The sequence below is a fragment of the Lepidothrix coronata genome, unplaced genomic scaffold (genome assembly GCF_001604755.1).
Source record: "Lepidothrix coronata isolate B3197 unplaced genomic scaffold, Lepidothrix_coronata-1.0 Scaffold192, whole genome shotgun sequence".
NCBI lineage: Eukaryota > Metazoa > Chordata > Aves > Passeriformes > Pipridae > Lepidothrix > Lepidothrix coronata.
The window spans coordinates 648,547-708,704 of NW_016690372.1; the positions used below are offsets into that span (position 1 = coordinate 648,547).

The 60,158-nt window shown below is 41.8% G+C and overlaps 3 protein-coding genes across 4 annotated transcripts; 1 reads left to right on the top strand and 2 right to left on the bottom strand.

The window, feature by feature from the left end:
* Window positions 1–15,123: 15,123 nt before the first annotated feature.
* Window positions 15,124–29,539, bottom strand: ALKBH1 (alkB homolog 1, histone H2A dioxygenase). Its single transcript, XM_017831514.1, has 6 exons — window positions 29,411–29,539; window positions 26,544–26,652; window positions 22,003–22,165; window positions 18,434–18,524; window positions 17,142–17,335; window positions 15,124–16,611 (listed from the first exon to the last, which is right to left on the bottom strand). Exons 1-6 carry the CDS (start codon window positions 29,537–29,539, stop codon window positions 16,188–16,190), a joined length of 1,110 nt encoding a protein of 369 aa, XP_017687003.1. The 3' UTR covers window positions 15,124–16,187.
* Window positions 29,120–33,522, top strand: SLIRP (SRA stem-loop interacting RNA binding protein). 2 transcript variants are annotated; one of them, XM_017831515.1, is made up of 4 exons: window positions 29,572–29,715; window positions 29,890–29,948; window positions 31,494–31,601; window positions 33,398–33,522. In XM_017831515.1, the coding sequence occupies exons 1-4, from the start codon at window positions 29,622–29,624 to the stop codon at window positions 33,455–33,457; spliced, it is 321 nt and encodes a 106-aa protein (XP_017687004.1). In that variant the 5' UTR covers window positions 29,572–29,621; the 3' UTR covers window positions 33,458–33,522. The 2 variants fall into 2 exon arrangements, with proteins under 2 accessions (XP_017687005.1, XP_017687004.1); XM_017831516.1 differs by lacking the exon at window positions 29,890–29,948 and having other exon boundaries at window positions 29,120–29,715.
* Window positions 33,455–50,720, bottom strand: SNW1 (SNW domain containing 1). Its single transcript, XM_017831513.1, has 14 exons — window positions 50,606–50,720; window positions 49,461–49,614; window positions 47,055–47,216; window positions 41,879–41,974; window positions 41,683–41,789; window positions 40,745–40,849; window positions 40,576–40,645; window positions 39,745–39,810; window positions 38,356–38,472; window positions 37,861–38,002; window positions 36,373–36,469; window positions 35,440–35,557; window positions 34,297–34,460; window positions 33,455–34,220 (listed from the first exon to the last, which is right to left on the bottom strand). The coding sequence occupies exons 1-14, from the start codon at window positions 50,671–50,673 to the stop codon at window positions 34,016–34,018; spliced, it is 1,671 nt and encodes a 556-aa protein (XP_017687002.1). The 5' UTR covers window positions 50,674–50,720; the 3' UTR covers window positions 33,455–34,015.
* Between the last annotated feature and the right edge of the window lie 9,438 nt (window positions 50,721–60,158).

Sequence of the window (60,158 nt, forward strand, 5' to 3'; positions counted from 1 at the left end):
TTAGAAAGGGCTCAGAAAGTGCATTGCCATATCTGACTTGGCCGTGCTGATCCTCATGAAGTGAGATAATCATTTTAAGGAACTTGGAGGGACAACCTAAACGTTCCAAAATCTGCCACAGAGCTTTTCTGCTCACAGTATCGAAAGCCTTTGTGAGATAAACAAAGGTTACATAGAGACCTTTGTTCTGTTCCCTACACTTATCTTGCAGTTGTCTAAGAACAAATACCATGTCTGTGGTACTCCTGTTGGCTCTGAAACCACACTGGCTTTCAGGAAGAAGTTCTTCTGCTATAGTGGGTATTAGTCTGTTCAAAAGTATTCTTGCCAGCAATGGAGAGAAGAGTAATACCTCAGTAATTTGAGCAGTCTGATTTATCTCCCTTCTTCTTATACAAGGTGATGATGACTGCATCACGAAGGTCTGATGGTAGTTTGCCTAGTTCCCAACAGTGTACCACAAACTCGTGAAATTTAGCATGACCCCTGTACTTCCAGACTTCAGGTAGAATTCCATCGACCCCAGCTGCCTTGCCAATTTTCATCTGCTGTATGGCCTTAAGAGTTTCTTCCATAGTAGGGGCAGTACCCAATTCATTCTTCAGCAGTTATTGTGTAATGTACTGAATTGCTGAGTCTTGAACTACATGGTTGGTATTGAAAAGAGTCTGAAAGTGTTCAGACGATCGATTCAGAATGGAGGTTTTATCTGTGAGAAGCATTTGACCATCTGCGCTGAGTAGAGGGCTTTGGACCTGGTATGTAGGCCCATATGCTGTTTTCAGGGCCTTGTAGAATCCTCTGTAATCACCCGTATCTGGGTATAATTGAGTTTTTCCTGCTAGATTGATCCACCACTTGTTCTGGATGTCACGAAGTTTCTGTTGAAGCTTGCTGCATGCAAGACAAAAGGCTGCTTTTCTTACATGGCAAGATGGCTGAGCAAGGTGTGCTTAGTGAGCAATTCTCTTTTTCCTCAACAATTCCTGGATCTCTTGATCGTTTTCATCAAACTAGTCTTTGTTCTTCTTGAAGGAGAACCCTAAGGACTCTTCAGAGGACTGCAGGATGCTATTTTTAATATGTTGCCAAAGTGATTCAGGAGAGGGATCTATGGAATGATCCTCGAGCCTAGTTTGAAGGTTTGCCTGAAAGCTGTCTCTCACTGTAGCTGATTGAAGATCATTAACTTGGAGTCTCCTCCTTGGAATACCGCCCCTTTTAGGTTTGAACTTCAGGTTGAAGTTAAGTTTACAGTGCACAGTCGATGGTCTGTTTGGCATTCTGCACTAGACATCACGCAGGTATGGTGAACATTGCGAACATCTCTCTGTCGCACCAAGACATAATCGATGAGGTGCCAATGCTTGGATCTAGGATGCATCCAGGTTGTCTTCAGACTATTTTTCTGCTGAAAGATAGTGTTGATGATGGTGAGCTGTGGCTCCGCACAAAACTCTAGCAGAAGGTGACCATTATTGTTGCAGTTTCCAACACCATGCTTGCCTAATACTCCTTTCCAGGCTTCAAAGTTCTTTCCTACTCTGGTGTTGAAATCACCAAGGATAATGATCTTACTGTCTGCAGGAACCTTTTGGGTAAGGCAGCGCAGGTCAGTGTAAAATTTATCTTTTTCGGCAGGGTCAGCTTGGAGAGTTGGGGCATATATACTAAAGACCACAACATGTTGCTTGTTGCGGAGTGGAAAGCGTAGGGAGATAATGCGATCAGAATGACCAGTTGGCAGATTTTTGAATTTAGAAACAATAGAGTTTTTAATCATGAAGCAAACTCCTGCAAGATGCCTTTCGTTTCTGGGTTTACCTGACCAAAAGAGTGTGTAGCCACCACCCTGTTCTCTAAGGCTGCCTTCCTAGTGAAGGTGAACTTCACTGAGACCAGCAATGTCGATGTTGAGACATGATAGTTCGTGGGCAATCAGGGCAGAGCAATGCTCAGGATGTCCACTATCTGCAGTATCTAGCATGGTTCTGATGTTTCAGCATGTGAGAGTCAATTTGGGTACACCTTTGAAAGCAGGTGTATGCCTTTGTCTCTTGATCTTTGTGTGACCGCACTGGAAGAAGATGCCCATTGGCCTGTGGTTAACCAACCAGGTGAAGGTGGAGATGAGCTGTCTCAGTCTGATGAGACTGGAATGTTTGCTAAAGAGGATGAGTTATTAGATAGACCAAACTCCTCTCTCTCAGCAATTGTAAATTCAAAATTAAGGGGCTTTAATGGAGGAAATGTGGAAAAAAACAGAAGAAATAACAACCCTTTATTAAAAGATATGTGTATGTTGGCAAAAACAGTAACAGAACACAAAAAAACTAGACAGTAGTCCTAGGAAAACAAAAAAAAGTCTGAATGAACACTTCTCTGTCCTTTAGCGCAGTCCTAATCGTGGCCTGCAGGGGGCGCTGTTGGATCGCCGAAGGTGCAGAACCTGCAGTTCTCGGTCGTGGTCGGCAGGGGGCGCTGTGGGGTTGCTGGGAGTGCAGGGCTTGCAGTACCCGTCGTGGCCTGCAGGGGGCGCTGTTGGGCTCCGGCGGTCGCCAGGCAGGGAGAGGGGTCCAGAGGGAGCGGTCCCGGCCCTCAGGAGAAGCCGAGAAGGGAATAGGGGGCCCCTGCCCTCAATGGAAGGAAGGGATGAGAAAAAAAAACCAGTTCACCTCCCAAGAGGACTCACTGTTCCCAGATGGTAGCGTTCCAAAACTCTCCCCTCTTCTCCCAGCAAGCACAGACCTCTCCGATGAAAAGAAGAAGAAACGACTCGTAGGTCCCAGCGGGAGTCAGGAGACACTGGTGGTGCAGGGCCGGTGGTCAGGTCTCACCAGGACAAAAAGAACCAGGAAAAAAAAAAACTGGCTCCCAGGCTTTTCTCTAGAAATGCCTGGATACAGTCCGGGTCTCTGTCCCGGCCAGAGCACTCTGCCGTCTGACCTGTCCTCCCGTCTGCCCAACCATCCCCCCCTCACTCCAGCAGTCAATGGGCCATTAACCAGGCCAGCCACTTCTTTTGTAAGGCTAATCGATCCCCTTCGCCCTTCGAACTCTGTTTCTCTTCCAGGGAAAGCAGGGGAAGAGAAAATTCCTCTTTCAGATTTGTGACCCATAACATGAGCTTTGGTTAGGCCACCTTTTCTAGGCCCCTCTCCGAGTGGAGCAAGCAGTGCTCTCCTTGAAAAAGGCTGCTTGGTCATTCAGGATGCTGCCAAAAAAGACTGTCATCTCCAGGGTCAGTCTCAGGTGACCAAAGTCCTGAACCACCTGCATGCAGGGTTGGGTCTGCAGCTTCCAGTGCACCTTTCACCTGCTGTTTTGACCCTCACCCATCACTACAGGGCTTTACAAATGCGGGTATAACCTTCAAGCCTGTGCAATGGATTTTTTCTAGGTGAGATGCAGCATGTGCAGAACTGGACCCACCCTTTAATCCTAAGGTTCATCTGCCAGGGCCTAGTGAGCTTGGATGGTGGCAGTGAGGGCCTCAGAACGCAGGTTTAATTAGAGTGACCTTCTCTTAGATGGATGGCCTTACAGGGCTAAGCGAGCTCCGTCTGCCCAGGTTTGGAATTAGAGTTGTCCTTCTCCTAGGTGACTGCCAGAAGGCTAGTGAGCCCATCCTGCCCATGGACATATTTTATCTGACCCTTCGTTTTTGACCTGTCTGGCATGGGAGGCACTGCCGAAGGCATGTACCGTCGCCAGTATAGCTCGCAACCTCATAGGGGTACACAGGCTTCTTTCCCACTAAAACAGTTAGGGCAAGCCTTTCACTCTCTGCTTTTCTGCCACCCATCTATACTCAATCCCAGGGAAATACCCAGGAACATCCCTTTGTCCTGACCACCCTTTCAGGATGCAATAAATAATTCCAAAACAAACCAAACCTGAGCAGTAGCTGCAGGAGAGCCAAAAACAAACCGTTCTGGCCCCCGCACCCACCCATGGGGGCTCAGTGGGCCATGGGGGTCCTCAGACTGGCGGGAGGGCAGACGGGGCAGCCCTGTTGGAGTGTCACAGGTGAGCAGTGCGAGGGAGGATCTGTGGTAACATGGTGGGGGGAGGATAAGATCAGGGTGGATAGTGGGTTGTTCTGGGGGGTTGGGGGGTTTTTGGCCGGGCTGGGGCCATGGGAGGTAACAGGAAATTATCCCATGGAAAATTGACTATTTTCACTTCAGGTTGGTGAACTGAACTAACTTGGTGACTGGAGGAGGGTGGCCATAGATTAGACGTAAAAGAAAACTATCCCATCTGTGCAGCAAACTGCTTATGATTTACAAAATCTGGTATTAGGGGTGATGGGAGCACAGAAAGAACAGCTACTTGAAGCTCAGTCCAGAGAAAAAGGTCAGTACAGGAAACAGAAGACTGCTGCCTCTCCTTTTGGCAAGGATTTTATTATTTAGATAGAAAAGAGAAAGGCTTTGCCATACAGTGCAATGGGGAGGGGGAGACACTGAACACAGCCCTTAACTACCAATAACGAGGTGGTTAAAAACTTTCCCTTCAAAACCGAAGTAAGTAAAAGCCATGCTTAACTTGAGGAAGTTGTTATAGGCTATGCCCTACCAGAGGGGAAATCTACCCCAGGACCGGAGTTGGATACTTGGGCTTCCATCAGAGAGACAGTGTGACGCTGCAGGAAGGACTGAGCGCTCACATTGTCTTTTCCACTCACGTGGCTCACAGTGTGTGTGTCGATCAGCATCAGCCAAACAGGGCAGCAAAGCTGGCTCTGTGTGTGAGCCCCGAGTGCAGGGGAGAGATGTCTGTGTCCAACAAGTGTAAGAGGCAACTATGGGAAATGTCAGTGTTCACAGGAAAATCATCTCCAAGCGAAGATGCTGCAGGCCTGAATGGTTGCTGTATCGGGCATGGCCATAAGGGGGAAGTGTGTGCTCAGGCATTAGGTGCTTTTCTCTGGGCTGGAGCAACCCCAGTTGTATTGGCTGTGGGCTCTGCAAGCAGCATGGACTCTGCCTGGGTCCCACCTCTTCTCAGGACTAAAAGCAGGAGTAGTCCCTCTGGAGGCACCTGAGCTCAGCCACAGCCAGGTGTGCAGGTAGTGGTGATGGGGATGGGGTGGGAAAGCAAATTGTCACTTTCTGGAGATAGGGGAGAATGAGATGTGCAACCCTGATGTGCTTTTAGGAGGGGTAGGGGACCTCGAAAGAAAGAGCTGAAGTCAACAGGGTGGGATTGAAAGGTTTACAAAGAGGAACATGGATCCAAGAGGGTATGGACAGGCATCCCTGCTAGATCTCTAGAGACATTTTGCCTGAAGCACTTCTAATAGCATTTTGTAGGCCACATGCATAGAGCATGCAAGCTATATAGCAGTAACAAGTGAGCCTTGCTTGTTAAAACTCACCACAGCACAAGGTAGAAAAGGGCACTTGCACCATGCAGTATGGGAACTTGAGGCTTCAAAGTCTATGCCTGCTGGCTTCCATGGGTCCTGTTAGCTGGAACTGTCATTTTTGAATGGCTGAGGAGTTTCAACTTGCCACCTGGCTGAGGGCAGACCTGTGCCCACCCTAGTAACTACCCAAGCTCTAATCATACCAGCACCTTCTGGAAATGCTGAGGGAACCTGTAGTGACAGTGGTAGACTGGGAGAGGTCCTTAGACTGTTTCTGGTGGTGTAAGTGGGAGCTGAGCTTCATCTTTTGATATGGGATGATACTTAGCTGTTGTGTAGCAGAGGAGTGAGGGGCTCTGCTCATGCCTTCTATCAACCATGCTCCTGCTATGCTACAAAATCAATCACTACTGTTCTGGACTCTGTTTCCCTGCTATCACCGAGGGACTGAGCACTCCTGCAGGGACTCACAGGGTACTTTGAGGAGAAACTGAATTGACATTGATTTCCTATAGTTTCCTGCCAAGAAATGTAAGCAGCAGGGTCCAGTCAGGAGCACCAAATGACCTGACCACCAGCTTCCCGTGAGTTGGCTCTGCAGAGAGGCACCCAGGCTTCTCAAAGATATTTTTTTCCTCAGAGGCAGAAACAGAGGAAAATGAATGAGACAGAGCTGAATTTATTCCTTATTCATGCCACAGTATGAAAACAAAATGCATCTAAGAATAAACTGTACAAGAGCTGTAGGCAGGTGTGGTGGCAAGGCTGGGGAGACAGGGTGGATGCGTCTTTTGGTGGCTGGCTGAGCATGTGTTGATCTTGTGCTCCCAAAGCATCTTATGCCTGTGCAGCAGAGGGAACTGTAGTTGTAGCAGCAAGGACTGTAAGCCTGGCTGGTTATCTAGAGGCATAGGTGATATTAGTGGGAGAGAGCTGAAGGAATGTGTATTGCTCGGCACATACATGTTGGGCATCATCTATGGGCAATGGTGTTGCCCAGCAGGGAATGTGCTCTGTGTGTGTGGGCCATGGGAAGGGGTTGCTGTACAGGAATGGCTGCATATAACCACAGGAGGTTACTTTGCAGTTCAATGAGGCGAAGAATTGCCATGGCGACCACGCTCCTCTCCCTGACAGATGCCAGGCTTCAAGGCAATAATGTCTGTGTGTTGCTCTAATAGCCCCAAACTCCTTCTCCCTCTTTTGAGAATGGGTGAGGACCATGCTGCCCTGTCTCCAGGCTGGGAGAGTGGTATCCGGTGGGATATAGAGTGGTTTCTGCACACTCCATCTTTCAGTAGAAGGGGGCTGCCATCTGGATACCTCCTACACTGGTGGCTGCTGCAGTGCAAAGACAGAAGGGCTGTGGTTTGAATTATTATGACACAGTACGGTTCTTGCACTATATGTCCACTTAGTGTGCTCAGCACCAGCAAAGTCTGAGCCAGTTGCCAGTCCTTAGGTACGAACTGCGTGTGTGCAGAGGGCTGTGTGCTGGAGGACCTTGCACCTGCTGCAAGAGAGGTGTTCTAGGGAGCATTACTGTGAACAATTCCAACCCTAGAGCTGGTGAGCTTGGAACTCACCAGCAGTACATACTGCAAGACTCCAAGGACAGACAGAAGGCAAATGTGCACCAGAACATAAAGTCTTCTTGCACCTGGTGTATTCACACTTGCTGTTAGAGCCCACATGGAATATGTTCTCTGTTCTTACTCAGTATCAGGTCATGCCCTGTGATTCTTCTGGTCATGCCCATGCCCTTCTGGCAGAGAAAGTACAGCTGCATCTCTCAGGTTCCACAGGAGCTAAGGTGTGTTCCTCAGAGACCTCTGTCTTTCATCTTCAGTGACCTTATTCTGTTCTTTCATCAACTCTGTAGTGCTCAGTGGTCTTTGAAGCCATATCAGTTGTATCTCTCCTGTGTTCTCAGTTACAGGTTTGGGGAGATGGTTGCTTTGTGATCTCTGGGGAAAACTGGGAGGAGGAAAGGCTTTAAGGCCTAAGAATGTTTAGAAATGCTTGGTTTGGGGAGCAACACTGATGCATCCTGTACAGACTCATAAGCAAAAGCCAGAAAGAACAAACCAAATAGATGGTCATGCTGGTCCTGTAGGCTGAAGGTCCAGAGAGGTGCTGTAGACCAGCAGGTAGGTCATCATGTCACTTCTGCTGCACTGGAACATTGTAGACATGCAGAACACAGCTCGAGGCAGAGGTCCAGTGTTTCTCCTCACCAGTGTGCCCATTGCAACATCTTCCCTTGTGTACTCATCTTTTCTCTTGAAGGATTTTTTTGTTTAAATCACAGAAAAGCATTCTAGACACTGACAAACAAGTATTGTCATCTTGCAGAGGGCTAGAAAAAGAACAAATAGCTGCACTTCAGTGGAGGTGAAGCAATCTCTCCACACAGCACGGACTTGCTAATTTGCATGGTCATGAGGTCTCACTGGAAAGATATTTTTAAATGAAAAAGCAAGGAAATGATGCAAAATAGATTTGAGCATATTCCAGGAGATAGTTAAATTTTTCATAGTGAAACCCAGTAATAGATCAGTCTGTGTGCTATGAACTTCTCATCACAAAAATATTTCACAGGAGGCTGCTTCTGTCTATTCTGGGCTGAGCACTGACCTTGGATATTAGATCTTAATTAAGCATGTATGTGACTAATGTTTCTCTCTCTTCTACTTTGCTGCTGCAGAAAATAATATTCACAGAATCAAACACAGAGTACCTGCACAGTCACTCTCCAGATGGGACCCATGGTTTCTCAATAGGTTCTGTGTCACATGAAAAAAACAGCATTTCTTGTGTGAAATTCAGAGAAAGGAAGTGTTAAATGTCTGTGAAGCCAGGGATTGCAGCCTTCAGCATTGAGTCCCTCTGCTGTTCCCAAACAGTGTGCAGTGATGCTTGCAGCTACAGAGAGGGTTGAGTAGGCCACAGGGATCAGAAAGAACATGCCATATCTTTACTTCTTTATGCTTGCTCGTCAGGGATCCTTCTTTCCTCTAGTTGTTTCCTTATCATTTTGACCTAGGAGAAGGGACAAAGCACTAGTGAATTTGACAGTGGTAGTAATAAGACTATATAAGACTTGCTTTTGTGCTTAAGACTCCTGTGCAAGCCAGGAGATGTCTGCAGACTGGTTCCACTTTCAGATCAGGTAAATGCTGAACCATCAAAACAGCATGCCAAACTCAAATCTCTCCTGGATAATTACAGTGTTGGGTCAGGAAGGGTTTAGAGATGATCATATCCCTACACTCATAATTGACAGGTCAGGTCTGGGGACTACAGACCAGTGAGCCTCACCTTTGTGCCTGGGAAGATCACAGAGCAGATCCTCCTAGAAGATATGCTAGAGCACACACTATGTCAGGAGCAAAAGAGCTGCCAGTTTGTCACCAGCATTGTCATGAGGATTTGATGGAGCAATGTCATTGTGCAGAAGACAGGTCTACAAAGTGGAAGAAAAGCCTTGCTTTAAAAGGACCTGAGGCTTACTTGTGTGCAGCATTCATCAGGGCTTAGAATGGCTGCAGATTATTTGCAGTAGTGTGACTAAAATCTTCCTGACCTGCCATAGACACCTGACAATCAGCACTTCTGCAAAGTCAGGTTTCATCATAGCAATGAGAACAAGCTGACAAACTCAAAACCAGTCATCACAAGATTGGTGCAGTTCTCTGACAGTCTTTCCAGGTGCTGGTTATATTTGACAAAAGGTCAGGCTAACATCCGACTCTAATCTTAGAGGAATGCAGTCTGAAAAGCCAAGGGGGAAAAGGCCAGTGAAAATGAAAGTGTGCTGACTGCAGTGGCAGAAAGCGGTACCTAAGCTATCTCAGCCACTGGAACAAGGTAAGACAATGCCAAATCAGTTCTGTCTGTTCTAGAAATTATGGGACATGCTACTCCACACCTGGTAGTGAGAGTGTGTTAGATTTTGGTGCTTGTTCTGTATTCAGTGTATGTTTGTTCCTATTTCTCTGTGTGCCTTGGCTGTGAGCAGTGATTGACACTTTTTCTTTGTCCTTGGAAGAAACTACTTCCAAACATTTTTTTGTTACCACTTCTGCTAAAAATGTCTTGATGCTCCACTCAGGTTTACTTTTTTCAGCTCCATTTCATGATTCTTAATTCCACAATCTCAAAATTTGTCTAAGAAGCCATCCCATTATGAACCAGCGAGTCTTTCCAAAATTTAAATTCTGTCTGGAAACAAAGCTAACTCCAAAGCTTCAGCAACACCTCTGCCTGGACTGATTGTTTTAAGCAAGAACAGTGCTTTGAAAGATGAGTCTCCTTTCTAGGCTGTGTGCTCTCCTTTGGTTCCTCCATCATTTAAAAATCAATATCTGTCTCTGATCACACCCCCTCCTTGCCAGACCCTGCTCTTTGCTACCTCAATTTGGTTTTAATTTGCCACAGCAAAATTGCAGTCATTTTTCCCCCATCCTAATTAAGAAACCTATCTGTTAAGGAGAAAGAAAGCAAAAACAAAACCTTCTTATCTAAGCTCTTAGCACAGAAGAGAGAAGGAATGATTGGTGAGATGATCACCTCTAGAAAGCCAAGGCCTTTATTGATTCTTCTGGCCTTCCTCAGTAAATACAGAATGAGTTTTAAATTCACTTAGAAGGAAGCTAAAAGTTAGTGTAAAGTACTGATTTCCCAACATCAGAGAAGAAAGAGGCTGTATGTCTTCTAGGCTGACTCACTTTTTTTTCTCTATACATAGTTCAATAAGAATATTTGGAGAGTGGTTCATTGTGCCTCATAGATTCACAGAATCATTTACGTTGGAAAATACCTCTAAGATTATTGAGTCCAAGCATAAACCTAACACCTAACCCTAAGCCTTGGCTGTGGTGGACATGTCCCTAAGCACCACTTCTACACGTAAGCGTGAATGGCACCTCACCATACCTCTATTTGTTTCCCCACATTTTGGTATAAATTGGCCTTGCTTCTCACCTTCTGGGGGGGTTATTGGTGCTGACCTACCTTTTGGAAGAGCTTTGAGATCATGAAACAGATTAGGAAAGCTGTGTTGTGGGCAGGTGGCAGCAGCACTGAGCACTTGAGTTAGGGAAAAAAGCACTGAGTGATGGTGAAGGAGGGCACAACCTCAGTGCTAAGATGTGTGATTACAGGCGCAAAAAGGTGAGGCCCACACAGAGAAGCTCAGGGGAGAGCCCACTACACATGGAGATTTTGTGGAAGAGGACATTCAGCAGCCCCATAGGAAAAGGTCAGAGACAGAATAGTCCCTACTGACTTGGGAAAAAACAAGATGGGAATTGTCTGCACAAGCCTAAAGCTTTTGCTGTGCAGGGGAATAAACATCTCTATTCTGCAGAGAGGGAAAGCTACTACAAGCTTTTTCAGACTTTATCCCCTCCCTCCTTCATCTGTGATGTAGTGGAAGTGTTACCTCCCATAATGCTCATCTGAATACAAGCCCTACCTTCCAATAAAAACCAGGTCTGGCTCCTTGCTGTACTCCAGAGACTTATTTGCCGCCTTGGAGAGAGATAAGCATTTAGCTGATTAAGTTCAGTCTCTGTGCATAGATTAAGAGGGGTCATAAAATAGCAGGAACCAGATGGGGATCATGCCTGCTGGACTAAAACTACTCTGATATTCCAGATTTTTCCTCTCTTCACTGGGACCTCAAGAGCAGAACCCTTCAGAGCAGGACCTGCTATAAAAGTCCAGACAAGCTTGCATTGAGCAAGGAAGTAGCCTTTTGAGACTGACCTCCTAAAGGAATAAGGCATATGTTCTCATGGTTTGTGCATGTGTTAAGCTCAGTGTGTCCTCACATTCCTGCCCAGTAACTTTGAAACCTGTTGGTCTATTTCAATTAGATTTGATAGATTTCACAGCTAATTAAGTAGCAGGTAGTAGGCAGCCTGTTAGAGGAGAGGGACCCTATAAGTATCCTGATTCAGGAAAAGGGTGCACTGTGCATGTATTAAACTCTGGGGAGATCACATGGAAAAAAATTACTTTTAAATACTCAGCTGGAAGAAAAGTTTCAGTGAGACCTGAATTTTTCAGGAACATAAATCCACAGGGAACCATGGTACATTCATTCTGCACCTCACAAACTACTATTTTTCTTTATTGTATGTAGATGGGAGGAAAAAATATTTAATTTAGGAAACACTGTAAAAAAATCCCACAGCATAGGATCCAGTAGATCTAGTATCTAGCAGATTTAGGAACTAGGATACTCAGTAGGATGGTCAATTTGTTGTTGGCATCCTGGTTGTAACAGAAACCAGCACTAGCAGAGAAGAGCAGTGCAGCACCTGAAATCAGAAAAGGTTCTGAAAAGGGCTGAGTGAGAAAAGTCAGGGGCCCAGGGGGGAAATGGGGAAATATTGTGGGTCCCAGGGTCCTTCCATGATGCTCAGAAGAGACTAAAGGGGGATGGCTCTGACTGTAGACTTCAATTATTTCTAGGAGAGTTACAAAGACAGTGGAAGCAAACTCTTGGCAGCAACAGATGGTCAGAAAAATGCAGAGGGAATGGATACAAGTTGTATTTTGGGTAACTCAGCCAGGACATAAGGCACAATTTCTTAGTAAGGTGAGTATGGCAGCACTGGGTGCAAATTACTGAAAGAAATGGTAGAGTCTCCATCATGGAAGGTTTCTAAGTCTCTTGTGGGCAACAGCACTATTCCTAGTGGTAGGTTGGACTAGACACCTCCAGAGGTCCCCTCAACCACTATTTCTGTGGTCCTTTGACAACAGATACCAGATGATGATGCAAGGAAACAGCTTGTATGACCAAAGCTGTCACTTACAAGGTGGCAACTTTTATGTCACCTAAACTTTACCAGAGGACACATGAACATAGTCATTGTTGATTTCTTGTATAGAAAAAAATGCATTTATTAAGGTATTTGTGATTATTATTTGCTGAATATAAATAGTGGGACTTATTTTGTACTGTGCTAAACTTGCGTCAGTCACATCTTGTACCTCTTGTACCAGATCTATAGAATTATAATACACATTATTTTCAACCAACTTTGGTTATTAGGATTTACAGAGACATCAGCAGACTGGATGACAGTCACTGGTTTTCTCTAAGTCTCTTCTTGCATAGAGATTATAAAAAAAAAAGGCCCTTTTTATATGGGTCTTTTGAAGCCTCCAGCAACTTATTTTTCTGGATCGTTAATGTGTTTCTGTTAACTTTTTGAGGTAATGTGTTCAGACTCAGGCAAATTTTACGATTTCATCAGAACTAAAGTATGCTTAGAGCACACTGAATTATAGCTCAATTAATTTTGCATTCTAATTAAGTGGAAGACAGTCTTGTCACTGACAAGTCTCTTTTCTGTGCTAAATCTATCCTGTTTCAGGTGTGATGCAGAGAATGAGAATAACTTATATAAACAGATGAAAACAGATCTGAGCTCTTGTCTGCACTACATAAGATACTAGCCAGCTTCAGCCTGGATCTGTAGCCATGGCAGTGCAATACTGTGCCACTGTCTGGGTAGTCCCTACCTACCAGCTTCTTTCCTGAGCCACTCACTGCTCTCTGCCTACTAGCTCAGCAGAGGAGCACACAGCATAAATAGAGGGGCTTAGGTGCACCTTACTACAGTCTGTAGAAATAGCTGCTGAGGAACAGTGAGGAAAAAAGGTCAACAAGCTCTCAAAGAAGGGAAAAATAGGTAAGATCAGAATCATTCCAGCAGCAGGCACAGCTTTAGGGATTGCCTTGCCCATAAGTTACTGCCTGGTGGGCATGCAGAGTAGATCTGTCTCAAGCACTAGCCAGCAGTCCAGTTTGTAACACTGAACTTGTCTAGCACAGTACTCTGAAGAGGTCTGAAAATTTTAAGTTTGTACCAGCAGTTTCCTTGTCTGCTTCCAGTGTCCTCTGATTCTGATTTAACTGGAGATTTTATTTTCCCTTATTCTTGGTTATAATAAAAAAGCAGTAATTGTTTAAACTCTGTTGGACAGCCAGCCTTAGCTATAGATCATACAAAGAATGTGATGTGTACATGTGATAAACAATGTGCTTCAATTCCAGGTGGCTTCGAAATAAACACATGATTATCTTCCTGTAATCCACTTATTACATAAATTTTCTTGCAGAATTGGTCCAATGTCCTCTTCTTTCCCTCCCTTCCCTCAGAGGAATTAAAACCTACAGAGATTATCTCAGCATGCACCTATAGGAACACAAGCAATTATTTGTAGTACCTATAGATAAAAAAATTTGATCAGTGCTATGAAAAAATCCTGTTATGTCATCACAAACCTAAGCAAATATGGTGCAACGTCAGAGTCTGAAAGCTGTGTGGAGTAGGTCAGTGGTTCCTGAGTATATCACTGGATGCAGCCCTACTACCTGCCTTCTTTCCAGGACTGCTACTGCCTCTTTGAAATTCTGGAAGCACAGTTTACAGAGCCCGCAGAAGTCCTGTGGTTTGTTCATTTGTACTCCACTCTGCTGTAGTCACAGAATCAATGATCCTGCTGGGCTGGCAGTTCAGGAAGTTCTTTCTTCTTATTATTGTTTCTCTTTGTACGTGGATGCCTTTTTTATTTTCTGGGTCATTTCCCGCATGCCCATTTCTGGGTCATGGACTTTTCTTTTTCTAGGTGTCTGATACAGAATGAGATCAGAGCTGTCTCTCTCACACTGGCATTAGGTAACAAGCTTGACTGCAAGTCAGTAACTCAGCAAATTCTCGAGTCAGTCACAACTAAACATAAGGCTTCAATGGACTGGATACTTCTCACAAACAAATGCCATTAGTAGTTTCCAGCATTTACTACAATTTTAAACTGCAGAGGATAAATAGTATGGTTTCTTGTCCTCAAGTCACAGGAACAACTGAACCCTGGAATAAATGATTTCTTGTTGTATGTTACATATTTGTAGGGAACAGAAGACATAAGGAATGAGAACCATGGACTTAAGACCTCAGCCTGTGACGTGAAGAAACCAGCTCCAATTCACCACCACCTGGTTCCATGACTCTGCCTTCTCTCATCTTCAGAGATGAGATGGATGACTTTTGCTCCCTGCTCAAGAGTGAAGAACACACAGTCTGTCTTCTCACTGTCAGGAAAATAGATATTCCTCTCCCCTTCCCCACCTTCAGGTGCCACTAAGAGAACTTCACTGTTTTCTGAGCCTGACTGAGTCAGCTTTCCTTTCTGGTCATGTTGTAAACCTCTCTGCATAATACATTCACTGTCCTAGGGCTGAGCTGTAAATACACCAGGCCTAGGATACAGAAAGGACACACGTCTAACATAGAATAAGATACTGAAACCCACATCTGATTATTTTAGACTTTAAATTACTGGAGCTCTTTGCAGTATTTTATAAGGAATTAATAGCACATGAACACACATTCACCTGCTATGAAATAAGAAGACCAGACACTTTACCCATGAGGAAAGAACTGCCACATATGTACTAAATTGGACTTTGATACTGCAGGCAACACCTCTCTGCAACTGCCCAACAAATCCTGAGCTGCCCATAAGCAGAGAAGCCCTGCAGACATACACAGGGCTCCTCCGCCAGAGCTGGCAGATGGCAGAGGCAGTAGATCCAAAAGAAGCCTGGAGGGAACTACACAAGGGATGCAGCAGCATTAACAATACGGTGAAATAGCTAACAGGGAGAAAAAGGAAGAAAATAGCCCAAAACTGATAAGAGATCTTTAATTTAAAAACTAACTAAGTTTATTCATTGGGAAAGTGCAACAAAATACCCCAGGGATAGCGCATTCCACTCCAGCAATTAAAATTGCATTAAAAAGCAGATAGGAAAGTCTGAGTCTTAAAAAGAACTGGCACAAAAGCTGGTGCTTTTCTTTGTTTCAATATATTTATCTTCGGGTGACAGAGATAGTCACTGATTAATTTTTTAGGTACTTAATTTACAACTTCATTGCTTCTATTTGCAAGTCATTCTGTTCCTTAAAGATGCTAGCTTGGGACTGGGAACCATAATCCACAGGCACTCAAGGGGGGGGCAGTTTTGAAAGAATAGAGATGTTGGGCTCAGTCACATACTTTCTGCTGGGAGGAGACCCAGCCGGGAGCTACTAGATATTCTAAGTAGATATTGCCCCCAGTTGTTTCTCTCTAAAATCTGAGATACGAAAAAATGTCCAGTACCACTCATAAAAGCAGATTCTGCTGCAGCTGAGAGGGTGCAAGAGGAAAAAGGAGAGCACAGGACTACAGCAAGCTTATAGCAGGTGTCGTTTGAGGGAGCTACCAGTTTCTGACCACTAGACCAATTTTTGCTGTAGAGGTAATTCTCTTCAAAATGCTGCAGGTAAGTCTCATGCCTATAGCAGCCTATCCTCATTTATATTTGCTACTGCACTTCAGCTGAGCTTTACAAGCCAAACAAGATTCTTTAATACATAGCAAATATGTATCTTTTGCTGATGCTTTCTGCCTAATGATTTCAAAATACTTAAAGAGCATCACTCACAAAGCTTAAACTAAGCTTAACCAAATGCTTAAACCATACAGATATTTTAAAGGGAACAGAGTAAACATCTGCAACAAAATGGCAATAGAGTTCATCTCCTGAGTCTCAGTCCTGAACTTAACCCTTCTTTTCATTTTAAATTCTTTCCCCCCCACCACCTATTTCTTACAGTAAGCAGGACTACATTTATTCTGCACAAGTTTATTATCCCAGTACAGACATGTGACTTGCAATATTACATTAGTCCTAATTCCATATGGAGGTTGCCTGTCCCGTCCATGCCAGCACAATCTCCTGGTCTCAGCTGACTGTATTTGGTTTATGTCTCTTGCCTCTGCTGTTCTCCTCATGGTGACTGTCTTCAGAGGGTGCTTGGCCCTTTCCATTTGTGTCAGAATCCTCTGGAAATTTCTGACCCTCAGCCAACACCTGCCGAATAGTCATATTAATGCGGGAAGACTGCAGGTACTTGGCACACACCTGCCAGTCCTCATCGGAGCTGTGTTCAATGACTGAGCCAACAGGAAGGTCTGAAGGAAGTGCTTGGTCGAGGCAGGAAGGCACGGCTGTCCCCTCAGGGTTGGGGAGCACGCGAGGGACAGCGTGGTACAGCAGGCGGCTCAAGCCAGACATCACCATGATATCTCCACTGTGCATGAACATCGCCGTTGGGGCCTCCTCCCGCTTACGGCCCCCAAGCAAAAATATTGAGGATTGCCCAAAACTAGAGATGGTATAAGGATGGAGAGAGAAGAGAAAACAAATTCAGGTAGAGAACAACTATCTGTACAATAAGAAAATATCAGTAGCTAAATCCCTTTATAAAAACTCCATGCAATCATGAAAACCAGATGGGCTCCTAGTAACAACTTTACAATTAGAAAATGAAAAACAGACTAAGAGGCCTGGTTCAAGATAGGCACTGTGTGAGCAGTTGTCCTGCCAGTGTGAAGCTCTGCTGAGTTATTTCATCCTTGCCTGTTAGTACCAATTGACACTCTGCTGCTTTAGAGCAGAACAGTGCTCTGTGCAAAGAGTTCTTCCGCTCCAGGTGCTACATCCATGCTATTCAAGCAGTCCTCAAAGAAAAACCTAAGTCCTTGAACTACAGTCTTCTGCTATTCAAATCTTCAGAGAGTGAAGATTATATACCCAATTAGCAAAGTACATCATACTGGCTTCCTATAACCATATGCAACTCTAGAAAATAGCCACTAATCTTTCCACAACGCTCAAGTGCTTTCCTTGACTTACCTGAACGATAAAAGGGGCCGAGAATGGTCTAGTTCAGACTCATCCACATGAATTCCCAGTGAAGAGTCAAAATGATAGTAGTTCAAGATCCCTGCTTGGGCTTGGAAACCCCTGAAACCGCAGGCTGCAGCCACTTGTTCTGACAGGAATGCAAGGTCTGAGGGGAAAGGAGTGTGGTGATTTGCTGAGTACTTCTGGAAGAAGGAGAGCAAAGGAAAAAAAACAAACAAAGCCACACCCAACACATCAGAGCAGCAAATACAATTGGAAACAAACATTGAACAAGAACTCAAAAGTCTGGCTGAAAGTCACAGAGAAGGACATAGTTTGCCTAGAAAATGACTACAACACAGGCACAACTACAGCAAGTTTACCTCTTATCATTAAATTCTTGGCCTATGCTGAGACTGCCAGAGATTCAATTAATCATGGAGTTAATCATTTTATCTAGATGCTAAACTTGAAGTCAGTAAGATTAGTACCAACATCCTGAGGATCTTCTCAGTCACAACCAAAAGCTGCCAACAGAAAGACAGTTCTGTAGCTCACCATGAGAGCTACAAAACAAGCATCTTTGTCCCTTTTTGAAGAATAAGAAACAGGAGTTGATTGCAAAACTACTTTTTCTCTCTCCCATGAGTGATTCTGAGAGGACTGAAAGAGAATACCCATACTTTTATTAAGGCCATCCAATAAACAGGTTGATCTGGTAAATAAAAGGCTGCAAGCAGATTTGGTTACCTTCAATATACTGATAAGATGCATATCCACTCTGCCAGTCTTTCTCAGCCTCCATCTAACTCAGTCTTATGAAAACAATTTTATTTTCATCAGGAGCCTCAAAACAGCTGTTAGTTGGTAAGACTGGTTCAGAATCATTTAAGTTCAAAATCACAGGAGCAGCCATCTCTTCTTGCTCCTGTTCATCCCTTCAAAGAGGAGTAGTTTCTCAGAAGTCATTCTGACCTTAAATAGTTAACAATGCTTTTGTGATCATCCCTTTTGGTACGATAAAAATGCTCACTTACCCTGACATAAGAGGTAAGGTCTAGAGCTGAGTGTATGCTATAACAATAACTCTCAAAGGAAAGAATGCAGCAATGGATTTGTGCTGTTAAATCCTTCACAGTGAACTAATACAGATTAAAATGTTCTAAAAAGCATAGTATGTTACAGCCTTTCCTCAAGACTGTCTTGTAGATCATACATGTTTTATTTGATGATGTCCTCCTCTGTTTGCCATTTTGAGTGCTTACAGCTAACAAAAATGGAGAAGAATTTAATTCCAATACCTTAGTATCCCAGTTATAATGGTAACCAAGGGTCACCCAGCGCAGCTTCTCCAATAAGCTTCTGGGCTCCCGTTTACTGGAACCTTTCCTTCTACAAAGACAAAATGGAAAGAAAGAGAACATGTGTTAATTTCTGAGGGCTCTTCTGGTAGTGCAGCATACAGTAATGAGATTCACTCATCCATACGACAGCCTATTAAAACCAATGCATGCTAAACTTTTATTTTCGGTGCCCATACTGTTTTCCTCTGAAGACCTTGAAAATTTAGTTCATGCAATCTGTGCAAGCTATGGGGCCTGCTGCCAACTGCTGTCAGTTTGAAAGCTGGTGTTTTCAACATGGTACCTAACAGGTTATCAGATGGAGACAACACAATGAACTGATGCAGATTTAGAAGTCAGAATTAAACATGTTCTATTTGAGCACCTGAAACTGAAAGACCAGAATCTGAAGATCTGAAAGCTGCAAATGCAATGAAAAAATATTCTAGGGACTTAAGAGAAAATTACAAGAAAGGAAAATGATTTGCCTCACAGTGAAGCATAGCATGCTGCCTAATACTGCAAAGGACAGTTAGTTCTACTACTTGGAACTTTGACAAGAAGTCCTTAGGATGGTCTGAGTCAATGTTCAGTAAGAAGCAAGACTGCTCCAGCTATGACCATACACTTGTAACATCAAGAAGTCTAGACTGCAGGTGTCCCCTATCTGCTATGCAGGACAAAGAACTGTTCTTCTTAAGTGACAACCCTAAAGCTCTGATGCCACACACCAATTTACCCTTCTTACTTGAAGGTAGCAAAGGGAGGCCAAGACTTCAGGGAGGGACTTTTAGTACGGCCTATGGAAATGTTCTTGAAAAGTTACAGAGTATAAGTAAGTAAATTAGTGACAAATAGGAAAAGGAAGGTACACAAATATCTTCTAGTGTACTCATTCCAGTAATTTCAGCTTATTTTCTCAAGCCAAGTCACGTGTTACAGTAAAAAAAAAAAACAAAACACACACACAAAGAAAAAAATATACTCAGAAGATCCCAATAAACAGTAGCACCAGACAGCTGGCTCTCATTTATAGCCTCTTTAGTTCAGCATGACATGCTCTCTTTTACAAAACTTCATATTTGTGCTGCCATGGTCAAGTCTCAGTCAAGCATCTGCATTTGATGTGTTTTTCTACCTGGATATGCAGCTTGTTTCTGCCCTTCAACTATACCATACTGATAGCTCCTAAGATAAACCAGGAACAGGAGTAAAAGGCCAGTTTCTTTGCCTTTAGTCTCACTGATTATTGTAAGAAAGTAGTCTTTCCAGTTTCCATCTTTGTCATAGCTAACAGCAACACAGTAACTGCCACGTACATTCTGCTTGGAACAATTTCTGGAGCCTACAAGCAGGTAACACAGCATTCAGAAAAAAAGAAAGCTCACAACTTGTTCCTGAACATCTTCAATTAATAGATAATGTTCATAATTGAACACTTTTAGCAAATGCCTTTTGAAAGTGCCCTTCTTTCACTACAGTGCTAGGGTGTTTGCACAACAGTGGGAACACCAAAATGCTCTGGAGGTCCTTATTCCCAGAACTTGGTATTTTGCATGCAATTTCTAAGAAAAAGTCTTAGTGTCATGTATCTGGAAACAATTGAGTTCCTAGATCTGAGCAGCAGGTGCTCCTACAAGAAAGCACAGAGAAATTCTGGTATAACTATGTTAGAACAAGACTGAACAGCATGGGGTCTTTGGTCTGAAGCTCCCTTGTTTCTTTATTCACTGGTAAATGATAGCATCTGTAAAACTCTGCCAGCCTTTTCCTTACACACAGGAACATACATACATACATATATATGTATATCCCTTGTAGGGATTCTCTGCCCCCTTTTATGCTTTTAATTGTCCCCAGCACTAGAGAAAATACTAAAGCTCCATTTTGTGAGGCAAGCATAGTGTATATATATGTCTAGGAGCCGTATCGACTCTTCCTATTTTGTGATTCCTGCATCCTGAAAAGAGCAAATAAGCCATGATCCAAGCACATTTATGCATCTTCCTGATGGCTTTAAAAAGCATTAACATTGTGACTCATCTTGGAAATGGATGTCTTTTTAGTTAAGCACTGTTTCTCCCCTCCCTGAAAGACTCTCGCTCCAGATACTAGAGAAGTTGGCTACTTTGATCTGCTGCCCCTGGGTATAAGCACAAATACAGCAGTTTGCTCACTTGAAGACTCAGGCAAGTGCTTAATAAAACTGCCAGTGTTTCTGCCAGCCATCACTCTTCTAAACACTGTTTTCAACTGAACTGGATTCAGCTGCAAATTAACCTCTGTTCTGATCATTCTCTTCATGCAGGAGGTGCTGCTGGGAGAGGCCTGTCAAGCTGGAACAACACCCTGCTTTTTTCAGCTATTGGGCACAATGCACAATCCTTTCAAAGAACAATTTTTCATCCTTGATGGAACACAAAAAAGGCGTCTGAATTTCTGTAACTAATTCTAACTGAGCCTGGAAAACACAAGTGAGGGCATAACTTCTCTCCTAGGAGCAAATAGTTAGATGTCCAAATCTTGCTTTTGCCATTCCATGTCTTGTAGATATTAAGAGTATTTTTAAAGAAAACTCTCAGCATGTCAATCTCGCTAAAAAAACTGAGGTGGAAGATGAGCATTGTAGGTAACTTTGGTTGCACCATCACATGAAACAATCGTTAGGGAAAATGAGCAGTGAAATCAATAAAGTAATGATAAATACCCAAACAGCTAAAAGTTAGATGCTGTTTACAGTACACAATCTTGTATGTATCTTTACAGGTGACTTTATTCAAGTTCAGGCTTTAAAGACTTTATCTTTTTTACAAAAACTTGCTACTTGACTTCAAAACTGGGACAAACTCTCCATTAAATTCCAAATCAGGTAGAGGAAAGGCAGCTGCATCAGCCACAGAATTCTGAACCTACAGGAATCTTTCAGAGTGAACAGCATTGCCATTAAAATGGTACATTTGATCCATTTAATTCAATCTCATACTGAATTAAGAAAAACCATAAACAAAATCAAACCAGAAGAAATACTTTAGAAAATAAAAACACAGCAACTGGTTGACTTGAGAAATTCAAAGAACTGCAGATAACAGCCTTTCAAATACAGTGTACTGCGTCCAAGAACTGACTGGGAAGAAATGCTAGTATGAGTGGGGAGTTTTGGAAAGGATCCCTTTTGCCTCAGGAAAACTGAGGCCTAGAGGGACTTCATGGTCCCACTTGCAGCTGAGCTTAGCAAGCTTCCAAGCACCATGATATCAGCCAGGGTCACTATTTTATATTTCACTCATGGCTTTAAAACAACATGCTACTAGAAAATCCCATTGAATATGAAATTAGAGAATTAACAAGGATGCAAATGAAGCCATGAAACATCCATCTTTAACCTGGCATGCCTGACACCATCTGTATACTGCCAGCATATACACAATCTTTTTCAGCTTCTCTTCCCTGCTCATTTTTCTTAGACCCTCTTGGAGCTGAGACCTGGCTCTATGAGTTTTGGCCACCAAAGGTGATTGTGGACTTACCTTAGTTGCTCCTTGCTCTGTCCCCACAGGTCAATGGTCTTCTCAGGAGCCATGTGCAGGTCCAGGTTGCAGACGTTGGGTTTCTGGGGGTATAGCTTGAGACATTGTTTCACCCAGTGTCGCTGGCAGCCAGGAAGGAAAGGGTTTGGTATGAAAATAAACCCTGACCACAAAGAAAAAAGGAGGGGATGGACAGAAAGTATGATTAGGCATTTTCCTGTTTTTTTTCCAAATCTAGAGCAAAGGACATGTGTTGGAGGTAGCGAAAAAACACCTTAGACAAACAACTACTGACTGTGCATGTAAGCTGAAGAAATCTATTATAGTTAAATTAAAACCTACTGCAATTTTTCGGTAAAAACAAATGGTGGCCACAAGGTAGAAGGCAGAGAGGGCAGCCAACAGTGGTCCAAGTAAAAAATGACAATAAAGAACATATCTGCATAAGGCATATTGATTACAGCAAATAAAGGAGTAAGAAATTGGAAAGTCATTTGCTCTGGAGTAAATTTTATTTTTTTTTAATGATTCAGCATGATTTTTCTCTTAAACCTTGCAGAGTTAAAGTAATTCTGCTCTAGTTTTTCTAGACTTCAGACTAGATTTAGCACTCTCTCTGAACTCATACTGTCTTCTTATTGCTGCTTCAGTGCCAAGAACTGTAGAAAGCAGTACCCAGGCTGAGCAAGTCTCTGTTAATGTGAAAGGTCCTCTCCTTTGCTTCATGCTTATTTCCAGGTAAGTCTGGTTGTATCCATACGTATTTAAGTATGGTAACACTCAGAAAGAGAGATAAAAGTTCAGTTATATCCCAAACTGCTTGTTGCAAATACTTTTCAGGCATTGTTAATTAATAAAACAAAGTAAACATGTAGCTAATCTTGTGCATTCATTTAGCCAGGCACCTCAACAGCCCAAGAAAGTGGGTTAGCAGCAGGGTAACAGATTGTTTTGGTCTATATCTTAACAGACAAGAATCCTTGACATAAGATCTGCCATCACCAGGAGTGCTAACAGGATTCTTCACTGGAATTTTCTCCCCAGCACCTTGGAGGTGTTTCCTTTCAGTCCAGGGTCAACATATTGATGAATGAGTGTCTGACAGGAAGGTGCTATTAGTCTGTATTGTACCTACTGTGAGAATCAAGGCACTCTCTCAAAGGCTGTCAATTCAGTAAGACTCACCAACACAAAATCCATATACAAAGAGATATAGGAGTATAGGAGGAACAAAGAAAAAGGAGGTTTTAAGGTTTTGGCCTACTGTGTCTTTTGAACTTCTCAGTATATTAAGTTAAACAGAGACAAAAATAGATGAAAAAGGAAGAAGCAAGGCTAGGAGTCAGTCTCAGTAGGATAAAAACTTGCCTTGTGGCCTTATGAAAGTGGTAATAAAAACACAAAAAGAGCTTCCTGCTAGCATCTCTCACAGACTCAAGATTAAAGCAACTGGTTCGAAAAAAAGTCTTCAGTGTATTAATAACATACAGTCGTTCATTTCACTCCATTCCCTGCACTTCCAGGCTATGGCAGCCTTCTGACAGATGTGGTTACAAGAAGTTTCTTTGCCAGAAGCATAAAATTTACTTTCTGTTGGCCTCTGCATAGAACAGAATAACAATACTGCCCTTCCTGTCTATAGCTTTTGATGTGGGGTTCTCAAAGCACTTTACTACATTAATGAAATTACATTCTACTATGCATGTATTATCTCCAGGTATTAATGAAGGAACTGAAGCCTGAAGGGTTAGTTACAAGCAGAGATGAGAACAAGAATCCAGATTTTATGGCTTTTATATCAGAAGCTTAGAAGGCACTCATGTCCCTCCAAACCTTTCATTGACCTAGGTTTCTCCTAAGAAACCAGATTAGTTTAGATTTACAAAAGCACTAACAACTAAAAAGTGGGTTACTGCTATGCTTCTTGTGTCAAGAAAGGCAGAAACTGAATTTCTAGCAGTTGCACAGCTTTACTATAAAATTCTACGCAAACACTCAAGATTAATAGTGCTAGAAATCAGTGCCTTGCCACACATAGGAGGGAGAAGAGTAAGAAATAAGAAATATATTCTGTAGCAATCTCTCTGAAGTGACTAAAGAACACCACAGACAAGCCTGTGACAACACAATTGAACCTCTTGGCCTTGAAAGAGTTGGTGTAAGTGGGAAGGGCAAAAGAAGAATTCTTTGGGGATCTGTACACTAAAGGAAACAGCCTTGAGGAAGCAAATGCAGTTCTCTTACTGCAGCAAAATCTTGCTACATAGTAGGAATTAATTTGCACCTAAAGAAAGTGGCCTCCGGCCTCAGTCAAAAGAAAGATAACACACGCAGAAGTCCAACAAGAAAAACCTCTCATAAAACAAATGTGCGTCAGTTATAAAGACCCAAAGACAGCATCGGCCACATCTCACAGAACTCAGGTCAACACAATGGAAGTTCATTCAGCTTCTTTAGTCTTATATTTCATTGCTGTGGGAACAAAACCAAATGACTTCCCTTCCATTTGCCCACAGACAAACAAGAAATTCACACTTCATTTAGAGGGCTATTGGGGCAGTTGGTTACACATCTTGTAGTGCTTTAAGATGTCCAGATAAAGGGTAGCTGGAAAAGGATAAAATATTATTCTTTTCAAATCCATACATGACTTGATTCTAAACAGGACAGAGAATTTGTCAATGTATTTACATTTCATTTTAGTGAAAGGTTTCCTTTCCCAAAGCAGAAGAAAAATGCAGCTAAGTGGAACACTTGTGATTCCCCACACCCCCTATATTATTACTAGGAAAGGTGTTTAGACAGACAGTAAATGATAAGCAGATCAAGTGAGTGCAGCTATAATACGACAAGTAAGTGGAACAAAAAGTGTGTAGAGGCAAGAGGCTTAAGCCTTTCTCCTGAAGTTATTCAATTCCCGGTGTATTAAACATGCCAGATGGATAGCATGGCTGCCTCAGTTTCAGAAATGGCAGGCTGGCTTCATAGCAACCCACACAGAAACGGACCGAGGTCCCAATGTACCAAAAGAAACATGAGAAAAAACAAAATTAATCAAACAAAAATCCTTGAAATAAGGAGGATCTGGGGAACTACAAGCTCATCAGCCTTATCGAAACCCCTGGTAAGATTACGGAGCAAACTTTCAAGGCAGCCATTTCCAGACACATGGTGGTTGGGAACAGACAGTATGGAAGGCAAATTTTGTCTAACTAGCCTTACTATCTGTTACAGTGAGATATCCAGACAAGGGGGAAGTAGGGGATGCTGCTTACCTTGGCTTTAGAAAAGCTTTCCACTCGGCCTCCTGCAGCATCATTGGAGCCAAACTGGATTTTATGAGCAAATTAAAAGGGTGAGCAAAAGGTGACTGGACCACCAGGCTTAAAGAGTAGTGATTTGATGATTCAAAGTCTAGCTGATGGCTGTTATGAGCTGCATTCCTTGATCCTGGGGCCAAGACTGATAACTACATCTACATTAACAACCCGGATGATGGGACGTTCATCCTCATTTCAGTTACAGATAACACTAAACTGGGGCAGTGGTGGATATGCTGCCATATCCATTCGGCTGCCACTGAAAGGGACTTTGACAAATCGAAGGAATGGGCTAATGAGAACATCAGGAAGTTCAACAGTGGTAATCCTGCACCTGGGGCAGAATAATCCCATGCAACAGTATGGCCTGAGAACCCAAGAGGAGCTCCAAACCAAAGGGCCAGGGGGCCTTGAGGACCAAGTGCACGTGAATCAGGAGCACACCTGATACAGTGAGGGCTGGTGACACATTTTCCAGTATTGGTGAGCGCTACCTACAGGGAGGAGGGGAGCCAGATTCTTCTCAGAGGTGCACAGCAAGATTATGAGAGGCAACAGTCACAAATGACAGCAAGAGGATTTTTTATTAGATATAACATTAAAATAAAAAAATCACAGGAGTGACCAAACACTGGTAAAAGTGCCCAGAGAGGGTGTGTAATCTCCGTCCTTGGAGATTTCCAAAATTCATCCATACAAAGCTCTGAGAGTCCTGATCTAACTTGCAACTTCATCCTGCTTTAAGTAGGGTTTTGGCCTATACCTCTGGAGGCCTCTTCCAACCTAGCCTCTTTCTGTGATTCTACTAGCTGAACTGCAAACCTAAGACACATTTCAATTTCTGAAACAACCTGCCTAATGAAATTACTCTGTACATTGAATAGGCCAAGAGTTTCTTATCATTTACTGTACTCGGTGTCCTACACTAACAAGTAAATGCAACACTTCAACACTGGAATTGCTGTATTTCAGCCACTTATCCAATTTGCATGACATACATTGAGGAAAAACAGATTCTACAGAAATAAAATCTCTGCCAAAGGCAACAGGAATCCATTCTCCTGAGCTATGGTCTGGTTGATCTCACTGTGAAACAACCAGCCCTCCTCACCTTCATATACATATCACTGCATCCCACCCTTTAGCTAGGTAAGATAGAAGATGCATGAATCCAAAGCAACAAGCTTGTATTTAATTTTTCTTGAAATCAGAAGCACCTACCTGGATACCCATTGAGGCCATAGGCTTTCCACTGGCTAACTGGCTGTAATCCTGCCCTGTAGGCATCTTGATCACTGACTGAAGAAATACTGAGCTGTGATCTGAACACCTGGCAAAAGAAAACAAATCTGGTTAAAAAAAAAGTAAGAAACACAAAGCTTGTCCAAAACCAGCACCTATAAGAAAGACTGCTACCACATTCCAAAGTAAGTCTCATGAAAATGCCAACTGCACCACAGAACTACTGCCTGAACAGCCATGACCAGGACAGGGCATTCTGGTAACAGAACTCAACATAAGAATCAAAGGATACCTACACACTTTTACAATACTTTTACAATACTAGAGATGGAGAGAGGTGTCCTCCATTCATAAAAAAAAACCCCAAACACTATGTAACAGTGAGAAAAAAAATCATCATTATTTATCCATTTCCACAGTACAGCCTCATCATTAAAAAACATTCTGGTAATTATCAATCTTCATTAGAGAGCAACATACCCATAACACTTAACACTTTCAAAGAACATTCCAAATACAAGTTGCTCATGATCCTATAGAGTACATGCCTATTCTCTTCTGTAGTTCACAGAAGGAGAAGCAGTACAGCAATTATGTACCCAAAGCTGTCTGATGTGAAGGACTGCAGAAACCCTGTCAATTCTGAATACCACACTGCCACTTCTGTTCCCAACAGCACGGTCAACAGCCCGAGGCTTAGCAAAATATATTTTCTTGACACATTCTTTTAAGTTGCAACAACACATGTATTTAAACTGCAATAAGCCAACATTTGCAGAAAAAAACCCCAAACTCATCTACTGCGTTTCCACTCCTTTTTCCCCTTATAACAGGGAACTGTCCTAAGAAAGGCAGGGTAGAGGCAGGTAGGTTTTGTTCCATCTTAGTTCCCCAGTTCAGCTCTCCATGCAGCTGTGGAAAAGTACAGGCTCATAAAGGGAAAGAGATGGCCAGGCACAGTAGGAATAAGCAGGCAGAGAGAAGCAAGACCTTGTCTATGTCAACTTAAAGTATATGTGAAATTAGGGTCTTTGCACACAGACTCTGCAGTGGTGCATGTGTAAACCAGTCTCTCTGCAGGCTGACAACTCTGGTTAACATCTTCTGAGCAACAGGACTAAATTACATACATAGAATTTCTGAGAAAAATCTAAACTGGTGTTGGGCAGCAGCTTCTTGCAATGTGCTCAGTTTTGCCATTTTTTCAGCTCTCTGCCAAAAGCAGCTTTGTGACTGCCACCCCCGAGGAGTTTAGTTCACAGTCCTGTCCACAGAACATCCCCAGTAAGGCTCTCCCTCTAAGACTCTGCCACCTCTCTGCCTGCTCAAACTGCTTCCACACCACCTGTTGCCTGGGCTTTTGGAGAACAGGCGGTTTCTATACTGAAGAACTACACATGCTGAATCAGTTAAATAAGCCTGGTAACAGGGCAGATGGGGTATGTCACATTTCACTGAAAAGCTCAATTGCTTGAAGCAGTTTTCTGAGAGAAAAGAAGCAATATTATCTGGGCCAATTTGCCTGGCCTGTAGCTCTTTAAGAGAAAAGCCAGATGTTTTTAAGCTGGGGGAAAGATGTTTTCTCTATTAAGCTGTCACCTGATCTTACAAGGTAACAGGCACAAAAAGAACGATATTGAGAGGGGACAGATGCTTGGGATGCTTTCAAGTACTTTGAATTTCCCAAAAGAGCCATAATACTGTAATCCTTTATCAAATACAGAATTCCTGCAAGCTCAAGAAAAGCTGAAATGTTAACAACTTCCTTGGTTAATGCTAATGCCTCTAACAGTGTCATACGGGTCAGGCTTTGTGTTCCATTTATAACAGCAAAGTTATAGCCTAAAAATAAAAAATAAAGAAAAATAAATATTTTAATAGAAGAGTGAAAACAAAAGACTAAGCATTGCAACTATGAAAAATTGACAGCCAAGTTTCATTTTAACTATATTCCCTACTCCTTTTTCGATGCAGGCTCATAAGTAAAAAATCTCTGGTAAACAATACTTCGGCATGTATCTGTCATCCTTTCATGACAAAATAGAAAACTAGTTTTGAGGATCACTTCTCCATTACTCAAGACATGGTAAACTACTAACCACGATGGCTGCTACTTTCAGCTGTGCTCCTGATGGCATGCCCCCAACCCACTACATCAGCCGAACTTGTCCTGATGACTAAGCCAAGCGTTTATTACAGGGGAGTGAGAAAGGAGAAGAAACTTAAGCAGTGGGAAGATAGCACAGCAGGGGGAAGCTGATCCCAGATCACTCGGTTGTTTCAGGGCTAAGAAAAGGGCCATTAGGCCCAGGAAACAATATCAGCTCCGAAAGTGAAACTTGCTTTTTTTCTGTTCACGCATTTCTTTGCTTCTCTCAACGTGTTACACGTGGTTCTATTAGAGGCTTTGGAAACCGCCTACTGCAGTGCAGGGAGCTACTTAAACATTACGGAAGTGAAGTAAATATAAGCAAAAGTAGTAAATCTGCGCCTAGGCGTCGCGCTGGGCAGGGGCGGCTGGGCGGCCCCCTGTGGCCTCGGGCGGAGTCCCACGGGCCTCGGGGGCCCTGGGCGAGCCCGGCTCTGGGGCCCGCGAGGGGAGGGGCCCGGGCCCTTCCCAGCTGCCTCTCTCGAGTCACGCACTGGTTTTTAAACAACACGGGGACCCGTAAGAGGCTCAGCGCTGGAGTGCAGTGTCCTCTAGCCAGAAACGGGGCAGCATTAGGGACTTGGCGTCGAGAATGAAGGGAAGCAGCGACACAGCCACAGCCCCGCGCTGAGACACCGCGCAGAGGGCGGGACGCACACGCAGCCCCTCGCCGCGGGCAGGAGCAACCCGGCGTTACCTGGCCCCCCGGCGCGGAGAAGTCCACCACGCCGCGCAGGTCGGACACGTCACGCTGCCGGTAGAAGCGAAAGAGCCGGCGAAACGCGTCCTCCCCGCCCTCCCGGGTCAATGCTGCCGCCGCCGCCATTTTGGGCCGGCCGAGGCGGGCGATGCTGCCGGGGCGGGGCGGGGCAGGCCGGGCTCTCCTTCCCGCCCACCGCAGTCCCGACATGGCGGCGGCCGGCGCGGCGCGGGCGTTTGGGCGCCGTTCCCGGCAGCTCTTCGACATCTTTGTGGCTGAGGTTCCCTGGACAGTGTCGAGCAGTGAGTCTGCCCCCTCATCTCTCCCCTCCTTCCCTGGCCCATCCTTCACCGGTGCCGAAGCTGGCGGGGTCGGGCGGCCCCTCCGCGTGTGCCGGCACAGGCCGGGGGTCGGGCCAGAGCGGCGCGGCTGCGCGGAGGCGGCGGGCCGGGGTAACCAGGCGCGTTTCCCCACAGAGGAGCTGAAGGAGTACTTCTCCCAGTTCGGGTCGGTGCAGAGGTGCCAGCTGCCGTTCGTGAGTACCTGCGCGTCCTCTGGGCCGCTGTTCATGCCCTCTTAGTGAAGCGGGGAAGAGCTGGCGGCTGGACCTGCGGCTGAAGGCCTGCCCCGGAGCAGCTTCCCCGCTTCCTAGGAGCTGCTCTCTGGAGGCCTTATCTTGTACTCTAGTCTGGTTTTCAGTGCTCGCCACCCTTGGCTCCTTCTCCCAGCGGGTGCCACCACTTGTCTGCGAGCTGTAGGCCTTATTGAAACTTAATGGTCTCCGTTGTACAAAGCACATCTCTCAGATCCTGTTGATGCTGCCAGTTCTGAATAACGAACCGAAAAGTGGTTTGAGCTTCTCTATCTTGTTATCATTCTTCTGACAGAGAATAAAGGTTTTATGTGCCTGGTCTTACTGGCCAAAATACTAAAGGTGTGGGTATGAACCTACAGTCGTTTCCTGCTGTGGGTTCAGACCCCATCCAGAGTGTGGGGCTAACCATAACCTCTGCAGGGTGCTGCCAAGCTGTTTGTGCCTCTACCGTTTAGGCTGTTTATCTTCTGAGCATGTAGGTCAGGGATCGTACTATCCAGTGCAGTTCCTTAGAGATGAACGGTCAAAAAAAGTTTTCCTTTATGGGTAAGTTGCCGACCATCACTGAAGTAGAAGTTCTCCTGCCTGCTTGTGTTTCTTCATGTGAAGTAATGGTCTGTTAGATTAAGCTGAGTGTGTAGTGAGCTCCAGTTAGTGAGCTGATGGGTTTGCTATCAGTTGAGGACTAATTTGGAAATGGAAAAAGACAGTTTGAAACAGGCTGGCTATTTCCAAACACTTGAAGCTTAGGTGCCTGCCTGCCACACTGTTCCTCAGGCCCAGGACAGGCTGCATTGCGTTGTTGCAAACCCAGCTCCATCACTGATTGAAGTGACACCCATGTGTATGTTTTGATTCAGCGATTACTTTAGGAGTTTCATTAATGCTTAAAACTGCCAGAGATACAAAAATCTGTCAGCAGTGTAAGACAGTCTAATTTAGACATTGCTGTGATACTGAAACCAGACAGTACCTTGTGGGCAAAACCTTCACTGGTGGTTTGGGAGTGCTGCCAGTCATGCCTGATGATCAGTGGCAGATTGAACCTGAACCTGATTGAACCCTGAATTGAATTCTGCTTTCTTAGTCTCTTAAGCAGCTGCTTTATCTTGCTAAATGCTTTTCAAGTACTGCAGCCACTTAAATGTCAGTTCTGTTGTGACTGGCTTATTAGTAGGTAAATACTGCTGTTTGAAACTACTGTCTCTGCATTATTACAGGCTTCAACTATAACTTAAAATCTTGAATTTTTTTATTATTGCTAGATTCAAATTGAAAGGGAGGCAGAACAGCCTTTGCTAGGCCCCCACATGCTGTCAATGATAGCAAAAGTCTTAAAGTGTGAAAAAAGCTCCTGAAACAGCAAGTGTGCCAATTTCTCTGATAATTTCTGAATCCTTAAATTCAATATCCACAGAAAGTTTTAACAGCCTATGTGAATATTTCATATAGTAATTGTATCTTACTTTTTTAACTGGTGATTAGGACAGAGATACAGGCTTTCACAGACGTTATTGCTGGATTAAATTCTCAACTCCAGAAGATGTTCAGAACGTGTTAAAGAAGGATTCCCACATACTTGAAGGTTCCAAGGTAATGTGCTAATTTCCTTAATGAAGTAATGAGTTGACACTCTGCCTGTGATTTGACACAGTAACATGAAAATATTCAAAGTGTGATTAAGCATTTTGCTACTCAGCATGCTTTTAACGTTTTCTAAATAATTAACACTTCTCTTTATTCCCTTCTCTCACTTCAAGTTGTTAGGGTCGAAGATCATTGAGATACCACAGAGATCACTCTCTAGAGGCCAAAAACTGCTATGCTAAAGGAATGTGAATACAGTAAAACCGTTTGAGATCTGCAATGCAATTAGTTTGTAATTTGCAATACAGGTTTCTGCAGATGGATTCTAATATCTAATCTGGATGTTGGTTGACAGAGGAAACATGACAAAGTAATGCTAATCTTTGAACTTCAGTGAAATTTATTTTACTTCAGCCATCATTTCATACAGGAGAAATCAGCTGCCTGCTTTCATGTGTTCAAAATAAAAAAACCCCTAATTTAAAGTTCTCTCTATCTTTAACATTTTACATGGTAGTGAAGGAAAAAATGTGACACTTTGGTAATGTCAGTGCATGGTATTGAGACAGTGTGCATGGTCTAGTGCAAGTGTGTGTCATTGACTGGTCACTTAGAGCCAGACAGCTGTATCCTCTATTTTCACTGCAGCAAAGAAATGGAGCAAAGAAACGGCCATCCCACTGCTTTGCAAATATTTAGTATGCAGTGGTGGTGACAGATAAGGAAAAAAAAACAGTGAGTCAATGGCTGCCCAAAGCCAGTGATTTATTATCAGGTCTCATGTCAAAATCATTAGAAACTTGCATCTAGTGTGTTCCCTAAATTGGGGATTTTCTTACAGACTTATATGTGCTTCAGCTGATCTCGCTACTCAGACCTAGTAGTGCAGAGTGAAGCCATGAGCAACAAGCAGGCCAGACACGATCAATTCATGCCTTTGAATAATTAATAGGAATTCTTCAATATCCTTTTGACAACTAGTTGCTCTGTCTTGAGACTATGAATGCTAGGAGATGGTAAGAGTAAAATGAATTGGCAAGAGATTTCAGAGATGTAGTATGCTGATTGTGAGGAAGTGTTTTGCTTGACATGGTTCATACTACTGCAGTGGTCTTCATTGGTTGTGGTTACCTATTCCCAAGAAGAACTGACCTGTGAGTTACAACTGTGGTACAAAAATGGAAGCAGAAATTAAAGACTCCTTAAACTCTGACAAGACAGGCAGTAGTCTGATCTCACATAAATTGTGCTGAACTAGGGTGTTATCTGTATGCAATTACCAAAATAAGTACTAGAAACAGTATAGGTGAGTAGTGTCTATATCCTGTAAACTATTTTGCTGCTTTTTTATTCTTGAAGCTGTAAAATAGCCACATTCTTTAACTGCCTAGGCTTCAAGGCCTATACTCTCACAAGAGGTGCAAGAGCTAAAAGGCTTCTTTCTGGTGAAATAAAAAGCATAAGGCAGAGAGCAGTTAGCTTCATTTCTTAAAAAATGCAAGCTTCTCTAGAATACATGAGCACTTCTCCCACTTCATTCTAGGCCAGGTTTAGACAGTTACTTTCCGTTAGTTCCACTTGAAAGCACAAGCTTTAAAGATGCATTTTGCTGATAGAATCAGCAATTGCTGTGCAATACATATTCAACTTTGCTGTCAGGAAAGCCTTATCCTGGGGCTCATGGAACTGAACCAGTTATAAACATATTTTTCTGCTTTCCATATCAGTGTTCTGGATGATCGGAAACGAAAAATACTGAACCTTCTTGACTAGCTAATCTGAATAATTTCCATTGTTTTCAGCTCACTCTCAAACAGCAGACCCGCAGAAGACGCAGTCAAAGAAGGAATCCAAGGGAGTGAGTGGTGGAAGGAGGCTTTATTTCACTAAATGTAAAGAAACTAAAATAAAGATTACTGAGAAACTATGAATGAGTACTTTTTTTAAAACAGAATCCAGCTGTTTCCCCTCCCTTGTTCAGATAAATGGTATAGCCACACTAAAGAAACACTGAATCATAAACACCCCAGCATCTGTTACAGCATAAGACAGTAATTATATACAGCAGGAAAGCTTTTAACAGATTAAGTCAAAGCTTGAACTACCTACAAAAACTAAAGCCGTAGGAAGGAGTCTACATTCTTACCCTGAGATGCTGGGCAAGGGAGAATCAGCAGAGTCAGAGAACTTGCTAAGAATAACTAATTCCCTTATGAAATGTTTCAAAGTGGTCTCTACTCCTCCTCTCTCCAGGGGCAGCTGTCCTATGTAGAAGAATGGGTGTGTGTACAGATCTGCACAAGAGTTGTGAACAGCTATGTTACAATGCAATCCACCTATATGTGTCTGATATTAAAAATTCTTTTGCATGAAGTCCAAGCTTTAAGTCCGTTTCCCAACCTCTCCAGGAGCAGAGGCATTTAGTCCTTCCTCCTCTTTTTGCTCTCATGCTCATGTTCTTTGGGGCGGCTGCTATCTGAGGGCCGCTTAGAACCACCGTGTTGCTTAGCTTCTTCCAGAAACTTGTCCAAACCAAATGGATCCTCCTCAAATTGAACTGGTCCATCTCTGCCCCTCCCTCTGGTGTTACGATCCGAGTTAGAAAATTCTTTGTCAGGAACAAACCTGCAGGAGAAGGTGATACTCAGCTGAACAACTTCAGAGTAGTAATTAAGAATATTTCTTAACTTTGTTTTCTTACCTGTTGGTCTTGATTCGAGCTTCTAGATCATCACCATACATGTCCTTATCCACATTTTTACTTGGCCTGTAGATGTTTTGGGCCATATCTTTGCCACTTCTCCAAGGCTGGTCGTAAACATTATAAATTTCATCCTCTCCTCCAGCAAAGCCACTGTCCATACCCTGTGAAGAACAGCAGAACACCACAAATGAGACTGCAAAACTTCAGCTAACTTATTTTAACGTCAGAATACACTGATGGTGTTACTCAGATACACAAAAATGGTATTGTGTGATTTACTATTGATTTCAAATTATTCCGAGCAGTTAATCAGGATATGACTGGGTTTGGGATGAAGTCCAGAGTACGTAACATTACAAGCCTCAGTCCTCTTCCAAAGAGCAACAGGAAGGATTATAGCCATCCATATTTCAAAATAATGGATCATTTCAGTCTACCCTACAAGTACAGCTGTCTACTAGCTAAGTAGCTATGTGTAGCTAATGTGTATTATTCAGAATTTCTGGAAAACGCAATTTAAGCTGACTGATCCAAATCACACAGAGACGTAGAAGTGCCTGCTTGTTCGTTTTTAATTCATCAGCTTTCCCTTCTGCCTGCAAATCTTTCATTGGAGACATGAAAAAGAATGATTGACAAACTGCAAGTCTATTCAGGAACTTTCTGAAGCCTAATCTACTTTTTCATCTCTGAATAGTATAAAGTTCAGGGAAAAGAAATATCACTATTAACTATTTATATCTTGCAAAGCATTATTAACATAAGCAATAATGGGAATAGAAAGTATTTACTTGCTCCTCTCTGAAAGCAGATTTCCCTATTCAGTCAGTACATTTGTACAAGAGAAGAAAATGAGGTCACTGCAGCTTGAAGGCAAAAATAATTTCTTTCTCCCCACTCCCCAGTGAGAAAAATAACAACACTTTAATCCAGTTATACATTCAGAATATTACATTTTTTTTGCTAAGGCTATGGATAAAGGAAATTAATAATTTCCTAACCAGTTCTGTAGAGACTTCTTTCAGAGTGTATCCACACCAACCATAAAAACAGGCTCACTTTAGTATTCTACCCATACCCACTAAGGAAGGATGAGCATGTTCTCATAGAAAGCTACAGAGCTGTGAAAAGGTATTTTACCTTGCTCTGGTTGAACAGCCTCTGGTCATATTGGATTTCATTGGATGGCCTGGGGTTGGGTACGCCTAGGGCAATAACTTCACTGATATCTCTGTTCTCATTTCTCTGCAGCTTTGACCTGAATTAAAAATTTAAAGTTTTATTAGGTCAGTAAACCATACTTGTTGACATGCTCAATTGCAACCTGATCCTGTATTAGTTGCTAACCATTTGGCTCAGGAGCCGGACTTTGACTGTTGCCCTTCCTTACAAGGTAACATTTAAAATTTGTCTCCTGGCAAAGGAAACATTTGGAAAAGTTATGTTCAGCTGGGCATGACATTTAAATTTGCTTTCCACTATCTTCAATTTACATCAAGCTGACTTCGTCTAAAATGTCATATTTGTTTTTTGCAAGAACCAGTGTAGTAGTTATATTCTGGGAAGGCCAAGCAATCCAATTTTAAGATATTAGAGATTTTAAGCCTCCAGAAACCATTTGTGCAGAAATCTCACTGGCTTCAGCAAACAAGATACTTCACCCTACATTCATAAATCTAAGCTTACTTTAAATTAATAGTTTCGAGAAACAAAGCCACCATTGATACTCTGGTCTCATCGAAGTTATAGGATCAAGGTTTCAACCTTTGCTGTCAACACTTTAATTAAATCTGAATATACTGAAGTTCTGCTAAAAAACCCACCCAAAACCAACACACCACTCCCCCCTTTCTCATTCATGTTGAAAATTCTACATTGAAGAGAGTATTGCAGTATTTTAAGAGAGTAATAACTTTCCATACAGTGAACAAACTGTGCTTCATAACAGTAAATATCTCCACAAGGTACAATTCAGGCACTTACACTGAGCAGAAGAAAGCCCAGTGTAATAGTCTCCCTAGTGGGAAAGCCAGTGCCAGTACAGGAATAAAGCAGCTTTTTCTTGTGACTCACCTTTTGTCAGGGGCTGCCCGGGAAAGATTTCTGTCATGCTGTCTCTCTTTGCGCCGGTCATGTCTGATTTCGTCTCTTTCTCTAGCTTCTCCATCCTCTGAACAAATGCAAGATTGCTCATTATAGACAAATATTTGAAGTTTGAATTAATTATGCCACAGACACTGGCACAGTAATTCTATTCAGTATTCTTTTACAGAAGAGTAGTGACACTTACCACTGTTTAAAATGTTACACTTTAAAGAAACTAAACACATGGAACACCACAGGTTCTTGTGCCACAAGCAATTGACTGTCCTTTACAAGAATCAAAGCAGACATATCCCAACATCTGTGTTTTCCCAACCTTTAGAAGCTTACAATACTTGTCTGTCTAAGAATTAATATCCTAAAACACTTACAGATCATTATATCATAATTTAAGTGTAAAAATATTGTTCAAACACACAGGGATTTAAGTGCTTTGAAGAACATTCCGTGATGCAGTATCAGAAAATCACTCAGGTTGGAAGGGAGTCTAGTTCACGACCTCCTGCTGAAAGCAGGATCAATGCTGAATTCAAACCAAGTTCTTCAGGGCTTTTCACACTCAAGTGGGGAAAACCTGCAAGGATAGAGACTGCCAGACTTCCTAGGCAACCTGTTCCACTGCTGCTTGTCCTCATGGTGAAAATTGTTCTCCTCTCATGTAGTTGGAACCTCTTGCTTCAACTCTTGATCACTGTCTCATTCTTCCACTGTGCAGCTCAGTGAAGACCTCTGATAATCTTGTAGAGATCACTGTGGTATGATCTTGTGGGAAAGCTCCCATTAGCTGGCCCCAAAGCCACATCTCCTGGCAGAACAAGCTTCATTCTCTCAGCATCTCCTGAATAGGCAGATACTCAAGCCCTCAGACTATTTGGATGGCCTTCCACTGAATTGTCCATATCCCTCCACCTTCTAGAGAGACCATAACTGCTAAGTTCATCATCTTGATCTTTGAAGTGTAATTTCAATCAAAGCATAACATTTATCACAATGGTTACAATTTAGTTAGGTTAGCAGGGTTTTTTTGGGCTTAGTGGCCAACAGAACTACAGTTCTGCAAGACTAGTTATAACAGTGCAGGAAACAGAATATTGCATTTACCACCTTTGAAAACTTAAAAGATGGTTTAGTTCTTCTAAACAAAGTTGCCCTTCACCTGCAACAAGCTTCTTCTAAAAAAATAATTAGTTTAGAACCGTCTAAGAAAGCCATCACTTGCACTGCTGCATTACTAACTCTGAAATTCTTAATTGTCCTAAACCTGTATACACCCAGGTTCAAACCTGGATTCCATCAAACCAGCCAGTCAATTAACCAATCGACTGAAGACATGAACAGATGTCATGCTTAGAAATTTCAGCTGGAATTTAGATACTATAAGTTCTCAGGTTATTGCTCCAAACCCACAATGCAGAGTGTTAAAAAAAGCCATAGCATCTTAATAACACAGAAATGTACCTTTTTCAACATGGGTTTTGATCCCTGCTCTTCTCTCCCTGGCTTTCTGAGCCATTTCTCGGAGCTTTTCCTCATGTTTCTCCTTTTCCTTCTGAGCCATCTTTCTCTCCACCTGGGCACGCATCTCTACTGCCTCACGAGCCTGCACAAATAAGACACGGTTAAAAAGACAGAAAGCCTAGCACACCTGGGAGACAAGCAGATCTTCTGTTATGGAGTTATCCAGTAAACAGGACAGAAGCCAAAAGAGGAAGCTTAAATCCGGACAGCCATAGCAGTTAGAGCTGAGAGAGAAGACACGTGACTTCCAATAACTTAACCCACACTGAGCCACTGATTCAGACACAGTGGGGATAAGACCTTTAGTCTTATGTTAACCAGGAAGCAGGACAAATCAAAAAGCTATAAACTATTCACAGTTGATTTTCCCAAGGAAATAAACATACAAAGAAGGTAAAACGATATGGAACAAAACAGTTTAAACAACCACCTGACCTTTCTGTCAGCAATGTAGAGCGCCTCAGCAAGCTTGGCAAAGTTTTCATTAATATGAACAGTCTGCAATCCTCTGCCATCCGCAGCCAGACGCTTATCTAGTGGAATGGTGTAACCCTACAGTGAACACAGAGAGGAAATTAATCACAGAAACATTATTTGTAATAACAAGTATTATTACATTTATGGTGTAAGAAAAGAAAAACACATACAAAACTCACAGGCCATCATTAATATGTCTCAATGGATCTCCTTTTTATATGTACTTCAAGTTCTTACCAGATAATACTAAACTTCACTCCAATTCCACATTCCCAAATCTGAATCAGTTTCCCTTCAAGTTTCATCTTTGGATAAAAGACAGTTTTTGATTGATAAAGTCCACTCTGTGTTAAGACCTAGAGATAATAGCTTTTCCAGTCTCTAAGCTGTTTTACCATTTTTTGCTTAAAAATCATTTTACCTAAACCGTTTTCATACCTCTTAAGAGGTTAGATGATTCAAAAAGAGAAGGTAAAGGGCAAGACTACAGCAAAAGTAAGACACACTAAATGCCGATTCTGCTTTCAGAAGCTGAAACCTAAAATTACTTATAAATGTTATTTTAAGATTCTTTAGCAAGCTCTACAAAATTTTTGCTTTGGTTTTACCATCTGTAACCTAAAATTTGATCTTATAATTAGCACCAGTCCCAGTTAGACAGCTGTGTTGGGGTAAGGAAAAAAAAAAAGTAACATCCAAACATGCAGCTTTTCCTTCCTCCACTTGAAGAGGCTGCCTCAGGACAACAGCTTGGTAAGTTTCAGAATGATTAGACCAGTTACTGCTGCAAATTAATAAATTAATTCTCCCCTCTCTCTGGGCATAAACTTAATGGCTTATAAAAATCAAAGGGACAAGACTTACCTACTCAAACAAGGAAGAAAAATAGCTAAGCTGACCAGTGATGAAAATTAATTAATGAAAGAATTCAGCAAAGAAACTTTCCAGAAATGTGGACTGCAGTATTAAAAAGAAACAGGCTTGGGTCTTTCATACCCTTCTCTTTTTCATTTTAGATGGCTTTACTTGTGAACTCCAGAGATTTTGGTTTCAGACTGCACTATTATGGGGATTTTAACTAATGCCATTTTTTCCTCTCAAAATTTATAATCTCTGCCAGGAACTAAAACATTTTCCCTCAGTTCTATACTCCTCTCAATTTGACAACCCTTCTATACCAAACAGAAAAAAAATGAGCTGTACGATCATGTGTTCTCCATGCTGGAAGCCAGCAGTTTACCTAACTCTAGAGGTTTAAAACCCAGTATTATTCAAGCGTAAATCATTCAATGAAGTTTCCCAGGAGGGTGCAACATTAGAAAAATAAAATTGCAAGAACATAATTACCTTTGCATTTTTCCAGTTTGAAATGCATGGAGGAATTTTCCACTCTTGCTGCTCTTTCACAGTCATCTGATTTAGGAGAAGAAGCAACATTATCTTCAGATTTATAGCAAAAGGAAATACTGTTTTCTTTCTCAAAGGCAACTTTAAAACTATCAAAATAAATTAGAGTAGAAAGTTCAGGACTCCACAAAAACCCAATTCCTCTTAAGCAGCAATGTCAGAATCAAGGAATAGTTTGGTTGGAAGACACCCTAAAGATCATCTAGTCCTAAGCCCCCTGCCATGGGAGTTTATTTCTGCACTGTACCTTTGCCAACACTGAATAAAGTCACGACAGCTCTTCTGCCATCTTCTTAAGCTTTCACCAAACAGGCCGTAACTCACAGCCAGCTTGTTACCATTTGCACATTTGGCAGCTGTTCAAGTTGTAGCAAACTGATGGACCACTCACGTTGCAGAAGGAGCTAATCCTTAATGACACACGTCAGTGTTATCACCATTAGTTTAACAGTGTTGTCTAAAAGCAAGGTAAGTGTACCAAGGCTAAAGCCTCAGTCCTCAGCCATGCCATGAACAAATTCAACAAGCAGCCCTGTATAAAATCTGAGACATCTACTTAAGCTTTGACAAGATACGTAAAACAGCTATGTAGAGAACTGCCCAAATGAAAAATTAAAACCTAACAAAAAGACTGCACCAGGCACGAAGTTTATCAATTAACATCACATTAAAAGACAAGTGAGGAGGAGGTGCACAAAAAGAACCAGATCAAAGCAGAACTTGTGAACCATCTAAGGATTCAAAACTGAGATCAGTTATGACATTTCATACCTTTCTACTAGGAGAATGCATTACAGGTGCTGGAGGAGAAGGTGGTCCTCGTGGAATCTTCTTGTTAATTCTGAACAATTAAGAAAACAGTTACAATTACAGTCAGCACGTTGCATGGAAATACACTTCAGAATCTTCTATTTGCTATGAATAAGTTTTGGATAGTTACTTGAATCTTGGAGGCTCCATAGGGTCCTTCTGCATTTCCACCATCCGAATAACTCTCTGTTTTGCTCCGGAGTTGAATGCAACGCCTTGCTGAGATGGTGTGTATCTGAATAAAACAAAGTGCTCAGTTCTCTGCACACAGCTAGATATTCCTTTCCCACCTCCATTGTTACTCAGTTCACTACTCTAGCTGCCTTTTCAGTTTATCCACACCAGTTTAAGATTTCTCCACTGTGAATATCAGCAGCAGGTAACTGCACAGATGATACTGGACTGAGTGCAGAGACTTAGTTACACCAGACAAGAAGGTAACTTCCCAGGGCTATATCTTCTGTTTCAATCTAGATTCTGAAGTAGAAGAAAAACTAGAACAGTACACACAGCCTGTCACAATATTCTCTACCTATGTATGTGAAGCTCTGGTAACTTCTTACTGGTTAGTAAGAATCTCTTTACATACTTCTTTTCAGGATTCACCTCAGGCCAAATGTAACCCTGCCATGAAATTTTTCTGTGTTTGAAAGAGAAACTCATCATAAATGAGTATCAGCTTCCTTGTAATTCTAATTCTTTCCAATTGCTCATTTTCTATGAAGGAAGAACTTTGTAATGTGACTTGTCTTGACTTGAAACTCACAGTAAATACTCTGTTTTCAGGCAGCATCATTAAAAGTGATCCCTGACAAATCTGTATTTTTTTGCTAAAACAATAACCCCTCCACAAAGTGCCACAGCTCATGACATGTTGAAAGACTTATTTCTACATGCTTCAAATTAGGTGATCATTAGTGGATTAATTAAAAATATATAAGCCAGTTTCATATTCCTTGCAGAAGAACAGAATTCAAGAGGAATTTCTGTTCTCAGAAATTCAAGGCATATGCCAATTTTAACAAATTTAATGTATCACATCTTCTTACAGACACCAGCACTACATACCGAATGTACTGTGCAGGAGCCAGTTTGTCAGCAGCTCGAACTGGCATGGCTGCTGCAACTTTTTGGGAGACTGATTTCTCCAGGGCTGCTCTTGTCTTCTCTGTTATCTGAAGAAAAAATACCACACTGTGCATCTCATTGTATATGCAAGACAAAGCATACCACTGATAACTACGAACATCAGTGCATACAATACCTCTCTAATTGCCTCCTCATCTGGTCTTTGCAGTTCAGGATCATCCACATTCATGACCTCTTTTGGCACAAGATCTGTGTATTTGCTGTAAATAACCTGGAAGACATTAGATTTTAGTAGTGCTGGTGAACGGAATGCACGTACATATATCAAAGGAAATGTTTCAGGCTTAGACTTTACTTTAGGTATTAATTAAAATTCATATAGAACTATAAATGCATTACAGTCACATTATTCAATTACTCCCATAGAACAAGAATATACTCTGGATCCCATTTTACAGACAGAGTAATTGAAGAAAAGAAGCAATTTGATTAAATATAATTATATACATTACTCTCAGAACTGTCATTAGAGACCATTTTCCTGCTTCCCATTCCTACTAGTTTCCTTTTTTAAGATCCCCAAGACAGACAAAACCCCCAAGAATCAAGAATCTAAGTATTTTCCATCATCTGGATTTTTAAATTTCATTACACTTACTATTTTCTTGAAAAAACAAATACTTGAGAAATCTGTTCTTGACACTTTCCCTTATGTAGGTACTTGAGTCTTCACATAACATGCAGTTAGCTTTTAGTAGCTTTAAGTTCCAATTTTATATATAAGGAAAGAACATTACTAGATGGCTACAGGGAAAAATTTATTGAATTCCATTAATGCTTCACAAGTATCCAGCAAAACAGGAAGTTTTAGTTCAAAGGGTTAAAAGTCCTTAGAACTATTATATCAAGTTCATTATACAGTGCATGTCCAACTTAAAACTGACCTTTAGCCTCAGCATTAATTAGTCACACAAGAGCCATTTTCTGCTTCTCAGCCTTCACTCTTAAAATTTTAATCCTTTGAATTAGTATCAATAATATTCTAGCTTCTCAGATGCTGAATGAAGGACATCTGAAAAGCAGCGTTCCTCTAAGGTAATTAACTCTAAGTCCAAGTGTTTTGCTGCATGAAGAACAAAGTATTCTGAAAGGGCTTTAGAGCACCCCAGAAGACAAAAAAAGAAAATAAAAAAATAGGTCCAAGAGGTGCTCTAAAAACTACTGTACACAGAGGTACAAATGAGCTACATGAACTATCTAAACTCTGAAGTATTGCATGCAAAAATAGCAAGCTGATTATGGAAGAAATCTGTGATATAGATTAAATTAGCCTGAAAATACAAATATTTCTGTCGCCATCAAAAACTTGATACACTTGCATGTTTTAATTTTAGTCCTTTTTGTGAGGTGATATAGAGAGGCAGATGAAGAAGTTACACTTCTTTTTGTTGTTTCTTTTCTAGACATTTATTTTATTAGTAATGTTGAAACATTTTATTAATCTAAGATAAAAAGAAGACTCAGATTGTTTGATATTGTACTATGCCCCTCCACTACTGTATCTCATGGCAGGACTTCGACATCAATCACATTCAGAGTTTCACAAGACACTTGATAGATGCAGTGTCTTGACAGAAATTTCTTAATTTGCTACACATAAATTCCTCTCCTCGACATATTTTGTTCTGTATACCCCAACCAGCCCTGTACAGGGCTCATCAATCCTACGTGTAAATCAAGAATCTACTATCAAGCAATGCAGAATGAATTTTTTCCTTGTCAAAAAAGGTTTCTCCATATGAAGCATGTAACATTTTAGAGATCATTAAAACTGCCTGGTTGTAAGCCTGGTGCACACACCAGAGAAAAAATTGGTGATAAACTCTCAAAGCTCTACTACAAAGGAAAATACATCACAAGTAAAGAACACCTTTGATTATTTTAGTTATATTCATGTTCCCTTGATCTGTCCCATCTGAAGGAACAGGAGTTCCTTCAACAATGGAACTACTCTCATGTAAATGTTTCAATTGAATTGTCAACCTTGAGAAAAAAGCTGTAGGTAAGTTTTGTGATTCTTTTTTTTCACCTTTAACATCTAAGCCACAGCCTAGGGCCACCAAGAACAAATCCAACTCCTGCACGAAAAGTTATCCTTGGCAGAAAAAAGTAATGGACCTAATAGTTCCATTCTTTGATTTCACTCTCTCTTCTGTCTTCATAAAAACACAGGATGCAATTACATGTCCTTATTTTCCTAATAAGGGGACAGCATCAGTCTCACCAAAATGTATCAATATTGATAGGTTATTTCACACTGGCTTTCAGTAATGTGAGTACAGAAAGAACTGGAAGAATTTACAGCAGCACAAGCACCAACCACACAGCTAGTGCTGGAAATCTTTCATCCCAACAACCAGACAGAACTTCATCCTCAGATCCGTAAGGTCATGCATCCAGGTCTGCCAACATTATCCAGCATTTCATGTCTAGCAGACTTTCTGCAGCCCCAAACAGACTTGTCAGACTATCACATTTATGTCAGTGTTTTTCAAGGAACATTCTCTGAAGCAACTGTTTTTTAAATATGTAAGGGAACAGATGCAAGAGAGATGAAATCACTGCAATAGTAGAAACTGCTGACAAGTTATCTAGAGATAGGGGCTGGATGATGGAATGGATGCCTCTACAAGAAGGCAGAATACTAAATTCAACTTCAAAAAAACCCATAAAATGTAGCAAAAGTAAAATTTGCTTCTTAACTCAGACCAAACAAGTAGCTCATAGAATAGGTTCAGAAACTCCATCTCATTTCTGGCAGACTGCTAAGTATGTATTTCTTTTAGCTCTAAGTATTAAGATTGAAGAAATATTTGAATTATAGCTGCAGTCCTCTGAAAAATGGAACTTCTGTACCTAATCCTACTGATTAGATATCTGATTAGATATCTGTACTATCAGAAGTTCTTAGAGAAAATATTCCACATTATTCAACTCAACACAGATCACTGAAGAACTGCTCCCTATGACATCTCTGCCAGTACTTTCTCCTGCAAAACAAATCAAGCAATAGTAGTTCTGCTGCTTCCAGTGAAATTGTTTCAAATATTTGTTGGAGCCCAGAAAGTCAACTGTATCCTGGGCTGCATCAAAAGCAGTGTGGGCAGCAGGTCGAGGGAGGTGATTCTGCCCCTCTACTTCGCTCTGGTGAGCCTGCGTGGCTGGAGAGACTTTTTACAAGGGCATGTAGCGAGAGGACAAGGGGGAATGCCTTTAAGCTGAAGGAGAGTAGTTTAGATTAGATATTAGGAAGAAATTAGTTATGGTGAGGGTGGTGAGGCATTGGTGAGGTTGCCCAGAGAAGCTGTGGATACCCCATCCCTGGAAGTGTTAAAGGCCAGAAGAGATGAGGCTCTGAGCAACCCGGTCTAGCAGAAGGTGTCCCAGCCCAAACCATTCTATGAATCTACAATCTAGTTTTCCCTCAGTTTTACTCCCCCTTGAATCACAATACTTAATCTTTACTCTCAGGATTTACATCCAGACAGATACAATGAGGATCAAGCTGACCCAGAAGGCTTAGGTTAGGGAACCCTAATTCTACAGTTCTACAAAGCCTGGTTTTGGAAAAGCCCCACATCCCTTCCATTTTGGTAAGTATTGCTACAAAATGATAATACAGATATCTTTGTTACAAATGCCATATGGAAAGTTCATGAATGCCAGTACAGATCTTCATGAATCAAACAGGACAAATGTTAACAGCTTAAATTTAACTCTATCTGTTCTAAGTATTTTCCCAACTTTGAACCAAACAAGGCACAGCAAAAGATTATAGTCACTTTTGCCTCAAGCCTACTATCATATCTAGTTATTTTTCAAAAATACTTAGATTCCAGTCTGAACAGTTCTGTTACATGCAAATTAAAAATGATCCTACAAGTAAATAAAGATGCATTTGACAAGTTGTAAAAAATTAGAGCTTAACCTCGCTAATTTTTTTTCTTATTTTTTGACCTGCAGCTTCACTAAAAGTGGTATGATTATTATTTCTCGTCTACTTATCTGTTTCAAATTATTTTAATGCTTTGGAAAAAGTAACATTTCTATTTAGTATGAAGTATCACATATTTAGTCACAAAATTCTTCAAATATAATTAATCTTTTAGCACCTTCCTCTTGACAGATAATTCCAGACATTAGATAAAGTCTGATGGAACTCCAGTAAAAGTTCCCTCAAAAAAATATTGCCACTGCTGTTGTTTGTTTAGTCTGACTACCTTCTTCCACATGACAGCATGGAGTCCAATTTGCACTCATCTTTTTCAAAGGTACTGCAGTAACATATGAGGCACAGGATGAGGATAAACAAGATGAGACACTTTTTTGACACTCAACAGTGTCTGTTAAATATAAAATCTTACTGGCTATAGAATCAATTTAAAACAACAAAAATTTATCTGTTAAAAATAAATATTTTCCCTGATATACTTAGAATGTTGACTCTATTTTTTTGTTTGAGAGGTAAAGTTTATATTTTGGCTTTCTCCCTTCCTGAACTGCAGTAAGACATGGGGCATATTACATATCCATAAGCTTTGCAAGGCATCCTAAATTAAAGTGTGAGAAATCAAATTATTTTGGAAACAACTATTCATATCTATTAACTATAACACTCTTATTAGTTAACACTGTGCTTAGATTTTCTTTGGATTATCCTATTTTTTTATACTCTTCAAAGCAGACTTAGGAGTCCCAAGTACCCAGGCTCCTCAATACTAGTTAGGACCTCAAGTGTCAGGAAATTGATGTTGGTTCCCATTAGACTGAATGAGAATCTTGCCATCACCGATCTCAGCATAAAACTTTTGGAGTATCACCACTGGCAATACTTTCTGCAGCAATTAAAGAACAATAACAAAAAGGAGCACCAAACAACACTGAAAACAGCCAAAAGTGTCACATGTTAAATCAGTGAGACACAAGGTGCAGTGTTCCGAAAGCTGAACTATGTTTTCTGTCTGTTTTTTTGCCCTCTCTCTCTCTCCATGCTGAAATGAGGCTGCAGAGCTGTTTTCAGTTTCTTGCCTTCATTGGAAAGCTTGCTTATGAAAACTACTAAGCCATCAAGTAAGTTCTGTGTAGAGACTCTCACCATTTTTGCCTTATCTTTAAATTACACGACAGAGAAGAACATAATTTCTATCTGAAATTATTTCAGTTCTTTAAATTTAAGAGAAGAGGATGCAGTCCATTTGGCTAATGCCAGGCCAATGAGTTTAAGTACATGCAATGTGTACATACAACTTTTCCAAGTATACATGCCAGTTGAATATGTAAAGAAATATTACCTTGTCCTTCGATTGTCCTTGTCGAGCAATAGCATCATATTTTATTTTTCCTTCTGCATCCACCTGAACAGCCAAAGCATTGGACATTTTCTTCTTTCGGCCCATATCCAATGGATATTGAGCTACATGAATTTCTGGGAAAGCACCCCCATCTCCAAAATCCTACAGAAAAGAAAAAAGTAGTGAATGCCCAAGAGACAAAAAAAAAAAGGTATAATATTTGCATGGATGGGAAATGTACAGGCAATACTGTGCTACAGACAATAAAAAACTATGTATTTAACTCACATTAATAATTGAGTTATTAATTAGAACTTCAAAAATTTACCTTCTGCAGTAAAGCAACTGTGGATACTAAAATTACAAGAGCAGCATTTTTGATGAAGATTTCTGCTGGTTATTTGTTGCTTGTCACACCATAATAAAGTGAACAAGTTAAAAAGGCATTGCATTCCTTTTGAAGCTTTACAATGGTACAAATGTCAAGCGTTTCCTTATTTTGACATGTAAATACACTGAAAACTGGACCAGCACCCAACAACCCAACACTCTTACACTTTACTTCCCCTCTCCTACAACATGTTGCTTTAAAAGCATTTAATAAACAGAAAACCAAAAGACCTCTTAAGACAGACCATCCTGGCTCAGTAACAACAAGGTTGCACACAATATTGGTACTATTCATAAAACAACTTCAAGCTACAGTTTCAAGTGTAATTCTTTGGAGGAAGCATTTGTTTAAAGCAGCATGAGCATCTCCCCCTTCCTCTGTTGCAATGGCACTGCTTATGTGGAGTGTGGTAACAAAACAGATCAAAGAAGAAGAATGTGTGTCTTGGGCAGATTGATCTCCCTCCATGCTCACCTCACAACCAAGGAGTTACCACCACCGGGACAAAGAGTGGACTGAGGCTGGAAATGACTGAACAGAACACTTCCAAACTGGGACAACATGCTTCTGCCATCTACAAATGCTCCTTGAAACACAGTTTCAGTTATTTAAAGTTTTCCACTGATGCCCCACATTCAACGACTAGTTGTTAAAGTACTGGCCAGAACAAGTGTCAGTCACGCCTCCATTTTTGGTGGGTTTTTTTGCATAATTCTTGATGTATTGAGAACAGGTTTTGTTTTTTCCAACACTAGCCTTCCAGGATCACTGGACAAAGGTTATGCTTTGAATCCATTTATTGCTCTTGAATTTGCATTTGTTTATGAAGTACAAAAGGAGCCCTTAACAGTCTTTCTGGGATGTGTATCAATTTGCGGCCCAGTGATGATAGAAACTCCTTGTAAACCTTCATCACCTGACTTCTTAAAAAATTCTTTTACTAACATTTAGAAAGAATAAGCACTAAAATATTAACTTTGGTAATCAACAGTGTAAGAAGGGAACCCTACATTGGGTATAATCTTTAACATCATAACACTTGACTAAATGCATAATCCACATAAGAATGTTTTCTTTCAGAGAACCACTGGAACTACTATTTGAAATAGATGGATCACCATGGAACAATGTTGGATCCATCTTTACAAAAATGGGACTCAAACATAAACAAGGGTAAAGCTGCTACAAGCTCATGAAATGATGGTATTTGGGAACAATGTAGGATCATACATGAAATACTTTAATAAAACCTTAACAGTGTGCCTGGTCCCAAGAGCACTGGCCTGTGACTCATCAGAGCAGGTCTCAGATATTACTCTCAAGAATCATTTCAAAGAGTGCAAGGTTTTTCTGGCTCACAGCGAGAGACTATACTAAACTGGTTTTGTAATCAGAACTATACATCTGTATTTTCCCTTCTACCTTTTAACAGTTCCAGTTGAATTTACATTGAACTGGCACAGATTACAGCTAATGACACACAACTGTCCAAAACCCTTTTATCAATAACATACTTAAACAACACGTATCTGACTAATTTTCAAGTTTCCTTCCAACTGTAACAATTTTGGTCCCCAACAGCAGCTCTCTTTTTGAACAGAACAGATAAGAGTGTGATATACATGTATTCACTTATTTCAGCTATAATGTGGAACATGTATTTAATAAACAGTGACAAAGGAACAACACAGATGTCCTTCTCAGAGGACCTGTGCATTCACAGATTGAAAACAAAAAAGAGCACAGACCTATTTCCTTATTACAGTGCAACCATCTCTGAAGGGAAGAATCCTTAGAACATCCTGGTTACCATCACGTTTTAAGTAACCTGATGAATTAGAACCTCCCCAACACAAGAATATATTAAGCAGTCTTGAAAACGCTGCACATAATAACAGTTTGCAGAATTCTGTGCTCAGAGTTTATTTCTAGTCCAGAAAATATACTTTTATATTTTAATATATACTTTTATACTTTAATATACACATAACTGCAGTATGAATTTAAACATTTACCTCTAGCACTCGTGGTATCCATCCTTTCCGGTACCCGTACGGGGGAGGTTCCCTTCGGGATGAGACCAGAGCAGTCTGCCTGGATCTTTGAGCTCTAGCTCTTTCTTCTAGTTCTAGCTGGTCTTGGGACAGCTGGGTTGGAGCTGGCAAAAAACTGCATGTCCACAGATAGATGCCAAAAGAGAAGGAGATACAAAGTTAATTCTGATAACTTCATTCGGTGACACTCAACTATGCTTGAACCAACTTCTTTTTAAGTCGTGACTTTCTCTACAATCACTCTCTTAACAAATAATTTATGGAACTTGAGCATTACACTTCTAAACCTGGGAGCAGTAACTTCTGAAATTACAGGGGCAAAAGCGACGTGTGCTTTCCCAGGATTCTGAAAGATTGCTATAACAACGAATGCTAAATTAATCCACGTTCACACTGTTTGAACAGGAGTGTGACTATGCCTGTTCTCCAATAGGAATGACACATACCACCGTGTGCTCTTTCCACCCTACGGAGAAGAAAAAAAAATACGTCCCTAAACCCAAGGACTCTCTCTTTTCTCAAAGCAAACATCCTCAGAAAAATCTGTCAACAACCGCCCCCTCAGCGCCTGACATCTCCCGGTCAAACACAACAAGTCGGACCCCAATTGCTTGACTTCCTGTTTTTCAGCTCCTCTGGTCTACGGAACCCTTCTGCGCATTTACTAAGGAAGCGCCCAGACAAACTCGGCATTCCGGGGCAGCCACTGGAGCTGCACTCCCGAGCCCTGCGAGGGACACGGCAACTCTTAACAAAGACCGCTCGCCCTCTGAGTCCGTGAGGGAACCTGAACAAAACCTCACGGACCCGACGGAGGCTGAGGGGCTCCTTCCTCCCGCAAGGAACACGCGAAGGAGGCAGAGCCCTCAAGTAACGGCACTACCGAACACCCGCTCCCACCGGGGCAGGGCGAGGCGGCTCTCCCAGGCCCTCCCCGCGGCCCCGGCCCGGCCGGTGGGCCCACTGCCCAGGAGAGGCCGCGGCCCCGCGGCGCGCCCCCCGAGCGCGGCCCCTCCCGCCGGCGGAGACCCGCAGCGCGGCGGGGTAGCCCCGGGCCGGGCGGGGGGCGCGACAACCTCAGGGCCCGGCCCGGCCCGCGGACCCACCTGGTGAGCGCCATCTTGGCCTCCGCCGAGCGCTCCGCACCCGGGCCAAAGGAGGGCCAGCTGCGCATGCGCCAGGCTCGCAGCGCGGCCCTGGGAGTTGTGGGATTGTGACGTCACTCACAGCGCGGCGGTGCACGGGCGGGCGGGCCGCAAGGAATCCTGGGAGGTGTAGTTTTACAAGACCCCCGTTTATTCCTTTCAGCGGTCCCGATCAGCGCTCCTGTGCTACTCAGGCAGCATCCAGTAAATTCAGTAACTTCACAGTTCATCCAGATGAAGGTGTCCAAGAGAAAAGCAGGAAATACAGAGCAAACGGATTGAAATAAAATTTCTTATTCTGATATCTGCTACTTGGAAATCATTGAATTGGGATATGGGACAGAAGGGAAGAAGAGAGATTGAAAGTGGAATAAAACATATTGATTTAAAATAAAAGCTTCTGCATTAAATACCAGGAGTTGTCTATGTTAAATGGGCATTTGTATGTTCCAGTCCACAGGAGTTTTTCTTTAAATCAAGTCAAGAAATGGACTCTTTAGAGGATAATTAAAATTTGGAATATGGAAAAATACTTCTCAGGGAGTTGTAATAGATGGGAACTAGGTAGAGCTTTACACGGGCAAGTTGCTATTTGTGTTGAACGGGTAGTGTATGTCACCATACATAACCAGAGACATTTACTTATTAATTAGTAACTGTCATCACTGCGTCACATCTAGTGAAGCAAAGGGAGAAGAGTCTCACTGGTCCAGGCACGGTTCATCTAGCTGAGAAACATGAGCCAGTCAGAGAAGAAAATGTAGAATAATTAAAGAAACAAACTTGGTCTATTGGAAATTAAAAAAATCATACCATAAGAGGCAAGAAGACAATAAGACAGAGTAAATGTCTGTCTTGCAGTCTTTAGTCAATTTGTCTGTCTCATCATCTAATCTGCAGGGCAGACTAGTCCTGCAGGCTAAATTAATCTGTTACAATTTGTAGTTGAGGGGAGATTTGGAGAAAGGTAAGGGCAGTCCTCTTGCAGTCTCTCTATACCAAAACTCATAATCTCCAGTGAGAATCAGACTTTGGCTTAGCATTGTGGTGACAGCAGCTCTGTCATCACCTCTGTGAATGACAGATACTTCCCCTTCTTTACAAGACAGCTGGCCTCTTACGAGCACTTTAGACGAAGCTAAAGATACAGGAGTTTGACACATACCATTTATCAATAATTTTTGTGAGCGAAACTCATCTGTCATCTCTTTTATCCATTTCTGTCAGTCATTTAGTAACAGAATTGCTGTTGTCACATCTGGCAATATTGCCTCCTGATTCAGGAGCCTCAGCTCCCCATCAGAAGTTGCCAGGGCTTCTGTCTCTGTGGAAAAAGTACATTTTTTCCCTCCTGCTTTGACATTTGTCCTTCTTCCTTTGATGTGACATATTTAATTCTGTATGGTAAATATACAACACAACACAGTTTATATGACAGCCATGATACAAATTTGTTTAGAAGGTAAAATTGTAGGCGAGCAACCTGCTTCAGCTCCTGCACTAAGGTGTTTCTTTTGTTTCTCCAGTTTTACAGCTTGTTCTGAGAACTGTGCACTCCCTTTCTCACTGTGGACAGTGAGCTCTAGGTGCTTGCAGATGTTATAGCTGTCTGGCTATAAGCAATGCTGCTTCTTTTGAATACTTTATTTTCTTCCTCTGGAAACTCTCCTTTTTTGTGGTTTGATTTTAATGTCTGACTTGGCTAATTTTGAGCCTGAGAACGTGAAAGGCTCTTAGCCCAGGATAGAGTGGACCATATGGTACAAAGGGGCTGTTTAAGCTTACTCATAACCATATGGCTGTGTAAAAATATCACAGTCTTTATTTTATGCAAGTGCTACAAATCCAGCTGTGACTTCTTGTCCCTGCTCTGCCTTACCTATCACATATTAAACCTAAATGCTTACATATAGGGTTTAGCTGGTCAAAAATGTTTACTGAGAAAAAAAATCTGAGAAGTTTTGTACTCAAAAACTGTGGGAAGTTTGGGGAGTTTGAATCTTTTTCAACATTTGCAAAATAAACTATTCAAGCTTTGGTGTAAAGCAATGTTTCTTGGCCAATTATAGTCTGAATTTGCTTACTTTTTTGAAATTGGGGAAATTCTTAAAGCCAGAATGGGTTTAATTTCTGATCTAATACATTTCTGTTGTTGTCATATAGAATGGTGTTTTGATTTGTTGTGGTTTGTTTGGGTTTTTTTCTCTCATTTTCTTCTTGAAGTGAGAAAGGAATTTATTTTTTTATGTTAGGTGAGCTACCAGACCAAATAAATAAATTACTCACATAATTGTCCTTGAACCTGACCTGGTACACCTCCCATTGCTTCTGATGATGTTTTGATTAAAGAATTAGCACTGTGCAACACTCAAAGTCCTGTGCCACCTGGGTAGAGAACTGGCTGGCATTTTAAACAGCAAAGGAATCATCAGCAGTGGATCAATGCTGTGTAAGGATATTTCTGAGGAAGTTACAGAGGAAGGGACGCTAGGACTTCTACTGCTCACCATTTTCATCAGCTTGCAATCAATATGAAATTGTTATTCAAAAAAATTGTATGTTTCAAAATGAGTGGCAAAATGTTTAGTGATACTGAGTCATATAGGGTGAGCTAGACTACTTGGGAAGTAGAATCCATTCAAACGAGATGTGTTTTAACATCACATTGTGCAAACTTCTGTATTTCTAAGAAATTGGGGTTAAGTACAGACTGTCCTGGGAACCAGTGACTCTGAAAAGGACTCATGAGAGTTATGAGACAGAAGCAGCTTAGCATGAATTTCTTGTGCTGTGAAGTAACAAAAAGCCTCGTGCAGCCCATGGATGTAGAAGTAGGGTCATGGTGAACTCTAGAGAGATTCTGGTGTTGTCTGGTGTTCAAGTTTCTAAAACAACGCTGGAAGGTAGAAGAGGATTAGAAGACTAGAAGGATAACATAAGGCTAGAGTTAATTGGAAGTGTAGGTGAAATACAATAAGTAAGCTTTTTTGTGGTGAAGTTTAAGAGGTAAATGTTATATTGCCAGATTAGAATGAGATGAACTCATCTGTCCTTTGACAATTACCTTACAAAGGAGAAATAATCTGAGTGAGCAAATTAAAACCTTTAGTATGTTTTGCTCATTACAAAAAAATTGAGAGGAGATTTGACCATCCTGTCTGTGCACCTGTACAAGTTAGAAATGCAGGATATGAAGGCCCTCCTTAATCTCATAGAGGAAGGCAAAACAAGAAACTGTGACTGGAAGTAGAAATTAAGGAAATTCAAATGAGAAATTAGGCAGAAATATTTAAAAATGAGAGTGATTAACCTTTGAAAAACTGTGAAAAGTGCTCACTTTTTCATCCCTAGTTATCTTCTAATCAAAGTTGAAATCTCCTGGGAAGAGACAATTTCGTTATTACCACATCTGCTTTGTGGTAATATGGGCCCTGAGTAACCAGGGCCCATATAGGAATAGCAAGGTGAAGTTTAATGTCCCACAATCATAGCATCAGACAAAAAAAGTTAATACCCTCTTCTGCATTGATGATGTCTGTGCATCTTCATGTATCTCCTAGGTCGGGACTTTTTCTGAACCAGGCCTGGTAATAGTTCAAAGACGCCAGCTCTGGCAGAGCTTTGATAAAAGAAGCATTAGGCAAGGAATGGTTTTGAGAATCTAAAACATATTTTACCCAAATAAAAATCTGTTTCTAAGGAAAAAAAGTATTACTTTCTTTTTGTTTTTATCATGACATTTTTTGGACAATATCTTTCTGGGTGTCAATGATACCAGGTTCCCACACGCGTCTCTTCTCACAAAATGATCATGCTAAAGTGATCCTTGTTATGGCGAGTAAGGAGTTCAGGCTCTGCAGAGGTTTCTCTTAATCCCTGGCATGGCTGGGAGCAGGGACATTTTTAGATGTGATACCACAGCTGGTTTTAAGAACATATTTCTGATGCATTCCAAGGAGTCTTTTGGGGTAGATTTAGGCTGTTAAATCCTCTGCACCGTTTTTATCTACTTCAGCACTTTTTCACATTTGCAAATGCAGAATTAAATGGTTCATGAAATATGTTGTAACAAATGCAGTTGACAATACAAAGTAATGGAATAAGCTATTGTTAGTATCACATATCTGTATGCCTAACAGTTGCTGCACATTGTGGAATAAAAATTATTAAAATAAATGACTCTCTTAACCCAAGGCATAAAATTGTGCCACAGGTAGGATGGTAAACAGTGAAAAAGAGGTGATTTATCTAGATGGAAAGGTTCAGCCACATCAGTGACCCCTGCACTTCTCATTCCCTTAGAGATTACAGGCAGCACTCAGAAGGAATAATTATAGCTGAGGGGAAAAGATCAGAAGGTCTATTAGTGCTTTTGTAAAAAAACCTTTATATTCCTCAAGTCATGTCTGTGTTTTCTGGAATGACTGAAATGGAGGCTGGTTTAATTTCTGTTATTTGTGGTACTTAGTAGAAAACTCAACTTTCTCAGAGAGGCAAAAATGTTCTCATGCACTTCTGTAAAACCCCACAGACTCCAGGGCGTTTTGCAAACATTTTGGAAGCATTCTATTCCCAGCTGATAAACATCTTTTCATACAGGACATGGTGGTCCACTGACGCTTCCCAGCAAACTGCAAGAAATAATGGAGTGTCCTTTAGGCACCAAAAGCTTTAGGTAAGCAAACAAAGTAAGGGGATTTTTTTGCCCACAGAAATGATGAGAGAGAGGTATGGAGGTGGCATGCAATTGTCTAAACTGATACTGCACAACAATGTTAAGCAATGGCCTTGAGGGAACAAAATACTAATAGAAGTGGATTTTGCTTCTCACCTAAAGCCCAGTTCTCCTAGCAGCACAACACTTTCTGTTGTCACACTCAGACTTTGGTCACTACGACTCACAAGGACTGAATGACCTTGGGCAATGGGCATGTTCCTGTTGAGGAACATCTCATCCAAACATTGGGTCTGTACAGTATGATTGCTAAGAAGATGCTATTCTAAAATTTTATGGCTTCCAGAGTCAGCTCTGAGCTTTCTGCTGCTGATATAAAGGCAAAACATGCCAATCTCCATTTAAGTTGGACTGAGAATGGGGACAGGTTTGGTCTTGCAGGAAACCTGTGGGAGTATGTCAATCTATCTTTTAGAATTAGTTCCAGGTAGGTTGCTGTATTTCCTGCCTCCCCTGTGGATTTGCACATCTGTCCACCCTTATACAGAGGAATTTGTAATATTTCTTCTAGTGACCTGAGCTAATAAGAAAATAATCAGAAAATATTTGAGGAGTACCGATCTCTAGCAGCAGAGATCCTACCTGCCAGACCTTCAACTTGTATGAATTGGCACTGCTATAGTAACTTTTAGAGCCGAATTTGCTTACAGCTGCAGAAGATAGATCTCCCTCAGTATTTGTATTGCTGACCATCCACAGAATGGAGGGACAGATCAGAAGAGTGAAAGAACAGCTGGGTCAAGCTGTTCTTCCCACTGCACTGGTAGCAATTTCTCAACATACTGTTTCATATCTCCTTGTCAGCTAGTTCTCTGGGTCCATAAAATCATAGGATCTGGGACTGTTTTGATCTCTTTTCCCATGCCTCCTTCATGTACGTGAGGAATGTCTAGTATAAGTGAGCCTTTCCAGATATCTTGCCATAATTTTCATCGAAGTGAATCTAAAAAAGAGGTTGATTCTCCATAGGGAGGGCTGATGATGACCTTCTGTCCTTCCTTCAGGCTGTATGGCTGCTCTTCCAGCTCCTGTGCTTGGGGCAGAGAGGCCGAATCTTTCAGTTTGTATCTGCATTTCATGAGATTCACACCTGGGATGCAAATGTCTTCAACAAGAATGAAAAGGAAATGCTTTTCACTGTTTGTCTTTCACAGCAATTTAGGGCAATCTGAGATTTAATTTATTCACCAATTGGAAAGGGAAATCAAGCCAGCATCTTTCTTTCAAGCCAAGGTTTTTCTTGCATACTCCCGTGTAGGCTCACACAAAAGAGCTCTGATCACTCTAACTAGGTGTTTGTTCTAATTATAGAAAGATTTAGTGTTGGTTACATAATTGCCCACTGCACGTCAGCACATGGCATTGTTATGCTACAAAAGCCTCTTTTTTGTTTCCCTCTTCGCAGCAGACTCAGTGTCAGGCTGTTTAACTGAGAGCTGCAAGGACCAAAATTAATCCGAAGCAACCCCTCATAGCTTTTCCAGGGGAGGCCAGCAAAAATCAGATGCTGACCTGCCCCCTTTGCTGGGAGTGTGTCCAATACATGGGATCTAGAGGTTAAAGCAGGGGATTGATAGCCTGGGCAGCAGTCTTTTAAGCATCCCGAGTAGAAGCAGTGGGCTGTGGTCAGGAATCAGTGGTTGTTCTGCAGTTACAATCTCTATTTTTGCCTTTTATATGCAATAGAACAGTAAGTTTAAATGGCTATCCCACTGTTATGACCAGTATCAGCCTGAGCTGTGGAGGTCGTGAATTTGCAAACACAAAAATCCATAGCAAAACTTCCACAGGCTTTAGCAGACACAAAAGCAGTAGATCTTTTCCCTGTACTTCTAAGATTTTTTGATTATTTGATTCAGGTTGGTTACTTCATTTTCAGTCAGCACTTGTTTCTCATTTTCTCAATAGTACATCGGGTGCACATCTCCCTAACTTTATTTTCTTCCTCTTTTCCCTCTGAACTGTGAAGCTTCCTTCCAAAATAGTCTTTCCTATATGAATTTGTAATGATCCAAGACTAAGCTGCGATGCTTCACTGCCCTGCATCAGTTCAAAAGCTCCCATCTGTCCTAGAAGGGAAAGAAATTTACGGGATTGTAGCCAGTTTAGCCATCACATGGTTGATGCAGCAACTGGCCATGTGGGCCCTGTATCCTCAGTATGCTGGCAGGGTAATCTGCCCTTCATAATTTGTAGCTGCTTTGTTTCTTAGAGATGGTATTTACCAGGAAGCCCAAATTACGCAGGCATTTATGTTAAGGTCTGCCATAGAGTACAAGTAGGGAAAGCAAAAGTGAAGTGAAGCCAGATGGAAACAAGAGGGGTACTGTGGTAGGTTGACCCTACCTGGATGCTGGGTGCCCACTAAAGCTGCTCTGTCACTCCCCTCCTCAACTGGACAGGGAGAGAGGATAATAAAAGGCTCATGGGTTGAAATAAGGACAGGAAGAGATCACTCACTAACTATTGTCACAGGCAAACCAGATTCAATTAGGGAAAATAACTAAATTTATTTTAAATTTATCACCAATCAGAACAGAGTAGGATAATGAGAAATAAACCCAAATTTTAAAAAACAGGTTCCCCAAACTTCTCTTCTTCCTGGGCTTCAACTTCACTCCCAATTTTGTCTAATTCCCCTCCTGCACAAGTGCAGGGTGATAGAGAATGGGGCTTATGGTCAGTTCACCACATTATCTCTGCTGCTCCTTCCTCCGTAGGAGTAGAACTCCTCACGCTCTTCACCTGCTCCAACGTGAGCCGTTCCCATAGGCTACAAATCTTCAAGAACTGTTCCAGCGTGGGCCCTACAGGGTCACAGGTCCTGCCAGCAGACCTGCTTTAGCATGGACTCCTCTCTCTACGGGTCCACAGGTCCTGCAAGGAGCCTGCTCCAGCATGGGCTGCCCATGGCGTCACAGCCTCCTTTGGGCATGGTTTGCATCCTCCACAGGCTGTAAGTGGATCTCTGCTCCACCCTGGACCTTGATGGGCTGCAGGGGCACAGCTGTCTCAGTACAGTCTGCACCACGGGCTGCAGGGGAACCTCAGCTCCAGTGCCTGGAGCACCTCCTCCCCCTCTTTCTTCACTGACCTTGGTGTCTGCAGAGCTGTTCTCCTCACATATCCTCACTCTTCTCTGAGCACAATTACCTCCACATAATAACTTTTTCTCCTTTATAAATGTTATCACAGAGGCACTACTACCATCACTGATGGGCTCAGCCTTGGCCAGTAATGGATCCATCTTCCAGCTGGCTGGCATTGGCTCTGTTGGACATGGGGGAAGCTTCTGACAGCTTCCCACAGAAGCCACTCATGTAGCCCCCTCCCCCACTACCAAAACCTTGCCACACAAATCAAATACAGGTACCTAGCAAATATTCCCAATATTATGTTGATCTTTCAGGAGAATATTTAATATACCACTGTCCCACAGCCAAGGAGAAGGTAGACAACGTTACCTTCACAGCACTTTCCACAGAGGTTTGGATGAAAAACCTATTAATCTTGGAAGAGAGACTTGTCATCAAAACCTTTCCCTAACTCCAATGTCATGTTTTATTCCTTTTAGAAGCTGAGACCTTTTGTTTCAAGCGTTCCTAGATCCCTTTTCCCCCTGTTTCTATCCTTTTGGGTACAACTGCATGCCTGCAAATAGGAATGGAAATGCAGTGTGGTGATGCTTTCCTTGATTTGTTTCAGTGTTTCCAGAATCATGATGGAAACAATAACTCTCAAAGAATTATTAAGAACCTTTTGATCTCATTCTGGTTTTGGTCTCTGGCATCTTTTTAAAGTATTAAGAATTTATTTTGGTAGCTATGTCCTTAACTCTGTCCCAAATACTTCTGTCATGGGTTCCCAGGTATTATTGAATTGCTTTACTTAATTATTAGAAAGATATTGACCGGAAACAACATTGAGTTTCCTTCTTTTCACAATGGGAGAAAAGTTCAATCAGAAATGCCAAGTTTCAGGTGGGTGGCTATCAAGCTACGTATTTGCTCCAGAGAATAAGAACCTTTTACATTATTCATGATGATTCAGTAACACTTTGTCATTCTCTGGTTTGTTCTTTCTTTTTTTATTGTAATCTTTATTGCAGGAAGACTTTGATGGAGAGATTGGTTTTGCACTGAACCTTGAATATGATAAAATTTATTACCATTTTCATTTCTTATAGGAAGGAGCTAAAGATTAGCTGCAGAGAATACTTTTTTTCATTCTGCAATTATTTTCCTAGTTGCCAACAGTTATTCTATTCCTGATGAACACAGCTGTTTTACTGGATCATTCTCTTGGATGGAGAACAGCAGTTTCTGAGATATTTTTTATACACATCTCTTTGGCCTTTGGAATATCCTTAAGCACAAGCTGATATTAGTCAGCCATGTGTGCACTTCACTGAATGACCAAAGCTAAGTATAACTGCATAAGTTATGCTATCACCTTAACACTGGTTGGGGATCTGCCCACACGATGGACAACATTTGGTTTTTGTTCAGCTGGAGCAAGACGAGTGTTGTAAGTCTTGTCACCAGAACTCCACTGGCAACAGCATGAGAGCACTCCCTCAGCACCAGGAGCATACAACGTGTTGCCAGCCCACGTGCTATAATGGCTGCACGGGTGACTGTACTCACACCCAGCCTTGATGTGGTGCAATACTCAGACTCAAAAAATAAAATATTCATAGTGCCCTGGTCAAACCCACACCCTTCCTCAAAGACCAGTTCTAGTTTCTAGTCAATAAAAACATCAGTGCCTCTCCAGCAC

Bases quoted from the DNA above. Each gene is read 5' to 3' on its own strand.
- SLIRP (XM_017831516.1), top strand. From the start codon at position 29,521: ATGCTGCCGCCGCCGCCATTTTGGGCCGGCCGAGGCGGGCGATGCTGC. The intron at 29,716-31,493 runs GTGAGTCTGCCC...ACTGGTGATTAG, and splicing joins TCCCTGGACAGTGTCGAGCA to GACAGAGATACAGGCTTTCA. The intron at 31,602-33,397 runs GTAATGTGCTAA...CATTGTTTTCAG, and splicing joins ACATACTTGAAGGTTCCAAG to CTCACTCTCAAACAGCAGAC.
- ALKBH1 (XM_017831514.1), bottom strand. From the start codon at position 29,539: ATGGCGGCGGCGGCAGCATTGACCCGGGAGGGCGGGGAGGACGCGTTT. The intron at 22,166-26,543 runs GTAGGTGCTTCT...CTTTGTGGTCAG, and splicing joins TGGCCTCAATGGGTATCCAG to GGTTTATTTTCATACCAAAC. The intron at 16,612-17,141 runs GTAAGTCAAGGA...TACCATCTCTAG, and splicing joins CGGCCCCTTTTATCGTTCAG to TTTTGGGCAATCCTCAATAT.
- SNW1 (XM_017831513.1), bottom strand. From the start codon at position 50,673: ATGCGCAGCTGGCCCTCCTTTGGCCCGGGTGCGGAGCGCTCGGCGGAG. The intron at 47,217-49,460 runs GTAAATGTTTAA...TCTTTTCTGTAG, and splicing joins GGATACCACGAGTGCTAGAG to GATTTTGGAGATGGGGGTGC. The intron at 41,975-47,054 runs GTAATATTTCTT...AATGTCTTCCAG, and splicing joins AAGGACAATCGAAGGACAAG to GTTATTTACAGCAAATACAC.